This window comes from Calonectris borealis, chromosome 3 (assembly GCF_964195595.1).
Source record: "Calonectris borealis chromosome 3, bCalBor7.hap1.2, whole genome shotgun sequence".
In the NCBI taxonomy this organism is placed as follows: Eukaryota; Metazoa; Chordata; class Aves; order Procellariiformes; family Procellariidae; genus Calonectris; species Calonectris borealis.
In genome coordinates, this window is record NC_134314.1 from 58,467,093 (window position 1) to 58,528,040 (window position 60,948).

At 40.6% G+C, this 60,948-nt stretch overlaps 2 protein-coding genes across 3 annotated transcripts; one reads left to right on the forward strand and one right to left on the reverse strand.

Moving 5' to 3' along the window:
- Window positions 1–24,658: 24,658 nt before the first annotated feature.
- HSF2 (heat shock transcription factor 2) lies at window positions 24,659–40,877 on the forward strand. Of its 2 annotated transcripts, XM_075145747.1 has the most exons (13): window positions 24,663–24,895; window positions 28,673–28,781; window positions 28,991–29,118; window positions 29,937–30,061; window positions 32,391–32,466; window positions 33,641–33,702; window positions 33,816–33,900; window positions 34,777–34,946; window positions 36,248–36,517; window positions 37,082–37,187; window positions 38,796–38,849; window positions 39,466–39,550; window positions 39,929–40,877. In XM_075145747.1, the coding sequence occupies exons 1-13, from the start codon at window positions 24,755–24,757 to the stop codon at window positions 40,213–40,215; spliced, it is 1,698 nt and encodes a 565-aa protein (XP_075001848.1). In that variant the 5' UTR covers window positions 24,663–24,754; the 3' UTR covers window positions 40,216–40,877. The 2 variants fall into 2 exon arrangements, with proteins under 2 accessions (XP_075001849.1, XP_075001848.1); XM_075145748.1 differs by lacking the exons at window positions 34,777–34,946; window positions 36,248–36,517; window positions 37,082–37,187; ... (1 more) ...; window positions 39,466–39,550; window positions 39,929–40,877 and adding an exon at window positions 34,223–34,762 and having other exon boundaries at window positions 24,659–24,895.
- A 1,114-nt stretch (window positions 40,878–41,991) lies between these two features.
- Window positions 41,992–60,178, reverse strand: SERINC1 (serine incorporator 1). Its single transcript, XM_075145750.1, has 10 exons — window positions 59,320–60,178; window positions 52,686–52,847; window positions 51,125–51,318; window positions 48,427–48,506; window positions 48,100–48,237; window positions 46,972–47,141; window positions 46,757–46,847; window positions 45,539–45,680; window positions 45,199–45,429; window positions 41,992–43,627 (listed from the first exon to the last, which is right to left on the reverse strand). The coding sequence occupies exons 1-10, from the start codon at window positions 59,356–59,358 to the stop codon at window positions 43,489–43,491; spliced, it is 1,386 nt and encodes a 461-aa protein (XP_075001851.1). The 5' UTR covers window positions 59,359–60,178; the 3' UTR covers window positions 41,992–43,488.
- Window positions 60,179–60,948: the final 770 nt, after the last annotated feature.

A 60,948-nucleotide genomic window follows, 5' to 3' on the forward strand; every position in this document is an offset into this window, starting at 1 on the left:
AGCAAAGGCAGGATTAATCTTTTTAGCTTCAAAGCCCAGTACTTAAAGTATACATACCCTTCGCTTGAAAAGTACTTGCTTTGGTCTTAAGGCTTGAGTTGTGAACCTGTCAATCAGATGATTGTTACTCTTACTTTTCTGCAGAAAAATGTAGTGTCTCCTAACTTAGGGTACACCATATCTACTGTCTAATTTATTAATGCATTATAGGTCACTTTGCATCTGATGAGATCCGTCATATCAATTCTCTGAATTTATTTTTATCTTGGTTTTTATCCTGGTGTTCCCCTTTCAAAAGGCTGTAACTTCATCATTTTATGATCATTCACCAGAGTTTCCTTCCACTTTCGTTTTCCTAGCTGCTTTCTCTGGTGGTTAGAGTGAAATTTAGAATGATCTCATAAATATGTAAGTGGCAAATCAACCCAGCAAAGCTGTTTTACTAACTTTTTTATAGATGCATTCCAAGAACCTGCTGTCATTCCTTCTATTTTCTTTTTGCACAAATTGTCTGAGTAATCAGTTTGTCACATCCTAGTGGGAAAAAAACTGTTCCAAATATTGTGACAAGTTTCATAAATATTTTTAGTTATCCTAAGACAGCAACAAATTTTTAGTCTTTGGGTGTGTTTTTTTGCACTCTACTTGATTCTTAGATTCATCTTAGCTTAACAGGAAAAATTATTTTATCTGTTATGCTTGGTAATTCAGTGGCAGCCATCAGAAACAGCTATAAAAAGTTTAAGATAAACTGAAAAAAAATTCGTACTTACTGAAAAATAAGATTTTGGGGGAGGAAAAAGAATGTATGTGTATGTTTACATTACCTGATATAAGCTCTTCAGATTTTGGCAGAGTGCAACTGTCATATATTCCTCTTTCAATTCCTTTGTTAACTTTCTCCTCTTACTGTTTTCTGCCACCAGTAATATTCTGGAAGTTTTCTTTGCTGTGAACTACTGTCCTTTTCAGTTCCTCAGGTGTAGGTTTGGGTTTTTTGGCTGGGGGGGGGGTGTGCAGGGGAGTTGTTCTTTCCTGAGGATTGAATTATTTAGTCCTACGCTGAAGAACTTTTATGTATTAGAGACTTTGTGTTTACAGTAGTTTCTCAATGGTTATCAAGATGTGTAGCGCAGTTTACTTGAACTGAGCATCTGGGCAGTATCTACTTACGCAAACTGAGAATATAGCCCAGAGGTTTTATGGGGGCATGCTTTTGTGGGTTTTGGGGGGGCAGGGCTGTGGGAGGTGTTTGGTGTTTTTCACGCTGGGATTTTGTCCAAACTTGAAAACTTCAATTATCGTTTAAACTTTAGAGTATTTGTAAAAGGCCTTCAAATTCTGAATCTCTCCTTCCCCCTCTCTCCCCACCTCCCAGTCCCATTTTAGGGAAAAACTTCAGCCTGTTTGTTTTTCACAGGAGATCATAAGAACTTTGGGCACATCCATGTCCAGTTTTGGCAGCTGAACATACTATTGTCCTTGCTAATGCAAGCCTTAACTGTTTTGTTTTGCGTTTTTATTTGGACACAAAGAGATGCCACTTAATTCAAACTTTGTGTTTGTTTTTCATTTTAAATTCAACTTTCATAAAGTTACGCAATGTGAGTTGGTATTGTGGTTTAACCCCAGCCGGCAACTGAGCACCACACAGCTGCTTGCTCACTCCCCCTGCCCCCGGTGGGATGGGGGAGAGAATCGGAAGACTAAAAGTGAGAAAACTTGTGGGTTGAGATAAAGACAGTTTAATAATTGAAATAAAATAAAATAATAATAATAATAACAATAAAAAGAATATACAAAGCAAGTGATGCATGATGCAATTGCTTACCACCCGTGGACCGATGCCCAGCCAGTCCCTGAGCAGTGGCTGCCTGGCCAGGTTTCCCCTAGTTTATATACTGAGCATGACATCATATGGTATGGAATATCCCTTTGGCCAGTTTGGGTCAGCTGTCCGGGCTGTGCCCCCTCACAGCTTCTTGTGCATCTGTGGCCTTCTCAGTCGGTAGAGGATGAGAAGCTGAAAAGGCCTTGACTCTGCATAGCACTACTTAGCAACAACTAAAACGCCACTGTGTTATCAACATTATTCTCATGCTAAATCCAAACCACAGCATTATACCAGGTATTAGGAAGAAAATTAACTCTATCCCAGCTGAAACCAGGACAGTTGGGCTTCGCTAAGCAAGACAATATGGTTCTGGCAAGCACCAACATCCCTTTTTCAGAAAAGGATAGGAAAAGTTGCTGTCAAATGTGAAAAGGAAGGTATGTAACTTCAATTTATGTTTCCACGTAATAATATCCTGAGTTTGTTCATTGGTTTTAAATATCATACTTCTACTTACTCATAGGATATCTCACAAATCACAGATATGGATGTGTTCTAGTCCTGGACTTTTAGTCATATTCACCTTGTAAGGTATGAGAGGCCTTTGTCAAATGTTGCTGGAGAGCATCAGTTAGCATTGCTACTATTAATTTATTCTGGTTGCAGACGGTATGACTACAGCTTCTGTAGTTTTCAGTATTTGCACTGTGGTAAAAGAAAACTTTTCTTGGTGAGCAACCTAATACATTATCTTCAGTTAAAAACGTTAAAAGACTCAAAGGCACAAGCTGTACTGTCTCAGAAGGCACAATTGTGTATGATCCTGAAGTGCTGGCAATTCTTGCAAATCTAACATCTGTGTCTAGAGAGCTGAATAAACAGCGCACTCATTTTGGTTAATGTCAATGTTAGAAGTGCGCAAGCTTGCTTGTTCTGGTTCTTCAACCCATTTTCCTTCTCCTATTCTGTCACCTGACACCAAGGGGACAGACAGGTTCTTTTAAGGATCCTTGGCAGAATGATGGTGGCACTAAGCTGTACTTAAAATTAAAGCTTTATTTTCTTAACAGCATGTAGGATTAGTGTAGCACAGAATTTATGATCAGAATGGCACAGGATTTCTACAAGCAGAATCAATGTAGTACAATTTATAAGTAGTGTAGTACAGCATCTGTAATACAACTTAACTTATAATTTCTGATTACCTGGACCCTCTGCAGGTCGGGTCAAATCTTAATACATGGTTTGCTGTATCAGTGTAACAATCATAATCTAGACTCAAAAATCATATCAAAGAATACAAGTCACTCCCTCAGTCCTCAGAGAAGGCAGATGACACTGGAGGCATCCCTGGTCACCGGGGGGTCACGGGTTTTGCTGTCCTGGTGCAGGTTCCCCACATAGGACTTGTAATTGCTTGATTTTACAGACAGTGCTCTGTGTGCTGTTATGCTTCCTTGTTCTGTGACGGGGTCATCAACAGCACCTGGCCGGCCCTGTGCCTGGGGCCTTCAAGGCCAGCAAGGAAGGGAGTAATTGGCCTGGTGCCCAGGAACCTTGAGCCTGGTAGGGAGGGGAAGACCAAAACATCTGTTTGGTTTGTCTACTTGGTTCACAGGACCTTCAGGGCCTGATAACGAGGGAAAGGGAATGAATACGTGACCTGCTTGGTCACAGAGAATGGCTGCTTGTCTTATAACATGGTGTTAGTTATGCTAACCACATTACCAGGGGTCAGGAGCAGGGGATACTGGCCACATATACATGCTCCTTTCCTTTCCATGAACCTTTTGAGAATGTGAGGGGAATGCTAAATGAAAGAACTTCTTAAGCAATCATTTTGTCTGTTTCTCACTGCTTTTATTCAGTGTTCTATTTTGGTTGGTTTAGGGTCCTTTACCTTGTGTAGAAATTGGTAATCATGATCCAGAGGAGGTCAACAAGGTGTTAGCAGTTGTTCATCAGGTTCAAGGAAAACAGGATGTAACGGATTCCACACGTCAATCATTAAAACAGTATGGCGAATCCTTCTAAAGCTGGTATGTATCAAGACTCCGAGCATGTGGGTTTTTTCTTGTTTATGGGTGGGAGGTTTTTTGTTTTCTTTTCTGTACCACCATCCTCAACAGTCAAAATCCTTCTTTGTTTGGGTAATGTTGGAAAACAGTCATTCTAGTTTTACTCTTGATTGTGGAAAACTACTCTGTTATGAAATTGTACATCTGTCAGTTGCTACAGGGGCCTGCTTAATGGGATTGGACAGATCTGACAATGAAATGTGGTAGCCAACAGCCTGCTATGTACTGCACTTCGCAGGCTGGGCCACTGCATCTGTGTTACGTAAAGCACTGGGGTTTTTTTTAACAACGTTGAACCAGGTTTCCAAAGAATGTCTTTAGGATCCCAGTACTCAACAAATTAATAATTTTCTTTGTGTTCATGTATCTACTATGTTAGTGTCTAGCTGGAAGAGTTCCACAGATTATTTCCTGTAAAAAGCAGCTAGGCAATTATCTAGCAGGGTAGACAATTGAAGAAATAAGCTAGCTGCTAAACTGAGGAACTGTAGTTTGAAAATTGATCTCTTAAGTCACCTTCTTCCAGTATGGGATAAATTTCCTTTTGGATGTGCATGGCTTCCTGAATCTGGAGTCATTAGCTTAGACATCATCTTTTTAGATGCCTGAAGGTGGCTGAAATGTAGTATGCCTGGAGTGCCTTGTGCTTGTTGGAGAGTTACTCAGTTATGTCTGATGTGCAATTGTATTATGAGAACGCATTTCTTAAGCAGAGATTTAAATCCTGTATTGTAAAAGAAAGTTGGGAAGCTTGAATTGCCTGACAGGTTCTTGTGCAACTTGCGGCTTTTCTGAGAGAACTCTTGACGGTGAAAGCCAAGGAGCCAGCTGAAGACTGGTACCTGGTACTGAGACCTTTTCAGGGCTTTTGAGTACTTTCTTGAAGAGTTGACCTTTAAAGCTAATTCAGGAGGTTGTCAAGGTGACTAGCTTGGACTTGCATAATCTCTGCTTCTCCAGGTGGATTGTCTCTTTTCATCTGTTCAGGATGGATTGTTGGCTAACTTTCTTTCCCGTGTTGCTGCTTTTTTCTAGGAGAAACAGCTCCCGTAATACAGGAACTCCTTTTAATAAATACCACTGTGATAATTAAGTTCTTCTCTGTTCCCAGGGATTGAATTTCCTCCTGCTGCCTTTTTCCATAGCGTTGCATTACAGACTTAAAATAAGAAAGTAGGGTGCTGTTCCCTCAATCTAGGGAGTTCCCTGAATGTACTATCTTCCTGTATATGAGGGCTTTTTGCTTATTTGGCATAGCTTTTTTGCTGCTTGTGATATTTTGATGAGGTGCTGTAACAGTCTTGAGATATTATGTATTATGATGGTACATGACTCTTGCTAAACCAGTATCCTGGTTTTTCACTATCATCTGTTTGCAGAGCCTGCATGTGGTATAATAATATGTATCAGATGAGGCTTGTGGAGGGAGGCAATTATCTTTTATTAGACTGGCTTATAATGGGACAGGGTGCCAGGCAAGCTTTTGGTCACATGGTGACCTCAAAGGGCTTATGTGCCCAGATGCACATCAGGTCTCTTTTCCAGCTATATTAGTTAGTCTAATAAAAGGTATTACCTCTCCATAGGAATATTGCACCCTTGGTGATCTAAGGATGCCACAACATGGTAACCATTACCGAGGCTGACCAACATGCTCTTCTGTGTACTATTTCTAGTTCCCTCCTCTCTTGATTGCCATATGCACTTTTTTCCCCAGGTCTAGGGTTTTTATATTCAAGATGTGATGAAGTCCTCTTTAATCAATGTGATCTTTCTTTAAGTAAATTGTGAAACAAAATTAATTTATCTAAATTGAAATGGAAAATTTCACTTTGCAGTGCCTCCGGCATCTTTCAACATCACTTTAGTGCATGTTTTTAATAAATGAGACCCCGGCTTATAATTCTGGGAACATAAAGGTCATCCATGCTTCATGTATAAGCATGTGTAATTTATCTCTGTCATGTTTGTTTGCTTTAAAACTTATTTGTGTTCATGAGCAACACAATGCTTTATGGGATGACATATTTTTGTTGCCTTTCAGTTACTAAGTGAAGGATACTAGAAACTTGTTTATGATGCCTACTTTACGCAGGATGTATTTCCTGCTTGAGATAATAAGTAAACTCAAAAGCAGTTTAACTAACAAACTGTTAGGATGTGTCAGTAATGATCTCTTTGCTTGCCCTGTGTTATCTCCATAGATCTTCTCTGTTTTCATGTAAATAGGTTTTACTTCATGATGAAGGAAGCATTCGATGATTGTTTTGAGGAGTTTAGTGTTACTTCCAAAATCCTAGTTTCCCCTTTTTTCTTCTGTCAATGATGGGCTTTTTTAAGATCTACTGAAATATTTCCCTTGAATTTTCAGGGGGGAAAAAACCCTTTGGAAGGAAGTTATTGATCTTGAGCAGAAGCAAATGAGGCATTGACAGCTCTGTTGAGGCAGTGAGTAACCATAGCTACTGAGTGATGCTAAAACATAAAACTTTAGATAGTTTAAAGTTGTGTGATTATGTCCAACTTGACATAATGTACCTCTGACACTGAGGAGGTGTCCACCTGTAATTGCCAGCTGTATGGACTTCTAAGACATATTTTAGTTTAAATAAATAAGAATATCACGCAGTGGTTTATATTACTACTCTTTGGAATTCCTTACTTATACCTGGTTACTCTGAGGTATTTCAGGTGGAATATTTAATGTCTTTCCTCTTCCCATAAATGAGAGTGTGTGTGTGTATATATATATGTGTGTGTGTGTACATAAATAGTATCAATAGGACATATCTATCTAGGCAGCTAGATCAAGATGATGGAGCCAGCAAGGCTCCTTTGCTATGGGTATTTGCCGTGATGGTTTTTATACTGTTAACGATCGCTGTAGTACATCTGTTCCATTAGCAATAAAATGTTTTCTGCTAGCAATGTAATGGCTAAGGGCTTTCCAGTATGTAAGTTGATTTATTTTTTTTAATTGCTCTCTAATTAGTTACTGAGAAAATGGCTTCTTTTTTTTAAGAGCAGGAAATGTGGCCATAGTGCCCCAACATGTATAAATTTTCATGAACTGTGTGCATTTACTTTTCTAGCAAAATGTACAAACACTCCCCAAGTCTTCTAATGATTATCTGAAGAAGCCAGATTTCAATGTGCTTTCAATGTTAATGAATTTGATACTTTTAGTAGTTAATAGAAGAATGGGGAAGGATTTGATATCCCTCTAGCTGTAGCCTTCTCCAAATACTATAGGCTTTTATTATGGCTCTTGAAGATGATACATTAAATGAATTTTGGTCAGTTACCAGTAGATCATCCTTACCTTCACTGGATGTCAGTATTCTGACTTTTCCTTCACTTCACAACGTCTTCAAGGTATTTTTTGTTTTGGAAGTTAGAGCATCCTTAATCTTAGGAAAGAGGAATTTAATATAATTAATGCCACATCATGGTTCTGAGGTTTTGTCTTGTGATTACAAACAATAACTGATGTGTCACTTGTCTTGATTATGAATGAACATTTAGAGTTAGGCTGATGTAGGAAAGATTATTTTTTATGTAACTATTGAGTGGCAAGTGGTCTGTTCTCCAGTTCATGCTCGGCCACCCCCCACCCCCACCCGTGAATGTTGCATTATAGTCGTGTAGTCAAACTCTAGGCCTGCCACAAAAGCAGTAAGTGAACCAGATGGTAAAACCTAACTTTCTGAAAACAACTAACCCAGGTGTTTTTCTGCATTAATCTGTGGTGTTAAAATTAAAATAGGTTTCTCTTAGAATTTTAGTCTCTCTCTGTCTGATCCAATCCAGGAAACGCTTCCTCTCTTCATACTGAAGTAATCTAAATGTGAGAGTAGTGGGTTTTCTATTCCCTTTGCAAAATACACACATGAGAAGATAAGCAATTACTTAAAAGGCCTTTTGATTACAAATCATGGATTTGCTCCATAGCTATTTGAGTGATTTAAATTTTATACTTCTATACAAGTGCTTGTAAATGAGGGAAACCTTTTTCAGAACTTATTTTAACATAGTAAACTTCGTAGTGTTTGTAGTCTCTGTTTAAATCTGTTACAAGCCTCTTTCTGAATGGAACTCCTGGAAAATTTGTGATGGATAAAAACATATACATCTAGCTCTTGCATTATTAGCAGATTTAGGTTTGATTTTACCAGCTATCTTTTGCAGGTCCTGTAAAAGCAATTAATGATCCACACAGTTGAGACACTGGTTGAAAACAACTGGTCTCAAACTCCCATAAAATTTTTCATGTTTCTTTTTTTTTTCCCCAGTGTTCTTAGCCAGTAAGTGTTCTACCACAAAGCCCAAGAACTTACAGCTCTTCTCTAGAGTAACTGGTGGTATTCAGCACGTATTTGCTCTGTCATAGCTAGAGCTACAGTTGGTCTACACTTGAATTCATAGCTTATGGATAGATGTTACAACGAGCATAGTAGTTAATTAGCATAGAGTCAGTACTACTCAGTACTTCCTAAGGGTGTAGAGAAAGAATTCCCTTAGAATCATAGAATCATTAAGGTTGGAAAAGACCTCTAAGATCATCGAGTCCAACCGTCAACCCAACACCACCATACCCACTACACCATGTCCCTAAGCGCCTCATCTACACGTCTTTTAAATACTTCCATGGATTTTTCATTTTCCTCTGAGGTCTAACTCCTGCTAGTTTTTTAGCTTAGTAATAATCATCACCACTTTTTGTGGTCTTAAAACAACACTGATGCACATAATGGAGTTTTCACAGTGTGTTTGTTTTTCTTATTACCAATGTGAGATGTAAATAATTTTATATGAAAGCAGTAAGGAATGTATACAGCTGAAAAGTATGGAGAAACTTTTGGGACCTCACTGTAAGAGTGCTCTTGCCCCATTCTGCATAGTACCAGTGCAGTTTTTGGGTAGTCTTAATCTTTTGGGTTTTTTAAAATTAAAAAAAAAAAGCTTAACTGGATCAGTTCTAATGTATTCTGATGTGTCTTTTTCAGGGTCAAATACCTGATTGGAAAAAAGCATATTCTTCATGGCATTCTGAAATTATGCCTTACGTGATAGTAATTCTTACTACCTACATGTGGTCATTCTAAATTGCTGTTCTTGAGAATATGTTTATTTAAGCATTCAAATTAATATTATGCGGCATTGAAATGGCATTTGTGTCACAAAATGGTAGAAAAATATTTTGGTAGTTACACTATACTGTTAGCACAGTAATCTCAATATGTGGAAATTGAGGAGTTAGCTTTTTTAATTGAACTCATTTGGAAAATACTCACTTCCTGAAAGATATACTGCATTAAGTATTGCTATGCTACTTAATGCTTTCCCTGAAATATTGAGAAAGAATGTTGAGTTTAATCTTTTACATACTAGTTGTATAGGGCTGTAATTTAGCAAGCAAGAATAGGATGTACTTAAATAAAAACTTTTTTTTTTAATGGAATTGTTACCTGGGATCATTCAGTTTCCTACTGAATTTTAAAGTGCCAGATCTGTTTTCTGGATTAGTTTGAAAAGCTTGCTTTATTGAAAACTCATGGTACAATTAAAGTATTGATTGAAATGGAGTTTGGAGCTTTCAGAGATGAGAGGGTTTTGAGGGACTGTATAAAAATAATATGCCTTGCTGAAAAAGTAGAAAAATAACTTGATGGCCTCACAGCTGTAGTCATCAGAGGACCACATTCCTTTCCATGACAGATATTAAGCTGTTGCTGCTCAAGCTGTTTGGATAATGAGATTGATAGTTTGCCTACAAAGATTCCCATAAAAACACTAAACAACTAAGAGGACAAAAATGATTGAGTTAAATGTAGTGATTATGCTCAAAATGTCATGGAAAATTCACTTTTCTCTTGAAAAGGAATTTTGATAAATTAAATTTATCAAATTTCTGAATTTGAAAATACAGTGTTAGGATGCCTGTTCTTGATCCTTGTTGATGTTGATCAACAAATCCGTGTGACCAATGACTGAAGTTCAAATCCCTCATACACTGTGTAATATTTACACTTAGAGCGACCAAACTACTGGAGATCCATCTACTCTGTTGTCCCGTTAGCAATGCTGAAGCAAGGGCATCTTAGAGGTTATTCAGTATTGTCATTAGGTATCCTCATTTCTCTGTTTGAGCCTGTAGCAGTCTCCTCCTCACATTCTTTGAATAACGTAAACTTAACTTGGATAATTCCTTGTGTAATAAATTTAATAGAACCATATAATTTTGAATTTTATTTTCATTTTGTTTTACACTGAATAAAGATGTAATTATTTCAAAGAAAATGGCCGCTTGATAGAGAGCAAAGGGGTTTTTTGCCTACAAGCAATCACTGAGTTGCCTTTTTTTTTTCTTTCAGAGTTTGGAATATGTGTGATGGGACAGGAAGCAGAAACAAAGTTCAAGCTGGAATTGGTGGCCTCAGTCAATGAAGAGTTGGAGCAAATGCATCTCGGACATAGAAAAGGATGGCTGAAGAGCAAGAGCGGTTCACTTAATTTTAAGAGGAAAACAGTACCAGAATTCTTAGGTATATGTAAGCAAGGAAAAAGACTGATCTTGGGAGCTGAGCATTGTTGGTCTCTGTGTAACAACGAGGGGACAGCTTTGCTGTAAGCAAGTCGAACTAATATCCTTCCTCCTTGTTTCCTGTTTGCCTTCAGCTGTGGCTGAAGTTGTTCTGGTTCATGGCAGTTGGTTCAGTGTGGTCTAGTTTGTGGTCATAGGTGGTTTGTGTTAGCCGTTTTTGAACTAAAAAATGGGTAAAGTAGTAGGAGAAGTGGGGCAGGAGTGTATGTTGGGAAGGGTTAGTAGGCATTCCATATATTTGAATGTGGGAAAAGAGAAATGAGATTGCTTGAAAAAGTTTGCCACCCCCCTTCCCTGTCTGGCCTGCTCTACTCGTGAGTTAAGAAGAAGCAATGGAGCTTCTAAAAACTCCATTTTTAGAGTTGGGGAATGGGAGGGGGCTGGGAGCAGTCCCTTATGTTGATGGGAACAAGGGTGAGAAAAGGGACCGTTTTGCTGTTTCTGTGGAGACTTCTTCCTTACAGGCCTGCTGATTCTCAGGGTATTATTCCCTTTCACTTGGCAGGTTATGATTTGAAAAGTGTGTCTTGGGGGAGTTTGTTTGGGTTTTCTGTTTGTGTTGGGAGCGGAGTTAAAGCAGAAGCAGGCAGTGGTGAGGGGAAAGTGTTCTGTGGATGTAAGCTGTTGTGGCCCAACAGTTGTTCCGAATGAGCTGTGAGAGACGCGTGTATCTTAGTTCTTGCTGTTGAATGTGAATGGAGTTCTGCCATGTACAAAAGCAGATGCTTCAGAATGACAGCTTGGGTTCAGTGTTAGTCTAAGGCGGGAATGTTGTTTCAGCTCCCTTTCTGATGAGAGTGCAAATGCCAATTCTTAGCGCAGCTCCTCTGTTGCATTAAGAACAAATGTTCTAGTTATGTTTTTAAAAAGGGAATTCAAGTAGTATGCAGCATATAGGTATACCAGAATGAACATACATTGTGGACTCTGAAACTTCCACCTGAGATGCTAATGAAATACACTTTCTGGAACAAAAGACAGACATGTGAAGTCATTGTTTGCTGCTTTGAATCAACTGTAGTTCTTTCAGACAGTTCAGTAATATGGATTAAGTCTTTTGCATTTTCCTCCATGTTTTCTGATGGGCTGGAGTTAAAGAGCTGTTGAGCAAAGGTGCCCTGTTTTGGTTCCATGCTTTAACTACTTTGCTACAAAGCAAAAGACCAAATAATCAATAGGAAGACCTCTGTTGAGAGATCTGTTCCTCTGTGACACCAAGAGAACAGAACAAAAACTTAAGAAATGCAGTGATTGCCATGTGTATACTCCTGTAATTGGAGCTGGTTACCCTAACGGTATGAGTGAGCACTTCAGCAAGGTTGAGATTGAGAAGCTTGCTGCCAGTCCTGCGGAATTCGGAGTGTAACTAACTGATTTCACAACCCTGCTGCAGGGTATGTGAAGCTACCACCATTTTATAAACGAAGTGGAAATTAGATTAAGATTTGCACAAGGATGTGGTGTCATTAAATTTAGAGTTTTTCACCTAGTTCCATGCTACTGTCAGTAGACCTTGTCTATTGTATGGCAGTTTGAAGTGTTTCTATTGCTTAAAAGATTTACCTCTCCTAAGTCTCCTTAGGCTTCTCCCCAGTTGCAAGATCATTAACTGACGCATTCTAAGAAATAATCCAGTCCTGGTTGCTATCTTCAGTTTAAAGTTACGGAAAACAATTGCTTCTTTCCAAGCTATGCACACACACAAGAGGAACCCATGTTCTTGCACCCATGTCGCCTGTGGCTTCCAAAAATGCTGAAAGTGAACATTACTTGAGTTGAAATTACGTGGTTTTGTGATAACAAAGAATTTTACTTACAAGAAAATACTTTGCTTTAGTAAAGACCTCCCTTTTTTACTGCTTCGCTCATACAGCTTGAGAGAGAATGTGCATCTGCATAGTAGTACTAATGCAGAGGTTAAAACAGAACTTACTCCATAGAAAGATACTACAACTGAGGTGCAAGACGAGTCAGTCATTTAAGAAAAAATAGTCATGGGCTGTGTACAAACTAAAATTTGCTTCACCAGTTGTATTTCGACTCCAGTCTGGCTGATTAGTAACTTTGTTAACACACCCAGTTAAAGAGTTTTCCTTGTTATCCTAAGGTTTGTGTAAAACAAAAGAAACTAAATTGTTAGATAAAACTCGTGTTTATTTTATGCAGGGAAGCGTGTGGCTGGCTTAAGTCACTTTTGTTTTTTTTTAATAGGTCTGAACTTTTGCTATCGTTAGCTTTTATTGGAACACTTCTAAATAACGCTATTTGCTGTTGCACAGCATATGGTGTGTTAATGCTTCTTTTTATTTTTAGTATGCCAGAACTATGTGTTCCTCCCTGCAGCATGAGCTGGCTTTCCTTGCTCACATTCCTTGCAGTCCATCTGCCTATAAATGTTTTTAGAGTGCATCGAATGATGATGCTAGGATACTGATTTGTTAAGTCATTAACAATAAAAATCAAACATAAAATTTTGTGGTGTTTTTGGCCCAAACACATTCCACCACCACTCCAAAATCAAGTAGCCTCTGTTTTTTAACTAAAATCTTGTTTGGAAGCTTTTAATCTAAAATCAGCATTTGTCACATTTGTTGAGAGCATTTTAGGAGCAAATCTGAAATTTTCTCCTGTAGAATGCCCAGTGTTTTGTGGAGAGGAAAGATAAAAAGATTATTTGTGATTAGGGCAGGCAATGTAAAACAAGTTCTATCAGACTTGGGGAGGACCTGAGCTTGTTTTCCAAGTCATTGTGAAATGAAGGAGCCTAAAAGAAGATACATGCCTGTTAGACACAATTCAGTTAGTAAGTTATATTTTCTTAGAGGTGGGTGATTTTCATTGGATAATCCTCATCCAAAACAAAACTATTATTTTGGGATGTTGTGGTATAAAACACTGTATATTTGCAAAGCAGCAGAGGTTGCCACCTCTTCTTGCTTTACCTCAGTGGTTATTGATCTAAAAATACTAACAAACTTAAAATTGTCTACAGTTAACAAGTTGCATTTTTTGCAGTGGGCTCCTCAGTATTATTGAGCATACTTTAGGAGTAATGCTTGCTCTGGCAGAGCCTTAAACCTTAAACTGCTGTTAAGCAAGAGCCCCAGATCTTGTGATCCCACAATTGAAAAAGGGAAAACAGGTGGTACGGCTAGATATAATTGTTCTGTCCATTTTTACCAGTACTCTGACAGCTTTCCCTAGGAAGCTTTCTTTTTAGAAAAGAGAGAAAATAGTAAATAGAACTGGCCAGACATACACAGTGCCTGTCAGCTCTGACTCCTGCCATCTGCAGGATAAATCCTTGCATTTGAGTTGGTCCTTTACTTGTTTATGCAGCAACAAACAATTTTATTCTTTGTTTAAAAAAAAAGAAAATCTTTTGTTGTCTGTATATGGCATACTTCATTCAGTAACACTGTAGTTAAATTAGTGTTGTCTGTCAACACCTATGTACAACTTCAAAAAAAATCTTGAGTAAACAGTTGATTCATAGCAATATCTCTGTATTCTTTACCAGTTCCAGATCAGTATCTAAACAGTAGAGCAGCATACACCCACAGTCTTGTATGTAGTAATACTTTTGTATTTAATATCAGCATTTTCTAACACAGTTCATTTTTCCCCAGGGTAGAAAAGGTTTTGAGGTGAGAATTTGGTGCTGTGTTTGAGTCAGTATAGACAGCATTGTACTAGTAAATGGCCATATTGTTCTCATCAACAGCTGCTCAGGGATGAGCAGAAACCATCGTATCACTGGCGCAAACCGAGGTTCCATCAAGGAAGAAGTAGGCAGAAGTGATGCTGCTTCATCTGGATCAGCAAGGCAGGTGTCAAGTCAGAACCCTTCGACACTGCAATGAGCATTGTATCCAGGTTTGGATCATCTTTGGCAGAACGCTTGGGAAAGTCAGTCTTAAATACCTGTGCATAAAATGCCACTCCTGGCATGTCAGTATCCAAATTTTGGTGGGTTAACCAAACTTTTTTGTAAAAGCATGTCTGTCTACCCCCCCTTTATATTAATTTCCTCTATGTTGCAGCCTTTTCTTCAAACCCTTGTGCTAGTGAATACGTATAGCAGTGTCTAGCTTATGTGAGTTATCTCAAATGGGTATTTAAAGGGTTCGGCTCTAATTAAAGTCCCACTGATTCTATACTTTAGGTAGTAGGGCAACTCAAAATGCCTTTGTCACATGTCTTTAACCTCTCCAGCTGTCCTGTCAGTGAGGATGAGTCAGAAGCTAGAGTCCCACAACTAACACTCGCTAATTCTGGAAGGCTCAACTGTTAGCATAACTGATTGGCAGCTTGGGGCAGGATGTAGACTGGTGCGTTAGTGAGGTGACAGCAGCCTTTCCAGAGTGCTGCCACATCTTTCAGAGAAGAGAGGAAAGTCTCTTGGCCCTTTGTTTTACTCTACACTGACAGCAAAAACAGTATTTTCCAGGAGAACTGAGCTGACTGTGGGCTGATAGTAGAAACAGTGTTCATGGGAACTTCTCAGGCTGGTTGTATGCTGAACACTTCATTCGCTTTGTATGCAGAAACATTAAGTCTGGTATTTGGGGGAAGGTGCTGAACTTGCAGCACATGCATGAGACAGGAGGTGACTGGACTGCAGTCCCCCTGAGCCTGAGAGAAAGTAGGTGGCTGGCCCAGTCAGAAAGGTCTCTGTTAAGGCTTGGGCATCCCTAGTGTTAATACAGATATGTACGGCATACATGCGAACTGAGTTCTTGTGTTCAGTCCTGATGTATCCACACCTGTGTCACCTGACACCAAGGGGACAGACAGGTTCTTTTAAGGATCCTTGGCAGAATGATGGTGGCACTAAGCTGTACTTAAAATTAAAGCTTTATTTTCTTAACAGCATGTAGGATTAGTGTAGCACAGAATTTATGATCAGAATGGCACAGGATTTCTACAAGCAGAATCAATGTAGTACAATTTATAAGTAGTGTAGTACAGCATCTGTAATACAACTTAACTTATAATTTCTGATTACCTGGACCCTCTGCAGGTCGGGTCAAATCTTAATACATGGTTTGCTGTATCAGTGTAACAATCATAATCTAGACTCAAAAATCATATCAAAGAATACAAGTCACTCCCTCAGTCCTCAGAGAAAGCAGACGACACTGGAGGCATCCCTGGTCACCGGGGGGTCACGGGTTTTGCTGTCCTGGTGCAGGTTCCCCACATAGGACTTGTAATTGCTTGATTTTACAGACAGTGCTCTGTGTGCTGTTATGCTTCCTTGTTCTGTGATGGGGTCATCAACAGCACCTGGCCGGCCCTGTGCCTGGGGCCTTCAAGGCCAGCAAGGAAGGGAGTAATTGGCCTGGTGCCCAGGAACCTTGAGCCTGGTAGGGAGGGGAAGAAGACATCTGTTTGGTTTGTCTACTTGGTTCACAGGACCTTCAGGGCCTGATAACGAGGGAAAGGGAATGAATATGTGACCTGCTTGGTCACAGAGAATGGCTGCTTGTCTTATAACATGGTGTTAGTTATGCTAACCACATTACCAGAGCAGGGGGTACTGGTCACACACCTGATGCTGGTTTTGGTAGCACTGTCCTACAAATATTAAGTAGAAACACCCCTCCTCACAATGAGGATGAAAAAAGACTTCACAGAAAGTCATCCTGTGCAAACCATGGTTAGAGCCTGTATGTCAGATTTGTGGCCTTCCCTGCCTTTGAACCATTGAAAGGAGAGCTCCATGCTTCGTGATCACCTGGCAACTGCATACACAATACGAGAGTGATTTTTTTTCAAGTTACATCATCTTGATTCAGCCATAGTTACAAACTGCTATTGTCAGATTATAGATTTTTTTTTTTCCCAGAGAAACTCCACAGATCTAACAGCAAGTTTTTGTAAATTTTAAATGAAATATCAATAGACTTGTAATTTTAGATCTATAGGCATAGAGAAACATTGTTTTTCTGTATTTTGTTGATGGTTACCCTGGCTGCATGTTTGAGTACATGCAGGTTACCCTGGCTGCGTGTTTTGGTTTTGCTTTTAGTATAGTGTTAAAGCTATTACACAAACAGTGCTTTCATATTACTTCCACGATATCTCCTACAGGCTTCAATAGAAGTGCATACAGAAAACACAATTTAGTCTTAGCTTTATAATACCATTTTAATTGTCCTCTTAAAAATACAGCTTTTACAGCAGTAATCATAAAATTTTCAACTGTTTTTGAAGATTTTTGAAGCCAGCTGGATTTGGAGTACTCTGCTGAATAGTTGTGGAAATAAACTAGTCCATATAATGAAGTTCCTAAGCCTGAGATCTGCTTTAGTCAGGGTCAGAATAAAACAAACTGCAATAAAAACATTCGAGTTCACTAAGTAGGAAAGAGTATCTTGACAAACCAGGGTTTTGAAAAATTAGGGAAACTGATTTTGAAAAGTCAGGGAAACCGGCAAGCTAAAAGGGCAGAAAATCTTTTAAGTGTAAAGGCTTGCTAAAGAGGCAATTTATGGGATTGGATAAATCTCTTAAATTATTTTTTCTTGGCAGCACACCAGTAGTATTATAAGACTGGGCAAGGGTACACTCTAATGAAAGTATCCCTGATGTTTTCTGCAGCTTAACGTGCTCTCTAAAACTAGAGGAAGAGTTGCTGTGCGTTTGGATTTAATTCCTACATTTGTTTTCACTGTTGGAAAAAACTTGAAGAAAATTAATCTAAAAGTACAGGTTTTTTCATGGCTGAAATTATGCATTGTGTTATCACACACAGCTTACACCCAGGTTTGTCTTCTTGTTCCAGAATACATCCATCCAATACAGATTGGGTACTCAGACATTGGAATAGAAGCTGTGAAAATCAAGAACATCTAGTAAGAAAAAATACCGTATTCTTCTGCCTGCTATTTACATAAAGAGATTTCTTATAACCCAAGGCTATATTATTTCTAATACTTCCTTTTTCTTGTTGACAAAAATTTTGTTTTGGCACTTGTCTGTGTTGATCAGGAAAATACCAAGCATTTGGAATATGCTTCATCCTATGATTTGAAGTATTTGAAAACAGAATTGTCTTGCTTTTATTGTACTCTACCCCTCTTCATAAATTCTTCACTGGGAGGACTGAATCTCAAAGTATAGTACGCCCTAACTTAAGCTTCCTAGCTCTTCACTTCCACTCCTAGACCATTCTTTCAGTTGACATGGTACAACTGCTTTTGCATCTGAATTACCTGAACTGGATTATAGAACTGATACAGGTTAAAAACTTGCTCTCCCCCAGGTGTTTAAGGAATGATTTTTTGTGTGTTTTTTAATCTAGTTTTCCTTGATCTAGTAGTTACTGCAGCACAGTGCAGGAGATAGCACAGCAGGGAGGGAGTGGAAAGGATTGAATAACATGGCATTGTTGGGGGAGGTAGGGAGGGGAAAATCTTGCCAAACTACAGCCTTTTATGTCCTGAGGTTGCTTGCAGTGTTCTCTCTGTATGTTTTTGAAGGAGCAGCACCTAGCTGAAGAGAACTAGAGGACAGCAGTTTCTGAACAGTAACATGGGGAAAAAGCTTTGTTTTTTCAGGGGGAAAAAGATGGTTATCTATATGGGGCTTTTTTAGTAATATAACTAGTAAATCTGCAAGTTGAATGTCTTAGTGGTCCTCTCTGTGTGTGACTGGTTTGCTAAAAGAAGAACTTAGTATACAGCTTTAGAGTACAGATTCTGGTTCATAATATTTGTCACTAATACAGAGCACCGCAGCCTGAGACTTGTTCCTCAGCATTGAGCAGAGGACCTTAATGGTGAGTAGGGAAATGAAAGAAATCTTAAATTGCTATTTGTAATGTCCCTAAAGAAGGTGACTTTGGGATATGATTGTAGCTCTTATCTAGAGGAGGGGAGAGGAGGAAGTGATACATTGCTGAGACTACATTAAAGTTTCAGGATAAGGCACCAAACATGTGCAAACCGCAGACAGAATCTGCCAGAACTGTGAAGTCCAGATGCTCTGTCTGTAGAAGACTACCAGTTGTGGCTTTGTCTTTTTTTTTTACACTCTCAACATAATGGCCAATTTGTGTGGGGAAGAACATGCAGCTTAGCAAGGAAAAAACATTAATGCAAATTCAAAAATAGCTTGATTACATTTTACTAACTAAACAAAGGTGATGACAGCTGCAATTGCAGTTGCAGCGTAGATAACATTTCAGTCAGCAGCTGTCCACTGAACTGTGGTGTGTGGCTGCTACAGCAGCAGTTTTCACCAAACTGGGAAGGGAATAGCAGAATCCTGTGAAAACTACAGGAAGTCATTACTTTCTCTAGTATCTCTCACAATACAGGAAAACTAGTAATTTAGGTCACATTTTTGGACATCAAGTAACTTTTGGTTTTTTTGCCTTTGTAACAACTGACAGGAATCTGAACAAGCAATGAACAACAGTGGATTAGACACAGACATGGAAGATTACAGTTCCACCTGTTCAGATTCAGGTAAATTAGATAGAGATTAACCAGTTTGGTTTCTTCTGTTTTCAGTCTGAGGGTTTTCCAGTTTAAACAGGCTGAACAGAGTTGTTAAATGGCCATTAGTGTGGGGGGGAGACATGACATGACAAACTCCACAATTCAGAGCAGGTGTTTTTTGTCCATTCAAATCATATCTCTAGCCTTAAGAAGCAGACTAATCTAATACAATTTACTCTTGAAAATAAACTTAATTTTAAAACTTTGTAAGAACACCATTAATTTTACATGTCAAATATGTGGTTAAAGTTGCTCACTGGTACTTTGTGAAGAATTTCTACTGTGCTTTGTGCTTTTGATAAGAGTAAACCAGTGCAAGGGATGTTCTTTGAAGAAAGCTTTCCCATGCTTTGGAATTGAGCTGGCAGAAAGTTATTTAATGGAGGTCCTAATGTTTGGAATGTGAAATAGCATGAAATGGAGGCCTCTGAATAACTAAATCATTGATGTAGTATGCCTATGTAGTAGGTTAGATAAAAGCTTCTTCTCATGCCTTACGTGGTTTGGTTTATGAGCCCTTTGTTGCCATAATGTTCATAACTAGTGTGTTATGAAATCCTACTTGAAGAAACAAAATCTTGAGGAAATTGTGCTAACAATTTGTTGTATCTACTTTTCATTTTGGAATAAAACAGTGTTAAGTTTGGATGACCAAATGAGCGCATATGCTTAGGGTTTTTTTACCATAGGAACTGTTTTTCCACAATTACCAATACATGGCCTGCTCTAAAATGTCTGTAAAGTTTTCTGCCAGGTATGCTGCCCATGAAACCTCCTTCCCTTTTTTCCCAAATCTACCATCCTTCCAAAAGCTTCAATAAAAAGATTAACTTTGCAGAAAGCCCTGAAGATCAGATAATCTGGCCTGAATTTGGAACTTGTTCTCAGCATGTTAAGAAATGGCTTTAGACTCAGACTTTTTTTTTCTCCTTTTTAAAGTTTTTTTTTTTAATGGCTTCAAGTATTTTAAGACTGGATTTTTTTTTGAAGAAACTGACTGCATTTAATTGAATGCTATCTTAGCTTGTTTAAAATATACCTTTTTCAAGTTTGTATGATAGTATGAGAAAATAGTCTATTAAGATACACTGAGAATTTTCATGGGGTATAGAAGATCTTGTATAACTGGGAAAAGCCTAAACCAAGTATTTGCTTATATATAAGCAAATAAGAAACAGATACCACTTCTGTGCCATTTCTATAGCAAGCTACCTTGAAGGGTTAGTAATAAATATGAATGTAGGTCTGAATTTTCCTTTCAAGAAAAAAAGCCATTGATCATAAACAGAAGTGGGTTTCAGTTATCATAGCTTAATTTTAAAACTTACTGCCAGTCTTTATTGTATCATTGTCTATTAGATACCCAGTGTGCTGGCTGCTTTTCCTGCAGGGCATGTGGAAAAGAGAAGGAAAATGAATCACTTAGCCATCCGAAACACTCACAGTACTTGAATCAGATGCACAAGGACAGCATAAAACTAACCAAAAGGATATTGGCTTTGGAAGAACAATCTGTTTGGAAGCTCCCTGAAATTTCATCTACCTTGCCTACTCAAGCCAGTTTCATCACGAACACAGAAATCTCAAAGGCTGTTCCAGGCGGATTAACTTAAAGCTAGGCCTCTTAGGGCCACTTTTAATTTAAGGAGATCCTAACATGTGCAGAGTTGGGACTCCTAGGAACACTTTCAGTGGCATAATACCTTTTTTAAAGATGGAAGGCTTGCATCAAATTTGGCTCTGAAGTGCTGTGCACAGTGTTTGATACCACAGACATTCCAGGATGGTTTACTTGTGGCCGCCTGTGCTCGTTCCAGGGGCAACATATGTGCAAGCTCAGTGACTGATTTGTCTCTTGCTTTCACAGGGATCAATATAGACAAATCAATAAAGATAACTGGATCTGAAACACAAATCATTGTGTGCCTGAGAGTTACAGGACAACTGTGTCGTTCTTTACTATCTTGTTGTTGCCAGAACCTTCAAATGTTGTGCACTTGAGTCAGGACAAATAGCAGTCACAAAAAGAGGAGAGTATCGCCTTGAAATCTGTCGCCCTATGTTTGGCTCCTTGACGTTTTCATTCGCTTGTTTTGCATCATGCTGTTTGTCTTAAGGGAAATCTATAGACTGGTATCCCTTGGGGAGTTGCCTTAGGCAATGTAATGGGAATTCACACAGGTTGCATTTCAGACTTAGAAGAACCATAGCAACAGCCTGTAAGGAAAGCTTGGCTGCTGACCTTTGCTGTATATTCCATTATGGTGGAAGAAAATGGGAAATGAGAGAAGATAGGTGAAGTTCGTATCAGAAAAGTATTGTTACACGAGGGCTGTTTTGTGACCTCTATTTGTAAGTATGCTGTAGAACAAAAAGTCCCCATCCCAAATTATTATTCTTAAACCACATCAAAACTGGACTATCAGTGGCCAAAGCTCATTTAAGAGAGTACGGGACTGCTGTGGGACTTGCCTGCTGCTCTAGCATGAGAGGAAGAGACCAGTAGTGGCTGTGATTCTAAGTATACGTGATGTCAAAATAAATAGGTAGTGATATGAGCAGATACCTAGCTTTATTCCCTTGGCTTCCTGCCCAGATTTGAGGTGCTGCTACCTATATAGCCTCTCTACGAAAGCTGTAAGAAAAAGAGCGTGCTGGAAATGAGATGTTCGCTGTTGGCAGCATTCTTTTAGTCCCCAAGCACTAACTCTTAGTTGGAACTCCTGCGTGGGGGGAGGACTGTGGGCCCTAGGGGAGGGAACGAGGCTGGGGAGGAACAGCTTCTGCTGGGGCTCAAAGCGTTAGTTCAGGGATATGGGAAGAGATCTGTTCTTTCTGAATTACCAACATTTCACAATACACAAAGCTTTACAGTGTTATGTTTTTCTGATGAGGGGAAGGTGAGAACTGTACTGAGAAAGATTTAAATAGCTTGACCTGTCTCAGAACTGATAATTACCAGATTTCTGCAAGCTGCATGGAGGAAAAGTTTACTGCAGAGTAGAAAAAGATGATTGATAGCACTGCTCATGAAGATACTGGGAAATAAAATAGCCCCGGGTTAAAGACTGGCAAGTTCTACAATTGCTGACTTGGAAAATAACGCAACAGGAAGCTTTATGAATGTAGGCAAGCAATTACCTTGTGCTCAGACCTTGTAAGATACTAAAAAAAACTAATTGAAGGGTTACTTGAGTTGTACATTGCTAACATTTTATGCTAAGTATTAAATTATTAACTTCCAGTTCTTAAGCCTTAAGGCTTCAGAAGAAATTTTTTTTCCTAAATGGAGGTTTGGCAAGAAAGGTTAAAAGACTTCCCTCAACTGTAAAATGTTGGAAATCAAGTTATACAATGGTCTTTCTCACCAAGATGATGTTCAGTCTACTAGTGAAATGCAAAAAATTATGTGCATGGTTCCACTTCTGTCTGAGCAAAAGATACCAATATAGCATTTTACCTTTTGAAATAATTCAAGGTTTACAAGTACAATTTGAAATATTGTCCAACAATTCTGCAAATCGACTCCTATTCTCAAATGTATGTTGTAAACAAAAAATGTAAGATGGAGAGCAATACTGTGTCCCTATTAAATCACAGCCATATTCTCTCTGCTTATCTAGCATTTGTAACTAGATAAATGGAACCTGGTGGAAGCTTCCTGCATGTGTGTCAGGATGAAAAATTACTTGGACAATTACTGTAAACTTGTGCTTAAATTTAAAAGGCATTCTTCTAAGTTTTATCATTCCAAATGCTGACCCTGACAAGCTAAGCCATAAACTTAGTAACTGTGACTTCTCCTCTCAGGAATGATCTAGTGAGTGTCAGTCAACGAGTTTGTTACAGGCTGTTTTAGCCTGCTAACGCTATGAGGAAAGAGAAGGTGTGTGATATACAGCTTGAAATGGAAATATTTAAATTTATTTTCCTGCAGGCTACCAGGCTAAAGTTTCTCAATTTTTTTTCCTGTGCCATTGTGCTTTATTCTCACTGCAAACTGAAGCAGATCAAGCTGACCTTGATTCTTTGAGACCTTTTTGAGAACTCAACAAAATAAACCATCAGTAACACTGTCAATTGATGAGAATTTGTTGTGAAAATACTATTTTAGTTCCATAGAACAATTTCTTAATCACAAACTTAATTGCAAATAATTTAAGTTTTGCAAAATACTTGGTAGAGTATGGAAAGAAATCCATTTTACTGCATTTTACCATTCATTAGGCTAACTATTTTCCTAGAGATACCCTTTTATTTTAAATCGGTTTCTTTTCAGAGTCTCTGTAGGCAATAGGTCTGAAGTCTAAACACAACTTGCCTTGGAAAGAGGTCTCCTTAGGCACTGCCTGACTTTTTTTCTAGAGAGTTAGCTTGGATGTTTCTGTTGTGCATATGCTTATATTATGTTTTTTTTCTTAGATCACGTATATAATGATTTACCATGCTATGTGTGCCCATGTTTTTCAGCTGACTAGCTATTTCTTAACCTTTCTACTAGATCTTTCTGAAAATGTTGGATTGGGTAGTCTTTAAAAAGGCATGTTCTCTTCACCTGTAAGTTGCTGCTGAGACCTTGCCAAGCTGTTCTGCTGCCCTCCCTGGATGCCAGTCACAGGTGAGAGCAGACTGCTGAGAGAGAACTGGCAGCAGAAGTGACTGTTACAACTAGCTTTGAAAAACCTGAACGATTTTGTACTTATTTTCATTGAAAATATCATGAAACTGAGGAACTTGAAAACTTGGAGGTCAGATTTTTTTTTTTGTTATTATTACAATCATGAGAAGCTTGAGGATGACAGATGAGGCATCTTCAGCTATGCCTACATTAGCAAGTAACTTTCCAAAATGGAAGTTGAGCAGTAGGTCAAAGATGGTGCCGAGGCTTTTTGTTTGGTGGTGCTTCAGCTCTGGGCACCGTCTCCATCTCCACTACGTTTGATACTTTCTGAAGGGAAGGGATCGCGTAATCTTTCTGAGATGCTGAGGGACATCCTAAGGCAGAAATACTGTTCTTAACATTTTATAGAGCTGATACGAACGCATGGTGTATGGCAGGTGTTAATCCTGTCATGTGTGGAGTGCTGGGCCGTGGGGGGGAGTGAAGATTGATGGACACCTTAGCGGGTGCTGTCACAGCTGCTGCAGCCCTCTGGAGGCACTGAGCAACGGGCTCGATACTGAGGTGCCCAGTACCTGCAGTTACAGTTGCCTGCTCTGTCCGGCGTGACCTCCGTGAAGACAGAGGAGAGCCGTTCCCGCAGGCTGGAGCCGCAGAGCTCTGCTCGCTCCCCGGCCTCTCCTGCAGCTGTTCCCCAGCCTCCCGCCACGAGCCCGGTGCCCTGGCGGGAACGGGCGCCCCGCCCACCGCGTGGCCCCACCCCCAGGGGAGAGACGCGCCCCCATTGGCCCTGGATCCTCCACATTTGCATGGGCGGGACCCACCCGCCTCCAGCCTCCCTCTCCGCGCACCTCCCCCGCCGGGCGGGCGGCCGGGCCCGCGCTGTTGTGACACGTGAGGGCGGCGCACGTGGGGCCGTTATGTAAAGCGCAGGGGGAAGGGGCGGGGAGGCCGCCGGCCGGCACGCACGCGCACGTGCGGCGGGCCGCTGCGCATGCGGAGGCCGCCCGGTGCGCAGGCGCGCGGGGAGGGGCGGGGGAAGGCCGGGCTGGTTCTCCTCCCCCTGCGCCCCTCCCCCGGCCAGACGGCGGCGGCTCCCGAGCGACAATGAAGCAGCAGCAGCCGCAGCCCCCCCAGCCCCAGCCCCAGCCGCCGCCCTCCGCCGGCGCGGGGGTCCCGGCCTTCCTCAGCAAGCTGTGGGCGCTGGTGGGCGAGGCCCCCAGCAACCAGCTCATCACCTGGAGCCAGGTGCGGCTCGCGCCAGCCGCGGCGGTTGGCCGCCCCGCCCGCGTGCGCAGGGCGGCGGGAGGTGCTCATTCCCCCCCCCCCCCCCCTTCCTCCGGCGGCGCCGGGCCGCCCCTCCCGCGCCCGGCGGGCACCCGGGGCCGGACGGGCGGGTGGCGGGCCTTCCGCGGGGCCCGCGGCGTGGGGGCGGGCGGGCGGGGAGCCGCGGGCCTCAGCGCGCGTGGGGAGGGCGGAAGAACCGGGCGCGCCCGCTTGGCTCGGTCGGGCTCCCCTCGACCGACCCGGGGGAGCGACCCCCGACCGAGCCGCCGTGCGGCTGCTCTGGGCTTCCGCTGCGCCGCGGGTCTCTGGGCTGTCGCAGCTTTCCCAGCCCGGGCGGGGCTGTTGGGGAGAGGACGGTTCGCCTCGCCTTGCCGCTCCCGGGCTGCCCCTTTGCCGGCCCCGACCGAGCAGGCTGGGGGCTTCCCCGGGGGGCGGTCGACGGGCGCCCCTGAGCTTGGGCGGGAGGAGGGCAGGGATCCGAGAGCGCTGGGCTTTGCGGTGCGCTGACACGCAGCTTTTATTGAGCCCTAGTACGGGAAAGGCAGAGCTGCGGTAGGATTTTCCACCGCCGGTTGGGTGGGCTCGCCTCCGGTGGGCCGGGGGCTGCGTGACAGCGTTCTGCTCCGCGGTGAAAGACGGCGGGGAAGTCGGGGTGCTTGCGTCTCCCTACGCGAAACCAGCAGGGCCGCTCTCTTGCCCCGTGCGACACCGATCCGGGTCCGGCCGGGCGGCTCGGGGGCTGCCGCGCCGCGGTGTGCCGCCCGCGGGGAGCGGCCCGCGCTCGTGGGCGGGCGGGCGGCCACGTGGGGCCGGCAACTGTTGCTGTCGGGTGGCGCCTTCCCGGGTTCCGCGTCCACCTGCTGGAGCGGGCACCCCCCGCCACCCCCAAAACCACCACTCCCCTCCCGGTCGTGTGCAGCGAGGGCGGCCACGTGGGGGCGGGCGGCCACGTGGGGCCGGCAACTTGTTGCTCTCGGGTGGCGCCTTCCCGGGTTCTGCGTCCACCTGCTGGAGCGGGCACCCCCCGCCACCGCCAAAACCACCACCACCACCCCCTGGGTCGTGTGCAGGGAGGGGCGTGCTGGGGAGCGGCTGGAGGGGATGGATCAGGGGCATCTCTCTGGAGAAAGTCAAATTGGGTACCCATCAGTGGTGATGGAGGGACACAAGTATTGATCTGCCTGTGTTTATTTCGGTTACTGAAGTCCCTTTCCTGGGGACTGCAGGTTAAACGTGTACAGTGGCCGTACTGTACACATCTGTTTTGATTGTTTTTAAAAAAAACAGAAAACCCGACTTGGATGTCCTTTCATCTTGAATCGTTCATGTTCAAACACAGGCTGTTGTAGTGAATAATAAAGAAGCATTATCAGAGCACAAAGTTTATAAGTATGTTAAAATATTGGAAGACAGGAGGTAACCACCTTTTTACAATGTAATGAAGGGCTGGCAAGTTTGCTGCAGTAAGCATCATTAACTCTTGAAATAAATGCTAAGTAGTTTTTTTTTTAATTACTTCATTTTTCTCTATATATTAGAAGTTTTTACAATAATATATTTTAAAAAATCCTGTTCTCAAACTGTATCAACATCGTCAAGTGGTGTTGAGATGGCAGCTCTCAGCTGAATTTATTTTAAATGCTCAAGCAATGACGAAATGTTGTCCTAAACATTTTATTGATATTGAGTTACCAGTAACTTTAGCCAAAACTTTCCGAAGAAGGAAGCAGGTAGACTCAGTAGATTACGGCAGCTTTTCCTTCTAATTTTTTTTTTCTTTTTTTTCTGGGAGAGAGATGCTAAGGGCTATATGAAGATTCAGATGTTGTCTAGCTTAAGAAGTGCCATTTTTGCCACCTAATGCTTTTAATGGAGACTTTCCAAATTTATTGCATATGTTTATCTTAAGTAAGCACACCAAGGCTATTATTAGGTATCCTTGTATTACTTTCTTAATTAAAAATAAAGACTAATTGTTTTGCAAGGCTGTTTGTGGAAGGAAGGTCCACTAATCACAGTTGATGTTATCAGCATCCAGCAGTTCTTGTGTGGGGGGAAGGTGTTAGGCTCACTTGGTACACAAGCGATGACATCTTTTAAGAATAAGCTATGTCAGTATTATGGGATACAGAAAGTTTACCAAGCGTAACAGGGGAGGAAGAGTACAGTTACTGTAATATTTCACTTTCCTCCTATACAAATCCATATCTTTACATTGTAAGGATAAACACCATCTGGAACCAAACAGCCAAAGTTTGTCTCCCTGCATACATATCTCAGTGAAGCCATGGGTATGTGTTGTCCATGGAAACAGGTACAAGAGTACCAAATGAAGTACTTGGGGGAAGATTGCTGTATGCTGCAGTCACTAACACTAGGACTTGAAAACTGTATTTAGCTATGTGGTAATGCTTCATTGAGTTCAAGTTGGGCCTTAACTTCTGTACAACTTTGCTGTAAATGACTGCCAGGGCAACAAGAAGTAGTAGATGTGTTTCCCAGATTTTTCTGCGCTAGGCCTGAACAATGTCAAAGTGACAATAAAGTGAGGTGCTGCATGAAAGCTGTCTGTTGGCGTCACAGGTCACTGTAGTGCCGCTTGTTTGAGTACCTTCAGCTGGTGAGTTTCATTAATGCATTGGCTAAAATGATCTGTTCCTGCCCTTTCCTTTGCTTCCCTTTTCCCTTCCACTGACTGATTCTGAGCAGGAGGTAGGTAGGCATTACTGGGAAGTTTTCATCTTCCTACCCTCCTCTGAGTCTTAAGCTCCTAACTCATCCAATGATGAGCCATTTATAAATCCTGTTTCTGACAATCCTTGCTGGTTTGTCAGAAGCAAGCTCTTGAGCAAGGATCTTCACCTGGTCTCATGGTTAGTGCTTCAAGTTTCTTGGGATCATAGAACTGCTGGCATTTGGGGGTAAGAAACACGTGTGACTTGTTGAACTAAAGGGCTTTTAAGAAAATGCAGTATCAGTGTTGACATTTGTCGAAGATGGTAGGCTTCTCATTCAATACAGGTGAGAGTACTGTGGATGTACAGACAAAACCTAAACCACTTTGAAGTAGCTAATGTGGATTCTGCCAATTACTTGTCCTTTAGTTAACGGGGCACAGTCACTGAAGAACAAAGAGCTGAGCCTTCTGTTTTAGTCAAAGGCTGTGGATGAAATAAAAGATCAGTCCTCCCTCACAACAGGCATCCCAGGAGGAGGGGGATATTGCCTCGGGTGATTACCTTTTTGGTAACTCCAAAACCCAGTGGACACCCTCAGCTCTTTGACAGCTCCATCTGCTCTACAAGTCTTATCAAACTAATCATGCTTTTATACTGGAAAGCAGAAGGGACTCTCAGCTGGTTGTTGGGTTTTTTCCCCTTGCACAGTCTCTTTGTTAGATTACTTACCAATGCTTTGAAACACAGAAAATTGCTAGTATTGTCCTGTAGTGAAACTGTGGTAATTGTTGGTAAACAATTAATTAATTTCTTGAGGAAGCAGTAAGTAACAATAGATATGTTCCCCTTCAGATATGGATAGCGATGTAAAGTGATAATACTCTGTTGCTTTGCAACTGCAGGGTTTGTACACTTCTTGTTGTGGAAAATTGTAGGCAAGCAGATCAGTTACAGTACTGCACGCACAAAGGAAACATTCCTATCTGGTGATTAATTCTAAAAGCCCAGCAGGTTTTCTGCAATGGTCTTTAAGTAGCTTAACGTGTCTCTCTTGTTTTAGAATGGCCAGAGTTTCTTGGTGTTGGACGAACAGAGATTCGCAAAAGAGATTCTTCCCAAGTACTTCAAGCACAACAACATGGCAAGCTTTGTCAGGCAGTTAAACATGTGTAAGTTCTTGGGTTTTTGCTTTCTAGCATAGTTCTAGATCCTGTACATGTTTAGTTACAGACAACTTCCTTTGAGCAGTGGCCCTGTGTTCTCTGCAACTAGGCTACTGTCATATCCTCAAAACTGATACCAGGATAATTGGAACAGCATAGTTTGAATTTCTTAATGTGGGTTTTGAGAGGGTTTTTTTCTTTTTCTTTTTTTAAAGATGGCTTCCGTAAAGTTGTCCATGTTGATTCTGGGATTGTCAAACTGGAGCGAGATGGTCCAGTAGAGTTTCAGCACCCGTATTTTAAGCAGGGCCGAGAGGACTTGTTGGAACACATTAAAAGGAAGGTTAGTGAAAACTCAGTATGTGGAAAACCTGTGCTAGTAAGTATGAATGAATAGCAAAGTTCATGTCAAGTTTAATTGCACGATTGTGAGTGCAGATAAGTTTGAAGTTTGAGGAAGCAAACTGTGCTGCTCTCATATATATTTTGACTTGTTTAAAGATATTTTGAGGGATTTGACTAGGGTCCTTTATCTAACCTGCTTTGCTGTCATTATAGTAAGTTTCACAGGTGGCAAAAATGAGTGAGTTATGCAAATATGACATTTTGCAAATGGGTATTAGAAGTGCAGAGCATCTTTGACTTTACCATCAGTAATATAACAATCTGCTTGTTTATGTAGCTTGTTTCAGAACAAAGCTACTGTAAGCATTATATTTTCCACCAAAGAGAACAAGGGGCAAACCTTTAAACATGTTTGTTATGCTGCTAAATGTGATTCTGAAATGTGCTCTGCTGTTATTGTGAGTCAGGTGAAGGTAGATATCGAATAGAAATATGGCAAGTTAAACCATCATGAGAGGGATGTACTTACTAGCATTGCATTATTGTGAAGCAGTTAGGATGAAGTAGAGCACTTAGGAGAATGCCTGAAGAATCTGAATGTACACAAATGTTTGTAACAACTAAAGCTAATGTGGTGACAGCTGTAAGAGGGCATTTCTGTGTGTTTCTCTATTTTTTTATTTGATGCTTGATGTATTATTGACTTAAATGCATAGTTTATCAGCACTAGAAGAAAATGTATTTGATCATCAAAAGAAAATAATAGTTAACAATGAGTAAAGGAAAGTGTTGTTTCTGGATTCTAATCTTTTAAAGGTTTCTTCTTCGAGACCTGAAGAAAACAAGATACGTCAAGAAGATCTCTCCAAAATAATAAGTAGTGCTCAAAAGGTGCAAATTAAACAAGAGACTATTGAATCTCGATTGTCTGCTTTGAAGAGGTGAGTTGCTCCATCGGCAACTGATCCCTAAAATTGAGTAATTCTGATAATAGATATCGGACAAAGACCTAATTTTAGGTGTCTCTTGATTTCTTATTGCCTAACTTTAGATACTGCTTTAGGAAAATAAATTTCAATAAAAGAATTGCATTAAAAATTTGGTTAAAAGTAATAGGCAATGTTGGTGTTTGAAGAACTGTCTAGTAGTGGGCAATTAAATAACACCTTTAATAATAGTTCAAATAATGCTGCTGAGGCTGAATATTCAACTTGGCTCTTAGCATAAAGTAGGCTGTTTTACGTCTTCAAGCTTAAAGTAGTTACTGTGTTTAGTTTGAGGCAGAGTTTGGTTTGTGTAAATTGCTTATAATACTTTCTTACTACAATTAATACCTTTGCTCATTGCTTTTTATTTTCCTGTTGTTGTCTTCATTCCCCCACTGCTAAAAATTGCAGAAGAGTTAATGCCTATGGAAATATATTTAGAAAACTAATTTGGAAATTCATGAGTTATGTTGGCAACAGAGCTACAGAATCTAAAATCCAAATATAAATAGAGTATTTTTAGAATTGCATTATTACCTATTTAGTAATTATGATTTATACTCAACAATGAGAGAGACGTGTGTCACAAATTACTTAATCCTTTAGAGTATGTAGATACAGACAGGATATATGAGCATAAGCTCATGCACTGTCACAGCACCTCAACAGTAACTATCTCAGGGCTCCTTAACTTATATTAACTTGAGAAAATAATGATTGTGTACCTCTGTGGCAGGGGTCACCGATTAGCTCAAGTTTTAAGAAGTAAATGCTGTCATTTCTAGTCTTCAGTTCTAATTACTTGAGTGGTAGAATATTCAGAGGCAAACTTATTTTGTCTAGGAAGGGTCTTTATTAGAATCTGGCCAGTCTACAGTAAAAATGTTCATATTCAGCCTTTTCAAATCACAGACGAATTTGGGTTGGAAGGAACCTCAGAAGGCTGTCAGGTCCAATCCACTACCCAGAGCAGGGCTGACTTTGGCTGGAATGACATCCAGTTGCTAACAACCTGACAGTTTGTAGAGATGAGAAGACACAATGGTTGGTCTTTGACATTCATATTGTTGTCCCATGAGTTTAAAATGATTGAGGTGGAAACTGGAGCTAAATCAGAAGACCTAGTCCTACAAAATATGTTCATAAAGCTGGTGAGAAATTGAGAAAGTTCAGAATCCCTGATGTCAGTTGTTAAATTTGTGATGGAACTGTACTCTTAAATTGTATGTTGGACATTGGAGCAGTTTGAGGAGTGAGTAATAAGCTTTATCACACTGCATATAAAAAGCTGTTTCTCAAAACTTAGCTTAGGGTTTCCTAAAAACCTGAACACCAGTGGTTCAGGAGATTTTCCTCCTTTTTTGGCATACATCTGTGTTGAAAACTAAACTGCAAAAGAGAGGAAGGTGGTATGTTGTCTTTCCTTATTCATTGAAGCTTTTGGTATTCATTATCTACCTCTTAATATGCTTTATGCTGTTGGAAACAACGAGGTTCATGGATACGATAGCAAGGGCCACTTTACAGCAGTGTTTGTACTGTCTCATTAACTGGACTCAGCTGTGAGTAGTGGAACTACCAAGGTTTGTAAAATGGCAGTGTTTCATGAAAACTGCCATCTTTGCAGTTACTTGCTTCTGTTACTTTTTAGCACCTAACATGCCCCTTTCCTGGAGCTGATAGAGGCAACTGTTAGGATGACCTACAGCCGCATGTGTGACTCGAGAGCTTGTTCTGTAAAGATGCTTTCAAGGTGGATGTACTGTTGCTGACAGGTAGCTTGCATCTAGCAAGAGGTGTGTGAGGGAGGGCAAACAGGCTTGATATAAATGAGGAGCTCTGGTTTTTAGTGGTGAAAGGAAACTGCATTCTTATGCTGTTTGGTCCTTTGCTGCTGCCAGAGACCAGCTGTATGCTTGGATTTTTTTTTTTTGTTTAATTTCTTAGGATTTAATTACTAGAAGGAAGAGGAGAAGGTAACTTTGTTACAGGAAAGGAAACAAAAGAGTTAATTTTTAAATGCTGAATGTATGTGTAATAAATATTGCCAAATTTGGGATTTTTTTTTTTTAAGGGGGCTAGAAATTCTCTGCAGGCTATTTGTTGTGTTTGGGTCTCCATTTTGTAATTATTTGCCAAGGCTGCTGACTGTGTGACTTCCCCCAGTCTACAAACACATTTCAAAGAGCTTTAGTGAAGCCAACTAATCTTTAACAAAAATGATTAATGTAAATATTTTAAAACTTAGTTTTAGTTTGAGTTTTAAATCATCCTTTTCAAACAGGGAGAATGAATCCCTTTGGAGGGAAGTGGCAGAACTGAGAGCAAAACATTTGCAACAACAACAAGTTATTCGGAAGGTAAGGCTTCATTCAAGTGTCGTATGTGAATGAGTGAGTGCTCCTAAACTAGGAATACTATGCCATATGTTACCTTACTTTGCCCTCACTCTTCTTTTTGTAATGTGTGAAATGCCTTTTTAATAGACAAAACAACAGGGTGGTGTATGGTGAACAAATCTTTGTGAAACAAACATTCAGTGTATTTCTCTGCATAAGCAGAAGATAAGGCCAAACTCTTGTAAACACTTTCAAAGAAAGAGGTTCAAGAACATCATAACATCATTCATTAAGGTACCCTTAAAATGGTCTATCCATTTTTTATTACTTCAGGAATCAGATAACTAATATCTGTGTTGGATGATCTCAGGCAAAACTCTTTCTCACTGCAAGAATTACAAAGTTCTGTATTGGAAATTCACTACTGTCCTACTTAACTGACCCACTGACTGTATATTTCTGAAATTATCAGAAGAATAGATTATTGAGTGGAACCCACTGATAATATGTTAGCTTAGCTTAGTTTAACAGTTAGATTTATGATCTACCCAAACTGATGTAAATGCAAAGTTTACAGCTTTTTTTTTTTTTTTTTAACGTATCAGAAATAGCAACACGGAAAGCAGAGACTCTTACTGATTTTTTTTTTCCAGTTTGTTCAAGCCAGATACATACATTTAATCCTTAAATTTAAAACATAAGGGAAGAAAGTCTTAACATTTCAAAAGAAAAGGCAGCTGATGAATAATGTTAAGTGTATTTTTCTGAATCTGTCAAAAATGCCTTTCACCAGAACCAGCGTTTACAGGTACAGGTTATGTATACAGTCAACATCGCTATGTGCCTTCTGTCATTGCTTATTAGAGTTCTTCTAATAGTTTGAGTTACTGGATGTTTTTCTGTGTGCTGTATGATGTAGTGTAAAAGTCTACTCTTATGGCCTGCTATGTGAAAAGCCTTTCTTAGACAACTGAATAACTGTATTCTTTTTAGATATTACCAGCCATGTTTTCTATTCTACCACAATTTTTAACTTTTCTGAACAGTTCTATATCAGAGTTACTACACAAAATAAGTGATCTGCTGTTTATGTATATATTTTATTATTGAAGTCTTCTGCTATCAGGTATCTTGATACTCTGAGAGAAACAATTACAGAGTAGAGCGATTAACAATAGTGTTCTTTTCCTTACAGATTGTACAATTTATTGTTACCTTGGTGCAGAATAACCAACTAGTGAGCCTAAAACGCAAGAGGTAAATATGGTCTTGAAAACTTGCTGTCCAGACAATACACTGACATGTTTTGTTGACTAAAACCAAAGAATTACTTTTGAGATGGCTTTCTTCCTTTACTCTTTCTGATTTAGGCCTCTGCTTCTGAACACTAATGGACCTACAAAGTCAAATGTATTTCAACAAATTGTGAAAGAACCAGCTGACAGTAACCACCATGTAAGTTTTCTTTCATGCGTACTCTTTGTTATGATGAAGGAAGGAGTGGAGGGGGGCAGACAGATCAAGTAGCTTGTCTTATGGGGAATAAAACATAGCTGTGTACTGAGAACTATCAACTTTTAGAAGTGGTATGTCGTGTTGTCTTTCCTTCAGAAGCCAAGTATGTTGATAATCACCATTCACTTTTCAATACAAGCATGTATAAGCCAGTTACCTGTGTATTAAGTACAGCTTGATGTGAACCTACTGAAAGCAGTTATGCTATTTCTAACAGCACTATTATTAAAAGCAATGTATGTTGTGTTGTTATCTCTGGGAGTTGGGCGCCCCTAGCCCCATACAGGGGTGAGGATCCACGTGTTGCTCTGCAAGGCAGCATCGAACCCAACAAAATCACATCAAGTTCCTGTGCCATTTGAATGTCACGCCACTGGAAGTTATTTTCTGCTGTCCAAATAATGGTTGGTGGGGAAATCATTAGAATGAGTGCTGTAGCATGGTACCAGAATTAATAGCTTTATAACAAGGTACTATCTAAACAGCAGTCACTGTTTTAATATTTTTAGTTCTTGTCTAGTCCTGTCGTCGCAGCTTTTTTGTTGCTTTTGCTGACAGTGCTAGTATATTTTTATTTCTATGTGTGTAGTATTTGCCAAACATTTTTTCTGTAGGTGCTATTCTCCAGCTTGTTCATTTATTTGTATTTTTTTTTAATTAAATGTAGATCTATAGAAACAGATTGTAATCTCCAAGATGTAGGAAAGCTTTTACACCTCTTTAGAATTGAAGCATTGTTAAGATACAATGATAACTGTCAGAATGCTGAAGGTCATTGTCCTTCTGTCCCCTGACTCTTTTAAAAATAATTCTCAGGTACCTCTCAACAGAAACGAGGGCTTAAAACAAAGGGAACAGATTTCAGATGACATCATTATTTATGATGTCACTGAGGATGTGGGTGATGAAGAAAATCCCATGGGTGATGAAGAAAATCTTCCCATTACACCAGAAGCAAATGAAGATACCACTTCAGATTCTTCCAAGTAAGAATTCTCTAGAAGTCTATATAGATAATTGGCTTTCAGTGTTGTATAATATGCAGTCATTCAGATGTCTTAGATTTTTTTTTTTTGTAATGAAGTGGTCAGAATTACTCAGTACTCCTGCACATACAGAAGCTTCATCTGTGAATTCACACTAGGTTCTGATTAATTGACCTCTGGATTTGTTCCAAATCATGAATTGGCTGTTGGAGTTTTAATATGCGGAGGATAGAAACTAGTGAGAAGCAATCTGTTCTGTTGCACTCTAGTTAAATACACTGCTTGTCCAAAGACAAAGTAGGTGATGTCTTCTTACTTTTGGTTATGAATACAGACAGGAATGACTTCCCTTGGTTTTACAGATTTTTATGGAGAATAATCTGCATGTGCTGTTTGTCAAGTGATGGTGTGGTCTTTGAACTTTATTAAGGCAGTTAATTGCGGGGGTTTTTTTCAGTCCCAAGTGTTTTGTGACTATGTTCCTTCCTGTCTGTACTTAGCACTATAGAAGTAGTTCATCTTTCAGCTATGAGCAGTTGAAACTTGGTCCAGGGATTGAGGTGCAACTCTCTTCCTGAGTTACATTGTATTGATAAGGCCTGTATTATGCCTCAAGGAATAAAACTTAGATATTTCGAGCTTATACTTCAACTAGTAGCATTGTTCTTGTTCAGGTGATGTCTGGGAATGCATTCTCTGATAGAAAAGCTTCATGAAGATAAGGCTGTGATAGAGAGGCAGCACAACTAACAGCTACTTAAGGGTTAAGAAAACCAAAATATGGATGAAAGCAAGTCATTTGAGACTCTTTTTGGTTTTTAGGTTGCCTTCCTGGTATACATAACAAGGTTAATTAACTACAACACTGGCGACTAAGATCCTTTATGTTATGGATGCTTAGAGTTGATTCTGTTCAACAGGAAAGATGCAAAATATATATTGTCTGTCTAGTTTGATGGTCTCATACGCTTTGGTCCACTTCGTACATACTTTACATTTATATGCGAGCTTATAGTTGTTCTAGTGCAAAAAATACCAGTGTTCCTACATCTTTTTAGTAGTTTATTGTGGTCTAGCACAACAATGTCTGCTAGCTGAGCTGCATTAGCTGTATTGAGCATTACAGCACCATATCAATGCAAAATAGATATATAATCTTGCTGTGTTTCGTATTAAAAAGCAGTAGGGAAGTTTACTTCCTTATAGTAGCTTCACTAAAATGAGAAGTAACTAAACCTGTGGAATAGTACCAATTTAAATGAGTGTATGAAATGCTTTCATTCCTTTGTCTCACATTACAGCTGTAGTCATTCTCCTGATATTGTAATTGTGGAAGATGATAATGAAGAAGAATATGCCCCTGTAATTCAAGGGGATAAAAGCACAGAATCAGTTGCCATCCCAGCTAATGATCCCCTCAGCCCTGTCAGTGACAGTACAAGCCCACTCATGTCAAGTGCTGTACAGCTGAATAACCAGTCGACTTTAACTGTAGAAGATCCAGTCTCAATGATGGATTCCATACTCAGTGAGAATGGAGTAATTTCACAGAATATAAATCTTCTTGGAAAGTGAGTAGCCTGGTCTTTTGTTTTTTCAAGTATTAGATTGTTTGACTGAAGTAAAAAGAACTGAATAGTAGTTTCCTTGAGAACTTTAAATTTATAGGTCACTTTTATTCTAGCCAGTTTCTAAAGATCCTTCTATTTTAAGTATTTTAAGATAGGACCTCTGATTTTTATCGTGAAGCGAGTGAATTGGGGTGCATAATCTGACAGTGTAATGTTGTGGATGTCATTGTTTGAACTGTCAGGATTTATCTGCGTAGCTCTTGCAAGTGGATGGGACTCAGGGCTACCTGGATGCAAGAATCGCATCTCTGCTGACGTCATGTCATGGTGTTAAGTTGATGTGATATCTGTTTCAGAGCACCTGTCTGCTTTACTTGGGTTCTCCTCTAAAGAGGCTAAAAGTTTTCACTTTTTTCCAGAGGTTGTTTCTAATGAATGACTCCAGTTCATTCTAGTTCTGGTGAAGATTTTTAGATGCATGTAGTACATCTGTGTAAAGCTTAATTGTGGATTTCTCTTCCTTTTGTTAAGGGATACAGCAATAAAATACTGTTTGTCTTCTAGAGTTGAACTTCTGGATTATCTTGACAGTATCGACTGCAGTTTAGAGGACTTCCAAGCTATGTTATCAGGACGACAGTTCAGCATAGATCCAGATCTCCTGGTCGATGTAATTTTTACTGTTTATTTTCAGTATTTTGGTAACACACTACAGGAAATATTTGTGTGGGTTGGTACTGTTGAAAAGAGATTTAAATCACAACAGTTTTTGAGGGTTTTTTTGCCTTTCTTCCCTTTAAAAGAGGGAAGTTATAAATATTTGTGAATATGTGTTTGTGGAGCACTGGTATAATTCTAAGTGCTACACCACTGCTCAAGTGAATGCTTTTTGATTGAAGAATGGCTTTCTTAATGAAATAATGCTTATAGTTGTTGCTACATGAACTCAGACACCAATTAGATTAATACTCTTGTTTGAAATAGCCCAGCACATCATCTGTGGTCTTCTCAATGAATGGGGGTTAAAAAGGCTCTTGGCATGTATTTTACAAGTTTCTCTGACATTTCAGGTTATTTCTAAGGAGTATGTATATGTTCTCAATTTCTCTTCAGATTTATGTTGAGTAGAATGGTCTAGGTTGGAAGGGACCTGTGCATGTCATCTAGTCCAACTCCCTTGCTCAAAGCAGGGCCAGCTTGAAAGTTGGGTCATGTTGCTCAGGACCTTGTTGACTCAAATTCTGAAATCTCCAAAGATGGGAGTTCCACAGCCTCTCGGGTGCCTGTTCCAGTGCTTGACTCTTCTTTGTGAAGAATTTCCTTATGTCAGTCACAGTTTTCCCTGCTGCAGCTCATAGCTCTTGCCTCTTGTCCTTTGTCCACCTCTGTGGAGTTTGTTTTCTCTGTAACTCCTCTTCAGAAGCAGTAGAAGAGTGCAGTTACCCTCCCTTGTCTGCCCTCTCCAGACAAGATTAGCCAAGCTCCCTCAGCCTCTTGTATGTCATAAGCCCCCAAACATCTGTGGCCCTCCAGACGCCCCGTAGTTTGAAAACTCTTGTACTGGGAGGCCTAAAACTGGACACTCTTCCACAAGTGGCCTCAGATGCTGGGCAGAGAGAACTAATTGCTTCCAGTGACCTCCTGGCTGTGCTTTGCCTGTAGCAGAGCATGCCTCCCTGTAGCAAGGCCATGCCGCTGGCTCGTGGTAGGGTGTTGTCTACCACAACTCCCAGGTTCCCTCTCTGAGGAGCCGCTCCCTGTCCGTTTGTTCCCTAACCTGGGACAGTGCATGAGGTTACTGTGTCCTAAAGGCATTTGGCTGTTGAACCTGATGGAGTGCCTGTTGGCCCCTCTCCCGCTTTGCTGAGAATCCCCCGTAACAGCAGTTCTGCTCTCCCACGTATTGATGACTCCTTCCAGTTTGGTGTCACTTGCAAACTTGATCGGGGTGTCTTCTTCCTTATGGTACACAGAATTCTCCATGCAGCAACATAAGAAGGAATCGGTATTTTAAGACTGCAGCAAACCATGTTAGTCTAAGTTAGATGTAATATAGTTGTTTCCTTTGTGACTGAGGTTCATGGAATTCCAAACCATTATGCTCCAAAGCTAGGTTTTCTTTGCAAAAGTGGTAAATACCTGTAAATAAACTTCAATCCTGATGGAGAGTGAAAACATTAAGTACAGAGATTATTCTTACACATGCAGCTGTAATGTTCTTGTATTCTTAATAGCAACATCGAGATACCTAAAACTTGATGTGTTTTGTCTTGTTCAGCTTTTTACAAGCTCCGTGCAGATGAATCCCACAGATCATATCACTAATACCAAAGTAAGTCTTAAATCCATTGCTCAATGTACACAGTAGTGAGAGATGCAAACTTTACTGATCCTTTATTATTTTCTTTTCTGGTATAATAGCGTTTTTTTCATGCTCTGGCTTTGGAGACTTCCAGAGAATAGGAAGGCTGCAGACGAATTCATCCTGTTTGTTAGATTTTAAACAGAAAAGGGAAAAGCACACTAATTAATAACGTCCTGTAGAACTTGTATTACCTTGAGGCCAATACCTGTACATTGTACCAGTCTCTTTTGTATCCTCTAAGATTTTAGTACTTGCAAACACGGTACACACTTTGTCAGAATGGTTTCATCTGTATTGTCTGGTGGGAAAAGAAACGCAAGAATAAGCAGTGGAGCAAATATCTAGCTCTTTGAATTTGTCCGGCTCATTTATGAGCATTAGTTTTGGTTCTTGCTTGAGTAAGCCTGTGTTTCCATTTCTCGTTTTCTCAGCCAAGGTGTATTAGTATGGGTAACTGATACCACTGCATCCCTTCACAAATAAAAACTTAGATTTTTTTTTTCAATAGTTGGTCAGGTTCATTTTTCTAGAGGCATTGGAAAAGGCTTTAAGCGTGTGTGTAAGATTTTGCTTTTGTTTCCAGATGGAGACAAAGGGAATAGAAACTACCAAGAATAATGCTGGTCCAGCAGCTTCACAGGAAACACAAGCTTCTAAGCCCAAATCAGGTTAGTTGTGGTGTTTTGTTGAAACAGTTTAACAGTTGAACAAGCATTGTTCTAAAAACCATCTCGGTTATTTGCTCTTTGTCTGGTTTTGTCATGCTGATAAGCAAATAACCAAAACAAAATACTTACTATAGTTGCTTTTTAGGTTTTTGGCACTGTACCAGGTGCAGAGAAACTGATGTTTTTGCAGGAGAATCTGAACAAATAATGTTATGCATGAATGTAACAATTCTTTAATCACTCATTTAAAACAAACACCTGTGATGTTTTTTATTAATTATTCTTTAAATAAATTCTGGGGATTGGATTTTGTTTTTTCCTTCTGCACATAGAAAGGCATGCAAACTTAACAATGTTTTGGGATTTTCTTCCCCTTAGATAAGCAGCTCATACAGTACACTGCGTTTCCACTCCTTGCATTCCTCGATGGGAACCCGGGCTCTGCCGTCGAGAGCGGGAGCTCCGCAGCAGAAACTCCTCCTGTTGACAAACCCCTGGAAGTGGACGAGCTCCTGGAGAGCAGCCTGGATCCCGAGCCCACCCAGAGCAAACTGGTGCGGCTGGAGCCCCTGACAGAGGCAGAAGCGAGCGAAGCCACGCTGTTCTATCTATGCGAACTTGCCCCAGCACCCATGGACACAGACATGCCGTTCTTGGATAACTAATGTAATGGGGACTCTGTATATAGTCATGAAGATGAACTATTTATTTAGAATATTGTTTGGTATATGAGTTTTTTGTAAATCACTGTTTTATGTAACCAGGTAACGTGGACTCTAAAACACCTTTCCTATGTTACTTCCTGCAAGCAATTGTTTAACTACATGGTTAGACAAGCTGTTAGACACGGTTGGCAATACCAAGTCAGACTGTTACTGCGCTGCTGTCAAATACTTGGTATTACACATATCGCTAAATATCCCGGGTAATGGAACACTTGTTAAGAGTAAGCTTTGACTTATGATTTCTTATACTTCTGGTCTTACATATGATGACGTAAACTAGTAGTGTATGGTTAGGGAGCACTGACTTTCTGTATCTTGGGTTTTTTCTATTTTTTACAACATTTTGTTTAACAAACGAGGCTTTTTTGAGGTGGGGGGGACCAGGACCTGATGTAGGCTTTTTTTTTCCCTGCTTGAACTGGGAACAAAGTGCCTGTACCTTGCTAAATCTTGGTTCTGCCTTACTTTCACTTCAGTGGAAGTGCTCACACATAGCACAAACTGGGGAAAAGTTCTTTACAGCCACCAGGCCCCTCAACTGCATGAGTACTTTTAACTTGGACCATCTACTCTGATAAAATAAATGTTACTTAAGTGTGATACTTGTTGAGAGCTGTCTCTTACGCCATGTGGATGTGGATTTAACAGCCTGTATTTTTCATGCCTTAGCAGCTGTGCAATGAGGTCTGCTTCTATGCATGTTGATAGTTTCCCTATCTATCTCCAACCTTCAAGGTTTGTTTATAAGCCTCCAAAACAAGTGGCTAATGCAGCAAGCTGTGGTCCCTCTAGTACTACACAGAACCGTGTTTTCTCCTTTGTTTTCTTACTGAAAACTGTGGCAGAGCCCTGTAGCTTTCCTTCCAGTGGAATCGCTCTACCCCTACTCAAAAGGTGTGTTTCCATTGTTGCTCTTACCAGAGTCTTCCATGTTTATTCAGGGGAACTTACTGTAGTTGTATTACACAGCTGAATGGCAGAGGGGTTCCTACAGCACTAGGGGAAGGTGCAGTTGACACACTTCTAACTAAATCCTCTCACCCCAAGCTCCTGATTTAATACGAACAGTAAGTTAAACCATAACTGAAGTTTTCTTCCCTCCCTGCCCTCAAAGCTGTAGATAGATAGGGAGGATAGGGAGTTTTGAGAAGCTCCAGTGTGTAAGATGTTCCAGTGAAGGGAGAAACTGGAGTTTAGTAACTTCATACATGCAACAGGAAAAACACCTTCCACAACTCTGGCACTGCACTCAAAATTTTCCTTTTTTTTTTTTTTTTTTTTAAAGGAGTAGTCTAGCTACTTGTACAAGGAGCTGAGTCCATAGATGCAGCTGTCTGTTCATCTTCCCACTTCAGTGACTAGTTACTTGTTATCGGACTCAAGAACTGCAAACTGGTGTTCCGGTGTTTTACCCAGATTTACAGACACAGGTGCAATACAACGCAGGAGTGCAGTTACAAGTGTGAAGCACATTTGTGTTTTCAGAGATGGATGCAAAGGGCACAGGGAGAAGAGCTGTCAGAAAACTTCATGTGTTATCTCCCAACAAGCCAGGAACTAACAGCCTTACAGGTGTACTTTGCAGCACAGTCAGCTGCTACTTCTCAGATGACAAGTGCTATAAAACATCCCAGAACAGAGGATGAGAACACAGCGTAAAACCCTACACTATCCACATTTGGCAGTAGTAAGAGACATCAAAAGTCACTGGACATCTTCATCCAAATTTATTTATTAATAAGGTAACAACATACTCCAAGTTATTACAAGCCTTTACTAATCCTTCCATTACCATCTCAAGTGTGACTGACAGGTCAGACTTCTGCAGTAAATGCCAGTGTTTAGGTGCAGAATTAAAATAAAAGCTTAGAGAATAATTAGCAACAGGAAGTGACAGTATAAACACCCCGGTGACAGATCAGCATGCCACCTGCTGAAGGCTCTGGGGTCACTCCCAGTCAGGCTGCTCTAGTCTCAAGTTGTAGCAAGTAACAGAGACAAATAATGCAGCTTACATACTTCAGGTACAAAGCAGCAAGCACAAAAGCATTTAAGATTTCGTAACTGCACAGGAACCATACAGTATTTTGATCAAACAGATTAATGTCTTGCCTCATGCCTAGGTTTAGCCTTTCTAGGCTCAAGTCCATCTCTGGCAATGAACAAGCAAAATACCCAATACATTAAAAGATTTCAAAATTTAGAGCCCCAAATATATTAAGAAACATTTTTGTTGAAGCCTCAGTAAATGCAAGCCTCCTTTAGTTACTGTAATTTCAGTGCTTCTTTTCCTCCACTGTTTTTTTTAACCACAATACTCAAAAAATTTCTCTAAAGGGCTTACACAGTTTTCACCACTCAGCTCCTTGCAAACTCTGTGATTGTAGCTTAGCCAAGAAAGAAAGCGGCACACAAAACAGCAATAAATTACAGCACAGCTATCCCATTTAAACTACTTTAAAAAAAATAATAATACATAGATGCAGAGTGTAAACAGGTGCCTTAAAAACATGCTTCTGAGCATCTGGTACCAGGATGTTTTTCCCCAGGGCGTCTGTCCTCCTGCCTGCAGTGGGACACATCGGACCCAACAGCACCGAGGAGGACATGGGCTCCTCTGCAGCTCCAGGTGCAAGTCTCCCCATGTGAACCCGTGCTAAAGGTACTGCTGCCCCAGTACGGGAAAAGGTCAGGTCGTTAGTGCCAAAGTGCTGCAAGATGTCCAGTCAACTCCAACACGCACAATTTTGAGTCTAACAATGCTGACTCAAGACTTACTTTGGAATCAAGGCAACAGGGATCATCAAAGGCAGCCCCTCCTTTGCTTGCAAAGCCTGATCTAATACTGTTTTGTTACCCTAATTAACACTTGCACCTTCTTTCCTACGACTATTTAATGCAATTGAGGGGAAAAAAAACCTACTTCCCAAAGGTCTTGATCGTACATCTAATGCTCCCAATGCACTCGATCTAGGAGTAATCCTATGAAAACCATCATTATAGCACTGAGCTCAGCTAGAAAAAGTCATTTAGTGAAATGACAAAAGACATGATTCAAGGTAATCATGCAGAATAAAGCAGGGTATACTACATGGATAGCACACGCACGCGCGCGCACACACACACACACGTATTTACAACTGCACTATGATCTGGAACACTGTTTCAAAGACACGGTGAAGCTAGCACAGCCTCCCTAGGGAGCAGCACAGCTTAGTCAAAGTCACGGTTTGTAAGAACCAGCGGAGCAACCAGAGTCCACACGTACAGCACGATGCCAATCCAGCTGGAAGATATCTTCACCCAGACAGACGGCCATTTGCTGGTCATTGTCTCATAAGAAGAATCCGGACTGTGAAAGAAGGAAAAGAAAAAAAGATCATTTGCAATTTTTGTTTCAATATGACGTACTTGTGTAGTAAAAGCCACTCTCCAACACTGTTCTCACAGCAGATCATTTTCACTTCAGCTCCACACCTCAAAGGACATCTCTACCCTTCTTCTTCTAGGCAGTTCCCACCAATCCGTACAAGAACACCATTTGTAAGTTGGTGTCACAGGAAGGTGGAAAGCAACAGCAGCCCAAAAAAAATACTTATTTCTGCTTCTTGGCAGCTTCTCTTACTAATTACGAGGAATCTCTAAGCAAATCTGTGGGAAGGCAGGAAATGGATTGCATTATTTTTATCTATAAATGCTTTTTACCTTGCCAAAAGACAACACACAGAAGAATTAATAATCTTGATGTCATATTGACCCAAGCAGAGCCACAGATCAAATCCACAGCAGACCTATCTATTAAGAGTTGCTTTTGAAGGAAACACCTTTCTAGTGTTGCTATTTTGATACAAATTGTCCTTTAACAAATTATTAGAGACCATAAATTATATTTTTAGATTCTGAAGAACATCTGCTCAAGCTGTTAACATAATAACAATTCACACAGAGGAGGACTATTTTGTTGTGAGGATTTTTTCAGGGAGCAGACAATGTAATTTCCTTCCACCAGACCCCATCACAGAATGGCTGAGGTTGGAAGGGACCTCTGAAGGTCATCTGGTCCAACCCCGCTGCTGAAACAGGGACACCTAGAGCCAGCTAGCCAGGACTATGCCCAGATGGCTTCTGAGTATCTCCAAGGATAGAGACTCCACAACCTCTCTGGGCAACCTGTGCCAGTGCTCGGTCACCCTCGCAGTGAAAAAGTATTTCCTCATGTTCAGAGGGAACCTCCTGTGTTTCAGTTTGTGCCCACTGCCTCTGGTCCTGTCACCGGGCACAACTGAAAAGAGCCTGGCTCCATCCTCTTTGCACCCTCCCTTCAGGTATATATATACATTGATGAGATCCCCCTGAGCCTTCTCTTCCCTAGGCTGACCAGTCCCAGCTCCCAGCCTCTCCTCATACAACAGACGCTCCAGTCCCTTCATCACCTTTGTGGCCCTTTGCTGGACTCCCTCCAGTATGTCCTGGTCTCTCTTCTACCGGGGAGCCCTGGACTGGACCCAACACTCCAGGTGTGGTGTCACCAGTACTGAATAGGTGGAAAGGATCACCTCTCCCTCGACCTGCTGATATAACATGTCCTCTCTCTCCTTTTTCCAGCGCTCTGTACCAGACATGGGCCTGGTGTTTTTAGTTGTTATAGAATTTAAGGCTCTATCCTGCAACAGGACATTATTTCAGCAGTCCAGTGAATCATAAAAATTATCCTAGAAAATATGACAGGCACTTATGAACAAGGTTGGCTACTCCAGTTTTCAAATACAATTCACTTAATACAGATAAACCAGCGTATTTCCCTTGAGAAGTCCCATTCAAGACCTACATTCCTCACAGCACACAACTTATGCCTCCTTGTCCAACAAAAGATAGTATCTTCTATGCTTATTATTAGCACAACATATTATCAAATGTAAATACCTGTACCAGTTGGTAAGCGTCATCATGATATACAGTGATGCCAGGAAAAGCATGAAATGAAAGAAGGAGTAACTGTAAGTAACTCCATCCCTCTCATTATCTATGGCTCGGTGAACGTCATCTCCATCATCAAGGGAGCCATCACTCCTGGGCATTCCATCTTCTATCAGTGTGGATTCATCACTGGTCAGCATCAGCTTGTTAACTTGGCTGTTGTTGGATGTTCGGATGCTGTATTTGACAGGAAAGGACACAGTACAGTTACCCAAATAAATACAATTTAGTATCTGACAATGAGAAATAATGCAAGTTAATAGGAATTTTTTTAAAGGAATCTTACCTTGAATAGAGAACACAGAGCAAAAACAAAACCAGTCCTACAATTCCTTGTGCATCCCACCACTGAACTACCTGACCTTGGGTTGGAATGGTGGTGCTGTTGTAACCAATGATGCTCAGCAAACTTGGGTTACAGCGCCTATCTGCAGGGGAAATTACATTAGAACTTACATAAAACAAGAACAGAACAAATATTTAATAGTACATTTCCACACTGAATGCACAGTAACAGAAAGGAACTTTGTGACTCTGACAGTCTTGAAGTAAGAAAGCTTTGAATCTAATTTTAGCCTATTGAGTCTCTCTAAAGCAGGCAAATGACAGTATGTGGCACAAAAATCTGTCTCTTTGAGCAGATAAAAGGATTTTAAACTTATATTAGATATGCATCAACTGCTTTATGGTTCCATCTCATATAATTAGATTCAACAAAATAAAAATGCTCTGCATATTAAGCTTTAGAAATTCTACCGCTAGAAAACAACTTTGACAAGTACCAGAGTCATCTCAGAGTTGGAAAAGAATGCTACGAAGTCAGTTTCATATTATCAATAATCCCCAACCCACAGCATCCACAGATAACACAGATGAAACAGCTGAAAGTAGCAGACAATCTTATTTCCCCATAATTACTGCAGGAATTAGATATGACTCATATGTATGCTGTTACACAGAAGCACAGAAGATTGTCCATAATTAAGCTAAAAGGGCCAGAGATCCAATTAAAACCACCAAAAATCAGTATTTGGCAGTTTATTTTAATCAACAGAATTTCTACATTTGTTTATTTAAATTTATTTTTTTTAGAGATGCTCAGAAACACTGAAAACATTCATTAATACATTTTTAAAAATTCCCAGTTTGGAAAAATATAATCAGTAGCATCTCAGAAACTTGGTAGGGAGATGAACCTTCCAGACACCTTGGAAGAGTTGTGGTAATCTGCAAAATCTAAGCTTTAGAATACTGCAACAATAGGTAGAAATTCTTCCACACGATAAACATATGAGCAAGAGAAAAACGCGTTATCTTTGGAAGAACTACTTCGATATTATTACAGGAAGTTGGGGTAGGGGGGACAGAACACAAACTAATGAGTCCTGCCTCTAACTTACATGCGTTATAGTACCCCATTCTAATACTGCCTTGCAAAAAGGTGTAGATACAATTTACTGCTGAACTGGTTACTCAAAAAGCCATATATTGCTACTGCACTTACCTGGTTCATTGGTCATAGCTGACCAAGTCAAATACATTGTATAAATTGTGATCACAGAAGACTGCAGCAAACCAGATCTTGGCTGAGATTCCTATAAAAAGTAGTCAGGAAACAGCAAAGTTAGGCAATTAAAAGTCTCGGGCACAATGATGTTATAGGTTTTCAGGACTGATAACACAAAAAACGCCTAAAACGTAACAGAATTAAAACTATACCTGAATCTTCGGCAGAATTGACATTACAGAAGCACCAATACACAGCAGCATATTAACACTGATGAATGTCTTGTTTTCAGAACAACCTTCTGGATGAGTGTAATAAACATAAAACAAGACAATAGCTACTAGAGACAGCAGATAATTGACAGCTGTAGCTGACAGCAGAGCTGTGAAAAGAGACAAAAAACAGAGTTAAACTGGTTAATAATGGAGAGTATTAAAATTGAAATAATATTGCATGATTATCAAGTTTTGGATACGGTATACAATGACAATTAGAGAGCAGCTCTGGGCACTGAAACGTAAAGGAAGTAAGTGCTTCTCAATACTCTGAGGAGTTAAAAAGAAAGAACACAATAAATGGGAAGCATGAAGCCATATTTGATTCCCCAGTACTCTAACAGCAACCAAGAAGAGCAAGTATGAAGGAGTACAGTTATACTACATACACTTTGGCTAAAAGCTTAAAGAAACAAACTGAAGAACTACTTCTTCAATAGAAGGAAAACCAAAATCTTATTTCCAAATTCCATCTTACTAAAAACATTAAAGAGTAAAGTGGCCATTGCACGAAGACAGGCTGTGCTGTCTTTTGAAACACCTAAATTATCGCATCTGAAACGCTTTATTAAAAATAACATATCGTTTCTCCAATGAGATGACTTGTACTCTCCTTCACTATCTTGGCCTTTCACTCAGCATATACCTTCGAAGAATGACCAACCAGCAGACAGAAAGAAAAAACAATTATTTGAGATGCTTATGCTCAACACGAAGCAGTAACAGGCTAGTTAGTTTTTAATCGGCACTAAGGTGTAACAAAACCTGTGACTCAAAAAAAAAAAAAACACCCCAAAAACCTACAATTGCCACTTCTCTGCTATCATAAACTGCTGTCCTGCTCCCAGGGATTAGACCTTATTACTCAGAAGCTGCTGCCCCTCCTTATTTAACTTGACATCAAAAGGACAGCAAGACAACAGAGCTGAACTACCCCAACTGAGAAAATGATACTTATGATGAAGCAGCCCTTCTGCACTCTGGAAAAATGCACTACTCTGTGAATAACTTATTTAACATAATGCACAATGAAATTTAAAACTTGATTGTAGTACAGTCCTTTACCTGCATACCAACATCTTGAATTTCCTTCCTCCATTTTTTCAACCCAAGATTCATTCCAGGAGTGGGCGAAGTCAATAAGCAAGACCAGCTGAATAAGAATAAAGCAGAATGCTCCAGCCATACCTACATAAAACCACACTAAAAGGGAAATAAAACAAAACCAGTTCAGAAACATAGATAATTTATCACCGTGTCTTTAAGTCCCTAAATACAGAAAAGTGCTATAGTTACACAGCTACAATTAAAACTATAAGACATCAGCATGCACTTAGCTTTGTTTTAAAACCAGATTGCACCATGATACAGTGAAAGAAAATATTTCCTTACCAGTTGTAAATGGTCCCTCTGGTATGAAGAAAGCTCCAACGCTAATTGCAAGTGCTGTTGCAAATTTAAAGAACCAGAATCTAAAGGGAAGTAAAAAAAGTCAGGCAACTGCTGAAGTCTGATCTAATTCACAAAAACTTGAAAGAACACAAAATGCACATCCTTAAGAGTTGTTTTTTAATGCAATCATTGTTAACTCACTTCCTTTGAAGGAGGATAAAAATCTCATTTTATCTGCCCAAGATTTTCATTCTCCAGAAAATTATGCTTAAACTGTGCTAGACTGACACAGAGTTTAACACATTTCCCAGAGATATCTCTCTCACATATTACAAATGAAGCCAGGGTTGAACAGAATTGTGAGTTTGTTTTTGGGTTTTGTTGTTTTTTGTCTGTGGTGTGTTTTTTTTTTTCTAAAAAAGAAAGTTTTTAACTAGAGCAGTGAGATTACTGAACTGCCTGCATATCAGAAAAATGGGTTAAAAAAATCCCTACCAGTTTTTAGTATCAAAACCATAAAGGTAGAAGATCTGGTTAGTTCCTACAATAACAGAAAACATTATGCTGGAGTTCCCTACCAGTCTCAATTCATTTCCTACAAAAGAGGGATGTACAAAAGCCTGGATTCTTCTCACCTAACTTCAGACTCTTTAGGCCTACATCTTATGAGGATTTACCACAACAACAAAAAAGAGATTTATCCTTCACAGAAAGGACACAATCAAATTCTAAATCCCTGTTCCAGTGCAGTAGCATTGGATTTTTTTTTTCCAGTAAAAGATACGCACTCATGGACAAACAAAACAGATCAGATGTTTCCTAGAAAGCAGACAAGGAAATATCTTCCACCACAATGTGCATGACAGTCGAAAACAATACTCATCTAAAACAACACCTACAGTTACTAGGTGTTCTGTCCAAGCCAGCAACGATCCTGTGAATACATAACTGATTTTTTGTTGTTGTTATTATTATTATTACTAACCTGAGGCAAGAAACCATTCTGACTGCTGTTACAAAAGCAAAGAAGGTGAACACTGGCACCGGACCACATCACTGGGCTTAACTTGCATGCAAGTATGAAAAACTTAGTACACATACATGGGAAAACCTAATATCTTGAATATTTCAAATCACTGACAGAAAGATGACATTGCAAAGTATTACTGAAGATCCATACAATTTCAAAAATCAAAAGCCATGGTTTTCATAAAGCTACCTGTAATGCATACTATTGAAGCAACTAGTTATTACAGAAGTGTTGGAAGTAACATTATTAACTGTTACTGGTAAAATATTTAACGAGTATCATTTTTCCTTTTATCGTAGCGCTGACACTAGATTAGCTAAGAAGAGTAAACTCCTATGGGTTGCATAAATAGTACCAAAATTTGTACTGGAAAGCTCATCTCCAGATAAGGGTATCCAGAAGATTCCAAACACTTACGAAGCGGTTTTACGTAAAAAGATTCCACATCATGTAAAAGGTGTCTTTTATTGTAAAAAAAAAAAAAAAACACAAAATGTTGATATAGAATGTACATGAACCATTTTCTTCTTGCTTGTAACAAGTATGCTCTCCTGAACAAAGCAGGGCGGAGGGAAAGGCTGAACTGAGTTACTGCTGCTAACGCATCTTAATACTGTACCCAGCCTCTTTTTCTTTAGACCGAAACAAACAAAAGTAGTAAACAAAGCAATATTCTGCTCAGTCTTAATTATTTTCTTTTCCTCTACAGAAATCATTTGATGTTTTTTCTCATTTTATGCTAGAAATGTTTAATCTTATTATACTGAATATAAAATAAAATTACTTCTTCATTTTTATGGCTTAGCTGTTCATAGCTTCTATGAAATACAATCATCTTGAAAAAGTAGTAGTCTAAGCAATTACTGTGACCACCAAGACTACGCACCATAAATGGTTTCATGCTTTTTAGTGCCATGCCCTATTACAAATATTTACATCTCCTTGGTTCAAGAAGCCACATTACACATAGGCTGAGCCTGGATGAAAACTACCACGTGTGTCAACCCACACGCTGAAAATTCCACTATTATCTTCCATCTGATAATCCTGACTATAATGAAATACAAAAGAAAAATTTACTGGGAAGCTCAGAAACTAAATACATAACTCACTCTTTATGCAGAGGGAGACAGAAGAAAAGATAGCAGAGGGGGAAGAGATATGTTATATATCTATAGAGAGAGAGATTAATGTTACAATCTTTAAAATAAAACTGTTCAGAAAAGAGCAAGACCTTGCAAACATCAAAGTTTAGAGGAATGTGATTCCTAGAGGACAGATGAGGCTTTTTAATCTTTCTATTTATTGAAAAAAATCTCAGTGGAATGAAACTTAGTACCATTATTCATCTCTGAATTTTGTCGTCTTTGGACAAAAGCAGAATCTCTAATCTTGGGAAACCTCTGGGCGGTTATCCATTGTCATAGTTCAGGCTCTGAAAAGTGACAGCCATGTGTATCTTTTCCTCTTAGAAAAATTAATCTGCCATGTCCAAGAACTCTAAAAACTTTGAATGCGCTCTACTGCAACAACACTCCTCTAGCTACTATGAAATTCTTTGTGGAACAGTAAATTTGACCAGCGTGCTCAGCCACAGGCTTTATTTTCACAGTAGCTGTATCTCATACGCACACACCGCCCATCTCAGTTCTCATTTCTGTATCTTACCCATTGTGCACCGCTGCTCTTGGGTCGTTGCTGCTCTTCACTTTGATCATCAATAAGGAGAAGAGAAGGAAGAACATGGCCATACCAAAGCACACACGGTACACGGCTTTGTAACCAACCAGTACATCGCAATTCACGTGGCCGTGCACACCAGGAATAGTTGTTCCCATCCCTCCATCACAAAATCCAGGAATCTGTGATAAATACAAGATACTTCAGTGATCTGTAAAAGGCCTCCTGTGAGTAAATACGTATTAGCAATTTATTAATATACAATTCATTAATATTGTAACATTATCCAATCATTAACATTGCTAGAAAATATGATACTGAAGGGCTGTATGGTTAGTTACAGTCCAACCAAACACATTCAAGGAGAAAAATCTCGCATAGGCAAATTCTAAACAAAACCAAAAATAAATCTTATTAACAGTGGGGGTTTTCTGTTATTAGCAATTTCAGAACTTCTCAAAGAAATGCAGTTTTCACATGTTGATCTGAATCAGGAGATAAGAGATCTGGGATCTGGTAAATCTGACTTGACAGTTACTGTCAGGTTCATGACGTAGCTAGGAGAAGGCAGCCTGCATATGTCTCTTTAAAACAGAAACAGTCTCCCCCCAAAAAGTAACATCACCATCAATTAGAAGTATCTGTAACTTCCATATGAAACAGCTGAGAATATCCTTTCCAGTCACTACCAGGACATGAGCAACATCTTTTTCAAGTCAAATCATACTCCAGAAGGCTGTGATTTTCTTTCCTAGGTGACTAACATGGCTTTCACTGAAGCTCTAATGTGGTTACTATACCACACTGAAATAAACATTTACAGATTAATCATTTGGGGGAAAGAAAATCAAAAGCATACCTAACAGAAGTCACTATCTACTAGATAAAAATTAAAGACAGCAAAACAAAGACTAACAGAACCAAAGCACATGCAACCTGAGTTCAGTGAACGTATAAGCTCTCCTACAACTCAAATTATTACTCTGTAATTTTACATGCACTACCATATCTTTATATAACTAATAAACTGTAAAATCCTACAAGCACTTCCTAATGCCGTAGCAAAAAATATACTACTATCATTAGTGAAAAGTACTTTTTTAATGCATTTGCAGACTTTAAAATGGAATTTTAACTAGTACAGCACAATGAAACTAGAAGACATCTTAGATTGTGGTTATTTTTTTCTTTTATTAACAGCAATCAAAATCAATCAAGTGCCACAAACACAAGCATCTCAATAATATATAAATTAAAACTCCACAAACATAAATTGCATTTTCTTGTTTGATACAAGATTTTATTTTTTCTGCTTTGAGCTATTAAAGAAGAGGTGCAACTTTATTTCTAAATAGTGCTTTTAATCTATGCAGTGATTATCCCATGAGTTCTTTGTTTATTTGATCTACAACCAAATTAATGGTGACTGTGAAGCACAGGTGGCAGCACAATTACGTATTTCCAAATAAAGCCCATGCTTTCAAGATGTCATTTACAATTATCTGTGACACTTGTTCTACCAAACATGTTAGCAAAGAAGTAACCTCACCTTCTTCAGCTGCTCTTCCATGCCTGGTATCAACATCACACAGGCAACACTCACGCCAAGAAGTAAAAAGAATGCATAAATCAGCCGAGTTATGGTGGAGTTGTTGCCACTGGGGCAGCATCGGCAGAGCAGGCACGGGGCACTTCCACATAAGCATGGTATCTGACAGAGAGAGAGAACGTAAAACAAATTCTTTAAAAAGTTTTGCATTGCTAGATTTCAATATTTAATCAGGCTGTGTAGATCATCAGAAGTTATGATGGAAGATGACTCATCCTACGCATCTCACCACTAGTGTAGACTAAGTCATTGCAACACGTTACAGAGCCCCCTAACAATCTTGGCAGCACTTCCTAATGCACCACCATACAGTGAAATTAGTGCTATGTCAAAAGTAATCATTTATCCATTCAGAGGAAATAAAGACTGGATTCAGGCTCATTTGTTCTCTTGAATTTTATTTCATTTCAGCTAAATGAGATGCAAGGATTGCTTTTAGTTAACAACTACATACTCCCTTCCACAGCTGCAGAGATTAAACAAATACACTGCAGAAAAAAATTTGAGCACAACTGCCGTCTAGGTACACTTTCAGCACCTGGCAGAGTTGGGCCACAACCATTACTGGAGTACAAACAACACGTAAAATAGCCTAAAGCTTAGGTTGCAAGTTATTGTGTATTTAGCAGCTACTCACATATCACATCATGCCATTAGCTGGCAAAATTAACTTATGCAATGTAAAAGTTACAAACTGCAAGAACAAAGCAAACACACAGTACACATATTGCTACCAAATACCAACAGCAAAAGTGGATAGGAATGGTGTACAGTTGTAACACTACGAGGGAAAAAAATAGGACAAAATTTACCTGTATTTAATTCTTAAACAGAAAATTGTGGGCAGAAGGAAAGAGAGCAGACAGTGCTATTTCACTGGCGGGGGAGAGTGGGAAACGTACTTCACCCCTTTGCAATTTTCTGCCAGTTGCTGAGTGACAATTCAGGAAGCGAAAGAAGGGCAAGGGTCCACAAGTAAACATAAGCCAAAAGAGGAAAGGTGCAATCAAAATGTTTTGGGGTTTTTTTTGTTTGTTTTAATTTACAAATAAGTTATTTTGCCTAGAAGACATGGGAAATCCCAGTGAGCAGTTAACAGCTAAGTTTTGGAGGCCACGTATTTTTCAGCTAAGGTAAAGTTACTAAGCAAGCGCTGCCCTATCTGAGCTACAACAGACCACGCCACCTCTGACAGAGATACTGAGCGGCGGTAAAACCCAGCTTCTCCCCCTGCACACATGCAGGGACACCTCCGCCATGCGACAAAACCCACAGGTGTTAATCACCGCATGGAAGACACCCAGTCAGTCACATAAGAACACGACTAGTTACACCGTCACATGACCGGTGCATGTCAATCATCCAGTATGACTGGCATGTGTCAGAATGAGTTAAAAGTTTAGTCATATGACAAACAAAAATGCCAGCAGTCTGCCGCTACTGGGAAGGCCCCAGGGCTTGCAGGGAAGAGCAGACAGACTGACACAACGCTCTCGGCAGCCTCCTGAGAAGCTCTCAGGAAAAGGCCCAGATTATCTGTTCTTACAGGTTCAACCAGACCCACAAACTGGACCTGCAAACTGGGTCTTTTAAATAATTTCCTTGTATTCTTTTTGTACTTGGGTTCTTTTCCAAGGACGGAGGAGCCAAGAATTTTCACTCCACTATGCTACAGAATCATTTTTAAATTAGCAAACTTCACTATTAAATTTATCTTGCTAAAAAGTGAAACTAGGTAGATTCTCATTATAACTATTTCAGTATGTAAAAGATGTTATATTGCCCTTTTTTACCTCCTCCTCCTCTCAGTATCATTATAGCACAAAGAATATGAAGGTGTGGATTCCAGGAGAGGTTTCATCTCGATATAAGAAAGAAATTTTTTGCAGTGAGAACAGTCAGTCACTGCAATAACCTCCGCAAGGATGTGGCAAAGTCTCCATCACTGGAGGTTTTCAGGACGCGACTGGACAGGGTGCCAGATCACCTCATTTAGGCTCCCTTTCCCATGAAAGGTTGGGCCAGATGATCCTTCGAGGCTGTTCTATGACTGCAAGCAACTACATTAGGGGCATCTACGCTTAGTAAGCAGGAAATGTATGGTAAATATTGGCTTAGGATGCATCAGGATTTTACAGTACTAATGTATTACACTATTTCCTCCACACACACAAATAACCTTTCTAGCAAAGGATATTTCTATTCTCTGTTCTCATAGGGATTGATACCAAATACAAAGGAACAGTGAAGAGACATACGGTTCTTTGGTTGAAATGATGCAGATGGTTAGGAACGCTTTGTGAATAGACAGGCCGGACATCCAGTAGATAAAAAGGCCTTGAAACTTTGTATTCTGCGTAAAATAGATAAAGAGGCTAACCTTATATCTTGAGTAGAATAGATAAGGGGGTAGTGCTAGTCTGTGATAATGAGAATTGTACTAATTAAACCAAGAGTTAAAACTGAGCATGCGTGAAGACTGCGTTCAACTAAAGGACGCTGTGAGGAAGACTATCGACGACCACCAGAAGACCCTGAAAGACCACCAAAGAACACAAGGGCACATGCATCAAAGACTTTTGCATACGTTAATGAATTCTGGGAAATAACATGAATATTTAGATTATTTCTTGGAAATGTAATGAATATGTATATAACTTCTACAGTTAAGTGATTTGGCACGCACACTAGGTGGAGCGATGCCCTGGGTGTCCGGCGCCGCAATAAAGAATACCTGCTTTCTAAAACTCCAAATTGAGTCTAAAGAGTTTGTCAAGAACTTCCTTGTTTCAGTTCAAAAAATTACTTTCTTGAACTAATTCTGTCTGCATTAATATTTTTAAAGACACTGCTGAATAAAAGGTTGACTTTGGCAGAGTAGAATATAAGCCTAGGTTTATCTGCTGCAGAAAATTTGGTGATAGGACCGTCTACCATAAAAGTCACTTCTCTGGAGAATCCCAGTGTTAAATTGTTTGTCAAATACCCAAGTAATTCAAGCAACTTCCTCCTGAGTGCATCAAGGGGAACACAGAGGAATGCATGTTTCTAGACAGAGGGGAGGCTTGCAGTGGCTGAAATAAAGATGACTATCTTCCCCCTCGCTGGGAAACAATGTGCCTCAAATGAGGCAATATTCCTCATTTAAGTGTCTGAGCTCCAACACCAGCTTTTAAAACATTTTGCCCCCGAACAGCTCATCCTTACAAGCTGTGATCATGCACATCTCTGAACAAGAGACCTATTGATAATTGATACTATTTATACAAGTTGGCCATTTCTACAAAGAATCACATTACAGTCCAAGTCTCTCTTCCTTTTAGCAAGCCAGAATAAAATATATACCATTCCAATAAAATAATATTATTGTACTATTGGCAAAAACACTTCTAACAAGTAACAGACTTCAAAAAGAATAGAGAGCAAAGAACATTTGGCCCATGGAATTGAGTTTATCAGCAGAGGAGGCAAGGACAGTTAGTGTCACTTACTTTCTTCCTAAATTCAGAGCATGCCTCCTACAAAAAAATACTACAGTACAAACAGTAAGATACTACTACTACACAGATCAAAGCTTAGTTTTAACTCCCCAAGGGAAGCCCAGTTTAGTCAGAGATGCAGACAAAGAGTTACTGTGCAATTAGTTTTGAGCTTGCTTTCTTAAGGAAGCTTGGACAACAGTTACTAAGTCACAACTGCATAAACCTATTGACATCCAGTAACTTTTGGACCTACCAACCAACTCGCATCCCTGCACATTTTTGAGAAAAATAAGCAGCTCAGTGGTGTTCACTGAGCCAAAATAAGAAAAGATGACCCACACACCTATTCTGGGAGCAGCCAGCTGGGCAGACAAGTTAATTCATGCCTGCTAAACCAGTCACTTCAATCTCTAGGGCAGCGGAAATTGCAGAAGGAACACGTAACAAGATGAATATTGCAGGAGAGAGAAGCAGAGAGAAAACCCCACAAAACCACTGAAACTCAAGTGTTACTGCCCATGATGCACACAGAACAAGTTTTTAATATCAAACGTAATCTTCTTACTGGGGTAATGACTAAATGATTATATATTGAATTAGGTATTTGCAAAAACACTAAGCCCCCGCTGGGCCTAGTCAGGTTTTAGCTACATCACCCCTACTCATAAGCGTAAAGGAACTTATTCAATCAAGATCTTTGCCTTGATAGAGTATTAAAGTGAGCAAAACAGCAGCTGAGCTATTTCAGAGAACAATGCAAAGAGGCAAGACCCAGCAGAGTGAAAACGGCACTGCTTGACCAATCTAGGTCGTCAGGATCAGACGATGACAGTGCTTTTAAGGCCTTCCCTCCATTCCACCCCCCATCTCCGACAGGCTCATCTTTGCCCTTAAAAATGCTAAACTGAAACAGTACCTGACCAGCGCACAGCAGGGCAGAGCTACAACCAGCAGTAACACCACGCAAAAAGCCAGAAGAAACAAAGGTATGAGGCCAGATGCCGAGGCCAGTGACCCAGAGCAGCTCTGCATGGCACAACACACGGCCTGGCAGAGAAGGTACGCAGCTGAAGCAACGCCAGCAGCAGCAGCACCTTCCCAGACAAAAGAGGAGCAGCTTTCCTGGCCTTAGCGCAGTCTGCACCAGCACAAACTCTGCTACAGCCGGTTCCCCTGCTACCTCACCCCCCCAGTTTGCTTCTCTTTCAGAGCCACAAACGGTGTTTATACTGACAAATCCTTAGACAGATTTTTCCTATAAGATCTATGGTATAGGCTTTAAGTGCTGATTAGCTGTGGTTTTAAATATGGAAAGAAAATGAACACTTTAAAGCCATCACGGGGGTGAGGGGAGGGAACAAAACAAAAAAAACCCACAACGATTTGTTTGGGCATTTTAAAGGAAGGGATGGGGGTTAGTTACCCACTGTAAATCTGGCTTAATCAAGATTACATGCTCGTGTAAATCATTTTATCTAGAAGACCAGTAGCTGAATTTCTCTGTACAGAAACACGCAAAACCAAGAGCAAGTATACAGGGATTCTTCATGCACTCCAAACACCAGCCAGTTACCAGAAAGGCTGTTTATGCACTTGAAAATACATAAACATATTAACTCAAGTATTATATACTATATTAACTCAAGTATTTGAATTACATCCTATAGTTATACTGTCGCTTAGTATTTAACAATAATTAAAAATGTTAAAGTTAACTATATTCGGCTAGTAATTAAAGCCTAACTGGCTAATCTGTTAAGTAGTGTTTAAAATGTTAATTAAAGCGAAATGAAGACTGACAGTACTTCATTAGCAGGATAGTATCAGTGGTCTAGGCACTTACTTACAGGCATATCAGCCTGCAAGCTTAGCTCATACAGATTTACCACTTCTATGATCATTTCATAAAATTTGTACCAGAGATTAAGAAGTTAAGAATCACCTCTCTAATTAAATATCACTCTTTACTAGGGGAACCAAAGTTCATATATATAGATAGCACAGAAGATAGGAGTTTGAATCAATATGTTTTGTTAGACCATTAAATTGTGCATGTGAACTCCTGTTTAAATATACATCATTTCATTTAATCCAAGTATGGTATGGTATTTTTGGTACGGAAAATTCAGGTTTTCACAACCCAACTGATATTTTTAACCCAAATATCTAAGATTCACAATCCACTGATTGTGGCTATTTGCATAGGGACTAGATTTGGAAAGACGTATCACCTAAGGATAAGACAGCAATACCTCAACTGAGAAGAGGACTGTCGTGCAGGATCTCTACCGACTTCTATGTTTTTATGCATAGTGCTAACAGTTTGAAAACCATCTCAAACTATTGTTTCCCATTAAGAAAAATCACTTGACGACACTCAGCACGGTGGTGACACATCACCACAGACTGCTGTGCAGCGAGGAAACGATGCCTCGACAAGACAAAGATGCTACAAAGGGTGGAGCTGCTCAAGACAAAGCCGTAAGAACGATGAATTATATACAATCATTATGATCAGGGAAACAAGCGAGTTTTACTTTTCCCGAAAGAAACGCCGAACTTCGTAAGCATTTAATTAGATTTTGACCCCTTTACAGACTTGGGGAGGGGGAATTTTAGCGGACACAGTCAACGCCTCTCCCACAGTAACGCGGCTTAAGCGGCGACCAGCAGCGCAGCCCGCCGGCCCGCCTGAATAAGCAGGGAGCTCCCCATCGCCCCAGCGAAAGGGCTTCGGCGGATCCCGGGGGAGCCGCCGGAGAAGCCCGAGAGAGGGGACCACCGCGGGGGCGCGCCCCAGGGCCCGCCTCCTCCAGCCTGCCGGGGAGAGAGCCCCGTCCCGGAGGAGCGGGGGCGGCGGCCGCTCGGGGCGGAGAAAGCCTGGGTGGGAGCGGGGAGGGGGCCTGCAGCCTCCCCGCGCTTCAGGAGGCGGGAAGGCAGCGCGACAGCCGCCCCCGCCCCTGTGAGACAAAGGCCCGGGAAGGCGACGGGCGAGGCCCGGGAGGGGGGGGGAGCAGCAGCGGCCGCCGGCTCCGGGCCTGCGACGGACAGGAAGGGGCAGGGAACCACCGCGCCGCCCGCCCCCACCTTACCCAGCTCGCCATGGAGCAGAGGCCCAGGACGCCGCCCATGGTCCGCGGCGGGCTCGGGCTCCGGCTCCTCAAAGATGGAAGCGCGGCGGCCGCGGGCTCTCGACGGGGTTGTTTACTGCTCCCAACAGCGCTTCCGGCTGCTGTGACGGCAGAGGCCACCGTCACTTCCGGAGGGAGGCAGGGGGCGGGGCGGCGGCAGACCAGCAGCGGGCGGCTGCGCGGGGATCTCGCGGCCAGCCTCCTCCGCCCCTAATGCGGGGCCGGGGCCGGGGTCGGGGCCGGGCCCGGGCCCGGGCCCGTCGTCCCTGAGCTTGTGACTGGAAAAGGGCGGGGCCCGCCTGCCCCCGCGTACCGCCGCAGCTGGCGGCTGGCCTGGGCCGGCGGCGGCCTTGCTGGCCGCAGCCCCCCGCGCGGCCTCCGGCTCCCCCTCGCCCACGCCCGGCGGTGGCTGCCCGCGTCGCCGTCGCGCTTTGGCCACTTCCCCGGTGTGTTAAAAGGATACGAAGCGGTTAGGAGTTGGGCCGTGCTGCTTCCCTGCCTCCCACACGCACCGAAAGCGGGGAGTGCTGGAGAGCGGGAAGATGTCGCCGGGAGCGATGGGCCGGCCTCCCTGCACCGCTGCCGGTGCTCGCTGCGCCGGTTCCCAACACCTCGCGAAACCAGCTAACGGGCCGGGGCTGGGCGGCTGTAATCTCCCTTGCCTGAGCAGTACTAAAGGGTAGGCTTCATCCCATAAAAAACATACAAAATTTTCACCACATCAAATCTCATTAGGGACCACGTTTCTTACAAGTACTAATAAGAGCATCGAGCCTGCAGGACCGTTTGGCTGTCGTCGTGGTGCTATGTAGATGAATATACTCCAAAAAAGAAAAAGCCCAAAAAGAAAAAGTATTCCTCAAAAATCTTTATAAAATAATTGGACAATCAAGGAACAGAAAATGTACATTTTAATAGTATAAACATAATAATACCGAGGATACTATCCCAGCTGAAAAACTACAACCACTTCATTTGTCAAATGTGTTTGAATATCCAAAAGTAGGCACTTACGAAGGATAAATAATTAAAATTGAATTTTTAAATAAAATACATAGCAGTACGAGGCAGAACTTTTCATATGGAGTAAACTATGTAACTTAATTTTACAAATAAAGAAACATTTTGACTCTCACAAGTTTATCTTCTTACTAACATATGAAGTGATTATAGTACTACCTACTGAGCTACTGCTCAGGTTGGACTTACCTATGTGTGTTGCTAAATCTATCATTTATAATTAATTTTAAAGGCAATCCTATTTTCAAAATCAAAATCAAACATGAAAAGAAAAAGCGAAGAAGGAACTTTTGTAGCCTGAAGGTTTAATCTGATTGTTGTCCAGTGATAAAAAAGGGAATGGGAATAATTAACAAAATGGTTATAACTATTAGTTTGAAAGGTAAGTACACAGAATTAGTGGACGTTGAATGCTGAACCAAAATAAAATGTGGCATGCTTGCCTTTACCAAAAGGTTAAGAAAGCTTTTGAAAGTCTCTATAAAAGTAAGAATGTTGGTAGAGTAGAGGTACTTGAGGGTGGGAGATGGGATCGACAGTTAGCTAGGGCACATCTGCTCCATAGCTAAA

Excerpts from the sequence above, each read along its gene's own strand:
- HSF2 (XM_075145747.1), top strand. The coding sequence starts at position 24,755 with ATGAAGCAGCAGCAGCCGCAGCCCCCCCAGCCCCAGCCCCAGCCGCCG. Across the intron at positions 30,062-32,390 it reads CGATTGTCTGCTTTGAAGAG|GGAGAATGAATCCCTTTGGA; the intron begins GTGAGTTGCTCC and ends CTTTTCAAACAG. Across the intron at positions 36,518-37,081 it reads AATATAAATCTTCTTGGAAA|AGTTGAACTTCTGGATTATC; the intron begins GTGAGTAGCCTG and ends TTTGTCTTCTAG.
- SERINC1 (XM_075145750.1), bottom strand. The coding sequence starts at position 59,358 with ATGGGCGGCGTCCTGGGCCTCTGCTCCATGGCGAGCTGG. Across the intron at positions 48,507-51,124 it reads AGAGCAGCGGTGCACAATGG|ATTCTGGTTCTTTAAATTTG; the intron begins GTAAGATACAGA and ends ACTTCCCTTTAG. Across the intron at positions 46,848-46,971 it reads CAATTCTGCCGAAGATTCAG|GAATCTCAGCCAAGATCTGG; the intron begins GTATAGTTTTAA and ends TACTTTTTATAG.